General features: G+C 53.5%; 1 protein-coding gene across 1 annotated transcript; it reads left to right on the forward strand.

Annotated features, from left to right (window-relative positions):
• The first annotated feature begins 14,036 nt into the window (after nt 1-14,036).
• On the forward strand, nt 14,037-43,836 carry LOC112242230 (BCL-6 corepressor). The gene is made up of 5 exons (XM_042315223.1): nt 14,037-14,264; nt 14,426-14,571; nt 34,061-34,138; nt 38,503-38,659; nt 42,548-43,836. Exons 2-5 carry the CDS (start codon nt 14,535-14,537, stop codon nt 42,855-42,857), a joined length of 582 nt encoding a protein of 193 aa, XP_042171157.1. The 5' UTR covers nt 14,037-14,264; nt 14,426-14,534; the 3' UTR covers nt 42,858-43,836.
• The last annotated feature ends 25,643 nt before the right edge of the window (nt 43,837-69,479 follow it).

Consider the following 69,479-nt stretch of genomic DNA (forward strand, 5'->3'; position numbering starts at 1 on the left):
CTCAAACTGAATGTGGTTTTTACCTGAGGTGGACAGCAGGACAGATAGAGTTGGTGTTGGAGGGAATTGGTAGTGTGTTCTATGAAATGGGAAGATGAAACAGTTTGGAGGTGGGAGAAATGGTTTCCCTCTAGATCAAAGGTAGGGGCTGATTTAGTAGACCAGCGTCTGTGTCCAGGGGTTTTGAGTGTGTGTGCTCTTTCGTAGTGTGTACTGGAGGCAGTGAGGCATGTGCCTCCAGACGGAGCTCTTTGATTAAAACGAGGAGAGGAGGAGGAGGGCAGATTTAATCCTGTAGCGTCCACTCTCCTCCTCCCTTCCCTTTGTTCTTCTTCTCTCCTCCGCTAGCCCTGTCCGCTCCCTGAGCCCTCTCTCCTCCCTCGGTCCCCGCTCGGTGTCCGCCCCTGAGCTCCCCTCGGTCCCCGCCGGCGTAGCCCGCCCCTGAGCCCTCTCTCCCTCCCCTCGGTCCCTGCTTCGGCGCTGCTAGCCCTGTCCGCCCCTGAGCCCTCTCTCTCACCTCGGTCCCCCGCTCGGCGCCGCTAGCCCTGTCCGCCCCTGAGCCCCTCTCTCCTCCCTCGGTCCCCGCTCGGCGCCGCTAGCCCTGTCCGCCCTGAGCCCTCTCTCTCCTCGGTCCCCGCTCGGCGCCGCTAGACATGGCTGCTGTGTTTGAGCGTAAACCCAACGGCATCTTGTTTTTCTAGCCTTCAGGGTTTTTTTTTCCCCTCCCTCTGTCTCTCTCTCCTCGCTTCCTCTCTCTCTCCCTCCTTCACTTCCCTCCCTCTGTCTCTCTCTCTCCTTCACTTCCTCCCTCCCTCTCTCCCTGGCTCCCTCCCTCCTTCGGGCCCCCGACAGGAAGCTTTTTCTAACTGCCTGCGTGTGATAAGCCACAAGCAGCTCCCTGGGGCCGCCCGCACTCTCTCTCACGCACACAGCGCAGCACGGAACAGCAGACAGTGAGCACTGTAGAGAATGCAAGAGCAAGAGAGAGAGGAAGACTGTGAAATACGACAGGGCCGTGAGGCCGAGGCCTTTCAATGTGCCGCTCCCTCCCTCCCCTCCCTCCCTTCTCTCCCTCCTCCTCCACTCCACACGCTGGGCTTGCTGCCTGCCTGCCTGCCTGCCTGTTTTTGTTTCACAGCCCCTCCAAAACAAGTTCCAGTCAGTGTGCAGAACTGGGAGGCTCCGTTGGATCGATCTCCCGCAATCTTCACATGTATCACTTAGCCATAGGACTGCCTTTTAATTACACACACTCACAGCACACACACGCACGCACGCACTCACTCACAGCACACACACACACACGCACTCACAGCACAATCACACCACACACATGCAAATTCACACTCGGATTGTGGAATATCACTCCGGCAGCAGTGCATAATCTCAATTCCTGGTGTGTGTGTGTGTGTGTGTGTGTGTGTGATGTGATGTATATATCTACAGTGAGTCTTGTGTATTTGTGTGTGTTTGTGAGTGGAATGAGGATCTGTGGTGAGGCATGGCGTTGGTTTGTGCTTCTTACTGTGGTTCCAAGAGACTGTTGTTTTTATCTGCTTGAATGGTTGACTTTGGTCATGCAGCCATTTCCATAGTCTCTCTGATCACAGCATCTATTCATTATTATAACTGGGAGAGAGCAGCTATCAGTTCACCACTAATAGTATTTAGATTTTATTCAGCTGTTTGACTTTGTCTAATTTATTCAGATGAATTGGGTGTATTTGTTAAATAGGGAATATCTAGATCATTTGTGACTTTGTTTGCCGTTAAAATAAGCGATAGGATCCACCATGTTGCTTGCTTCTGTCATGTAGGTGAGGTCAATGTTCATGGATGGAAGGAGGTGAGGGAAGGAGGTGAGGGAAGGAGGTGAGGGAAGGATAGAAAGTGCATAGTACTGAGACTGGTCCTCCCTGTCTTTGTGTTGTCACTCGCTTGTCACCGACCAGCTAGCAGCTCCATACAAACACACACACACTCGACACAGTGCGTCTCCACTCAACACACACACAGCCCTGCCGGCTGTCGCTCTTACATTGCCATTTTTGTCATTTAGCAAACGCTTATCCAGAGTGACTTACATACATTTAATATAATATTTGTGTATTTTAATTTTACTGGTCCTCCGTAGGAATGGAACCCACAATGAGCTACACGGGGACCAGCCAAAAGCCCTTTGACATGCACACACACTCATTTCCTGCATATTTCAGAATCCTTTAGTCTTTGCGATGCGTGTCGTGACACATAAGTGGTCTCTCGCTCTCTCTCTCTCTCTCTCCCCCCTCGCTATATCTCTCTCTCCCCCCTCGCTATATCTCTCTCTCTCTCTCTCTCTCTCCCCCTCGCTATATCTCTCTCTCTCCCCCCCCCTCGCTATATCTCTCTCTCTCTCTCTTCACAATCCTGCCGTGCCGAGGATGCCAATGGGATATGTTAATGAGGCTGGGTTGAAAATGAGTCAAGGCTTTGTCCTGTACCTGCCAGAACTAATAACACACACCGGGATGGGCACACCTAATTGTACTCATTTGCATGCTTACGTGTCCGAAGTAACTGATTGTCCTCACACATGCTATCCATAAAAAACACTGGAGGTTTTACTTCCTCAAGAGTTCACACGAATGACCTTTAAAAACACACGTGCAGCACATTCAATAGAGACACTCATAAAGGCTAACAAACACCTATAGCTCTGCCCTCTAAAAATGCATGCTCACGCCATCTCTTTCACCCGCTCGCTCTCTCTCTCTCACACACACACAGGCCCTTATGTGAGAGTGCTGTAGGGTGTTATCGCAGCTCGTATCCTCCTCTCTTGTCTGTCTGCCAGACCTCAGAGACACAGCCGTTCAGACACATCCCCAGTGCGTGCACACACACGCACGCACGCACACACACACACACACACACCCTCTCCATATCCCCAGGCCCCCCACTGCTCTCTCAACACCCCCCCCCCTCTCTCTCGCCACACTCCCCTTCAACGCTGTACTCCCACTCACTGGCTGGATGAGTACATGAAAAAGCCAGAGAAAGGAGAGGGAGAAAGGAGAGATCACGCCCGCTCAATTAAAAGCTCCACTTAGTGTGCCCCGGCCTTTTCACGCTCCCCTCTCCCCCTCTTTTTGCTCCCTTCTCCCTGCTCCTCTGTTCTTTTCTCTCCATCGTAATACACTGTGTGGTCTCCTAGTCTTTGTCTGCTGGTGAATGCAGGGTAAAATTAGAACCAGCATCAGAGAGAGCTCTAAACCACGCTGTTGTTTTTCACTTCCTGATTATCTAAACGGCGCCGGCCTAGATGACGCTTAGGACACAGTGAAAAATGGAGAGTATGCCTGTGTAGCGTGTGTGTATGTCCGAGTGTGTGTGTGTGTCCCAGTCTGTCAAGTGTTAGTAGATGAGAAACAAGGCTTCAGCATTCTCAAGGTTGGAATCTCTCTCCCGCTCTCCTCGCTCTAACCTCCATATGCATTTAAATTCTAACACTTCTTTGTGAGACTTGTCTATCATACTGTATGTGTGGTTTGTGAGGGAGTTAGGCTTGTGAGGGAGTGTGTGTGGTTGTGTTCTCTAGGTGATAGAGTAGCTAGAGGGTTAACAGTCTGTGGGGGGTGAGCTGGAAGGCCATCCTCCCTGAGGAGGAAGAGATTAAAGAGGAACTATGAAAGATGAGCGGGAGGTGGGTGTTTTACTGCGACGGGAAAGAAATCAACAACCCTGTGCTCTCCACTGTGCTCCTCTCCTCTGGCGGCCATTAAAGCTGTGCTTTATCATGTGTTTAATGCCCCGCTTAGCTCCACCGACCGACCAGCCGGCTGGAAAACAGACAGACCTCCACAGCTCACTACAGCCCGCTGTGCTTTTAATATGTGGAGCTGTACCATGTACACGTTCATAGCAGAATTGGGCCTAGTAGCTACCACACCACAGTAGTAGACTAGTAGCTACCACACAACAGTAGTAGACTAGTAGCTACCACACTACAGTAGTAGACTAGTAGCTACCACACCACAGTAGTAGACTAGTAGCTACCACACCACAGTAGTAGACTAGTAGCTACCACACCACAGAAGTAGACTAGTAGCTACCACACTACAGTAGTAGACTAGTAGCTACCACACTACAGTAGTAGACTAGTAGCTACCACACCACAGTAGTAGACTAGTAGCTACCACACCACAGTAGTAGACTAGTAGCTACCACACCACAGTAGTAGACTAGTAGCTACCACACCACAGTAGTAGACTAGTAGCTACCACACCACAGTAGTAGACTAGTAGCTACCACACCACAGTAGTAGACTAGTATCAAATCAAATGTATTTACATAGCCCTTCGTACATCAGCTGATATCTCAAAGTGCTGTACAGAAACCCAGCCTAAAACCCCAAACAGCAAGCAATGCAGGTGTAGAAGCACGGTGGCTAGGAAAAACTCCCTAGAAAGGCCAAAACCTAGGAAGAAACCTAGAGAGGAACCAGGCTATGTGGGGTGGCCAGTCCTCTTCTGGCTGTGCTGGGTGGAGATTATAACAGAACATGGCCAAGATGTTCAAATGTTCATAAATGACCAGCATGGTCATATAATAATAAGGCAGAACAGTTGAAACTGGAGCAGCAGCACGGTCAGATGGACTGGGGACGGCAAGGAGTCATCATGTCAGGTAGTCCTGGGGCATGGTCCTAGGGCTCAGGTCCTCCGAGAGAGAGCAGGAGAGAATTAGAGAACGCACACTTAGATTCACACAGGACACCGAATAGGACAGGAGAAGTACTCCAGATATAACAAACTGACCCTAGCCCCCCGACACATAAACTACTGCAGCATAAATACTGGAGGCTGAGACAGGAGGGGTCAGGAGACACTGTGGACCCATCCGAGGACACCCCCGGACAGGGCCAAACAGGAAGGATATAACCCCACCCACTTTGCCAAAGCACAGCCCCCACACCACTAGAGGGATATCTTCAACCACCAACTTACCATCCTGAGACAGGGCCGAGTATAGCCCACAAAGATCTCCGCCATGGCACAACCCAAGGGGGCGCCAACCCAGACAGGATGACCACATCAGTGAATCAACCCACTCAGGTGACGCACCCCTTCCAGGGACGGCATGAGAGAGCCCCAGTAAGCCAGTGACTCAGCCCCTGTAATAGGTTTAGAGGCAGAGAATCCCAGTGGAAAGAGGGGAACCGGCCAGGCAGAGACAGCAAGGGCGGTTCGTTGCTCCAGAGCCTTTCCGTTCACCTTCCCACTCCTGAGCCAGACTACACTCAATCATATGACCCACTGAAGAGATGAGTCTTCAGTAAAGACTTAAAGGTACAGGTGGTAGTAGCTACCACACTACAGTAGTAGACTAGTAGCTACCACACCACAGTAGTAGACTAGTAGCTACCACACCACAGTAGTAGACTAGTAGCTACCACACTACAGTAGTAGACTAGTAGCTACCACACCACAGTAGTAGACTAGTAGCTACCACACCACAGTAGTAGACTAGTAGCTACCACACCACAGTAGTAGACTAGTAGCTACCACACCACAGTAGTAGACTAGTAGCTACCACACCACAGTAGTAGACTAGTAGCTACCACACTACAGTAGTAGACTAGTAGCTACCAGCTAGTAGACTGGTGGCGGTGGCGGCTGGTGGCGGCAGCCCCTCGGTAGTAGACTGGTGGCGGCAGCCCCTCGGTAGTAGACTGGTGGCGGCAGCGGTAGACTGGTGGCGGCAGCCTCGGTAGTAGACTGGTGGCGGCAGCCCCTCGGTAGTAGACTGGTGGCGGCAGCCCTCGGTGGCGGCAGTAGACTGGTGGCGGCAGCCCCTCGGTAGTAGACTGGTGGCGGCAGCCCCTCGGTAGTAGACTGGTAGCTACCACGTCTCGGTAGTAGACTGGTGGCGGCAGCCCCTCGGTAGTAGACTGGTAGCTACCACGTCTCGGTAGTAGACTGGTGGCGGCAGCCCCTCGGTAGTAGACTGGTAGCTACCACGTCTCGGTAGTAGATTGGTGGCGGCAGCCTCGGTAGTAGACTGGTAGCTAGCCTGGTAGCTGGCGGCAGCCTCGGTAGTAGACTGGTGGCGGCAGCCTGGTGGCGGCAGCCTTGGTAGTAGACTGGTGGCGGCAGCCTCGGTAGTAGACTGGTGGCGGCAGCCTCGGTAGTAGACTGGTGGCGGCAGCCTCGGTAGTAGACTGGTGGCGGCAGCCTCGGTAGTAGACTGGTAGGCGGCAGCCTCGGTAGTAGACTGGTGGCGGCAGCCCCTCGGTAGTAGACTGGTGGCGGCAGCCTCGGTAGTAGACTAGGTGGCGGCAGCTGGTGGCGGCCCTCGGTAGTAGACTGGTAGCTACCACGTCTCGGTAGTAGCAGCCTGGTGACTGGCAGCCCTCGGTAGTAGACTGGTGGCGGCAGCCTCGGTAGTAGACTGGTAGCTACCACGCCTCGGTAGTAGACTGGTGGCGGCAGCCCTCGGTAGTAGACTGGTGGCGGCAGCCCCTCGGTAGTAGACTGGTGGCGGCAGCCCCTCGGTAGGAGACTGGTGGCGGCAGCCCCTCGGTAGTAGACTGGTGGCGGCAGCCCCTCGGTAGGAGACTGGTGGCGGCAGCCCCTCGGTAGTAGACTGGTGGCGGCAGTCCCTCTGTAGTAGACTGGTGGCGGCAGCCTCTCGGTAGTAGACTGGTAGCTACCATGCCTCGGTAGTGGACTGGTGGCGGCAGCCCCTCGGTAGTAGACTGGTAGGGGCAGCCCCTCTGTAGTAGACTGGTGGTGGCAGCCCCTTGGTAGTAGACTGGTAGCTACCACGCCTCGGCAGTAGACTGGTGGCGGCTGTGCCGCGGTAGTAGACTGGTGGCGGCTGCGCCATGGTAGTAGACTGGTGGCGGCTGTGCCGCGGTAGTAGACTGGTGGTGGCCGCGCAGCGGTGGTAGACATCCATAAAGCAGCTCTTGAGCAATGAGGCGAAGGACACGTTTGCTTTCAGCGCTGAAGTGTTGTTGTTGAAGTAGTGTGTTTGAGTGGAGAGGGACTGTAGGGTCTATGTTTGAGCACTGTTGGTGCGCTGTTTTTTGGAGAAGAGTCCATTTAAGAAGAGTGGGGGCTGCTGGTCGTTTGAACACTGTGTACTGTGTTATGGTCTATTTTGTTGTCCACCAGGCATGCCAACCGCAATGCCAACTCTCGCTGTTTAGCGCATTAGTTGCCACGGCACTGGCAGTAGCAGGAGTTGGACTCATTTGTTGCCACGGCAGCCATACGACCACGCTGTATCTAAAGATACATACACCTTCTCTGTGTATGTGTGTGCTCAGCTCACAGCACCGCGGTGGGGAGCTGTGAATGAATTCTATGAATACGGGTCGGGAGGGAGGGCACGTCAAAGCTGCGCTACGCTAGCTGAATGCTAATGTCTGTGTGGAGTGCTGCTGCTAGTCTCCATCTTTCTCACTCTCTTTCTCTGGACCTCTCTCTTTCCACACTTCGCTACCCTGGTTCCTTCTGTTTGTCTGGGGTTGTGTGTGTGGTTTGATGCTAGCCACACTGGGCTGACTGGAAGGGTGTGTGTGGTTTGTTAACGACGCCAACCGCGCTGCGCAGCGCTGTCTGACACGGGTAAATGAGCACATAGACAGAAGAGAGACTGCTGTCGACTTGATGCTTATATGGCTTTATTCTGCAGTTCTCATTCTGACTGGATTCTATCATTAACAATATACTACAGGACTACATATTTCCGTTATCGAGAACGTTTTAGGTATATACATTCATATGCTATGCTTTTGTAACAACCCTGGGTTTATAAATGCTGAAATCGCGCCACGGACTTCCGGATAGAAGGTCGATGGTCTGAGACCTGCTCCCTGCTGTTTCATTACATTGGTGTCAGAAGAGATCGGACCTCCGGCTAGAAGATGGAGGGTTGGAGACCTGCTCCCTGCTGTTTCATTACATTGGTGTCAGAAGAGATCGGACCTCCGGCTAGAAGGTGGAGGGTTGGAGACCTGCTCAATGCTGTTTCATTACATTGGTGTCAGAAGAGATCGGACCTCCGGCTAGAAGATGGAGGGTTGGAGACCTGCTCCCTGCTGTTTCATTACATTGGTGTCAGAAGAGATCGGACCTCCGGCTAGAAGGTGGAGGGTCGGAGACCTGCTCAATGCTGTTTCATTACATTGGTGTCAGAAGAGATCGGACCTCCGGCTAGAAGGTGGAGGGTCGGAGACCTGCTCCCTGCTGTTTCATTACATTGGTGTCAGAAGAGATCGGACCTCCGGCTAGAAGGTGGAGGGTCGGAGACCTGCTCCCTGCTGTTTCATTACATTGGTGTCAGAAGAGATCGGACCTCCGGCTAGAAGGTGGAGGGTTGGAGAACTGCTCCCTGCTGTTTCATTACATTGGTGTCAGAAGTGATCGGACCTTGCATCCACGACAGTGCGTGTGCTTGGCCGGTGAGTGCATTCCTATAAGGCCAACTAGAGTTATCGCAATGCCTAGAAGTGTCTACCTCTAACGTCCTTCATACTGGACTCAAACATACAACTGGTATCCACAAGTTCATCTGAGGCTGGGGAAGTAAATGAAGGGCCTCATTGCCAAAATCACGAAGTATCCTCTTAAGGCCAGGCACAGAAAGTGAAAGTAAGTGAATTGAAATTGAATCCCTCCTCAATGGAAAAATAATTGGCAGTTTTTTAAAATTCCAAACCTGAATTCAATTTGGTTTAATCCCCTTTACTGAATGGAGTTGGGTGGGGAGAAACAATTTAATGGCCCCTGCTTCCCTGCTGTTGGGTTAAAGAAGCTCTCTGCTAGGAGCCATTCCGGCTCAAACATACTCTCCAGTGGCTCAGAATCACAGGTTTTTAGGAGCAACTGCGCAGCCATTGTGGATATGGTCCATAACTGGCCAGCCTGAGCCATCACACACAGCCATCCAAATCCATTACCCAGATGTTAGTAGGAAATATATGGGACCGTTCAGGAGGGACAGATTGACTGGGCTATTTTGAGCCGCCCAGGCAGCCGTTTGATAAGACTTATTGAAAAATGAAAGGCTCGGCGACCACTCCACAGCATTTGCATAGAGATGGGAATCAGAGCGGAGGCTCCTGTAATGGCTTACCTTTCACTGCCCTGGTTGAGAGGATGAGGGATGAGAACCGCACAGATCCAGTTCTCTGGACCAGTTCCAGTTCGATATCTCTTGGACACCATCTTCTGATATTAGAAGGACTGGCTAAGATGAGCTAGGTAGTGTTGAGTCAGTCTGATACAGCTAGTGTAGTATGCACTTGATATTAGGACTGGCTAAGAGGGGCTAGGTAGTGTTGAGTCAGTCTAATACAGCTAGTGTAGTATGCACTTGATATTAGGACTGGCTAAGAGGGGCTAGGTAGTGTTGAGTCAGTCTGATACAGCTAGTGTAGTATGCACTTGATATTAGGACTGGCTAAGAGGGGCTAGGTAGGGTTGAGTCAGTCTGATACAGCTAGTGTAGTATGCACTTGATATTAGGACTGGCTAAGAGGGGCTAGGTAGTGTTGAGTCAGTCTAATACAGCTAGTGTAGTATGTACTTGATATTAGGACTGGCTAAGAGGGGCTAGGTAGTGTTGAGTCAGTCTGATACAGCTAGTGTAGTATGCACTTGATATTAGGACTGGCTAAGAGGGGCTAGGTAGTGTTGAGTCAGTCTGATACAGCTAGTGTAGTATGTACTTGATATTAGGACTGGCTAAGAGGGGCTAGGTAGTGTTGAGTCAGTCTGATACAGCTAGTGTAGTATGCACTTGATATTAGGACTGGCTAAGAGGGGCTAGGTAGTGTTGAGTCAGTCTGATACAGCTAGTGTAGTATGCACTTGATATTAGAAGGACTGGCTAAGAGGGGCTAGGTAGTGTTGAGTCAGTCTGATACAGCTAGTGTAGTATGCACTTGATATTAGGACTGGCTAAGAGGGGCTAGGTAGTGTTGAGTCAGTCTGATACAGCTAGTGTAGTATGTACTTGATATTAGGACTGGCTAAGAGGGTCTAGGTAGGGTTGAGTCAGTCTGATACAGCTAGTGTAGTATGTACTTGATATTAGGACTGGCTAAGAGGGTCTAGGTAGTGTTGAGTCAGTCTGATACAGCTAGTGTAGTATGTACTTGATATTAGGACTGGCTAAGAGGGTCTAGGTAGGGTTGAGTCAGTCTGATACAGCTAGTGTAGTATGTACTTGATATTAGGACTGGCTATGAGGGTCTAGGTAGGGTTGAGTCAGTCTGATACAGATAGTGTAGTATGTACTTGATATTAGGACTGGCTAAGATGAGCTAGGTAGTGTTGAGTCAGTCTGATACAGATAGTGTAGTATGTACTTGATATTAGGACTGGCTAAGAGGGGCTAGGTAGTGTTGAGTCAGTCTGATACAGATAGTGTAGTAGGTACTATACTGAGGAATAACACAGGGTCTAGGTAGGGTTGAGTCAGTCTGATACAGATAGGGTAGTAGGTATTATACTGAGGAATAACACAGGGTCTAGGTAGGGTTGAGTCAGTCTGATACAGATAGTGTAGTAGGCACTATCCTGAGGAATAACACGGGGTCTAGGTAGGGTTGAGTCAGTCTGATACAGCTAGTGTAGTAGGTACTCTACTAGGAATAACACAGGGTCTAAGTAGGGTTGAGTCAGTCTGATACAGATAGTGTAGTAGGTACTAACCTGAGGAATAACACAGGGTCTAGGTAGGGTTGAGTCAGTCGGATACAGATAGTGTAGTAGGTATTATACTGAGGAATAACACAGGGTCTAGGGTTGAGTCAGTCTGATACAGATAGTGTAGTAGGTATTATACTGAGGAATAACACAGGGTCTAGGTAGGGTTGAGTCAGTCTGATACAGATAGTGTAGTAGGTATTATACTGAGGAATAACACAGGGTCTAGGTAGGGTTGAGTCAGTCGGATACAGATAGTGTAGTAGGTATTATACTGAGGAATAACACAGGGTCTAGGTAGGGTTGAGTCAGTCGGATACAGATAGTGTAGTAGGTATTATACTGAGGAATAACACAGGGTCTAGGGTTGAGTCAGTCTGATACTGTAATGGTCTTCCTGTTGTGAAGGAGAAGCGGACCAAAATGCGGCGTGATTATACTGATTCATGTTTAATAACAAAAAGGAATAAACATGAACACTACAAAAACAAAGAATGTGGAAAACCAAAACAGTCCTATCTGGTGCAAACACAGAGACAGGAACAATCACCCACAAACACACAGTGAAACCCAGGCTACCTATATATGGTTCCCAATCAGAGACAATGACTAACACCTGCCTCTGATTGAGAACCATATCAAGCCAGACATAGAAATAGACAAACAAGACATCCAACATAGAATGCCCAACCAGATCACACCCTGACCAACCAAAACATAGAAACATACAAAGCAAACTATGGTCAGGGTGTGACAGTACCCCCCCCACAGTGAAACCCAGGCTACCTAAATATGGTTCCCAATCAGAGACAATGACTAACACCTGCCTCTGATTGAGAACCATATCAGGCCAGACATAGAAATAGACAAACAAGACATCCAACATAGAATGCCCAACCAGATCACACCCTGACCAACCAAAACATAGAAACATACAAAGCAAACTATGGTCTTGGTGTGACAGTACACCCCCCCCAACGTGCGAACCTATAGGGGAGGGTCTGGGAGGGCATCTGTCCGCGGTGGCGGCTCTGGTGCTGGACGTGGCCCCCACTTCACCATAGTCTTAGTCCCCCACCTTGTCCCCTTCCGTGGCCTCCTAGCCACCGCGACCTTACTCCTAGCCACCGCTGACCCCACTGGACAGAGGGGCAGCTCGGAACAGAGGGGCGGAAGCTCTGGACAGAGGCGCAGAAACCCTGGACAGAGGGGCAGCTCGGGACAGAGGGGCGGAAGCTCTGGACAGAGGGGCGGAAGCTCTGGACAGAGGGGCAGCTGCTCGGGACAGAGGGGCAGATGCTCGGGACAGAGGGGGCAGCTGCTCGGGACAGAGGGCAGCTGCTCGGGACAGAGGGTCAGCTGCTCGGGACAGAGGGGCAGCTGCTCGGGACAGAGGGCAGCTGCTCGGGACAGAGGGGCAGCTGCTCGGGACAGAGGGGCAGCTGCTCGGGACAGAGGGGCAGCTGCTCAGGACAGAGGGGCTCTGGCGGCCCCTGGCTGACTGGCGGCACTGGCGGCCCCTGGCTGACTGGCGGCACTGGCGGCCCCTGGCTGACTGGCGGCACTGGCGGCCCCTGGCTGACTGGCGGCACTGGCGGCCCCTGGCTGACTGGCGGCACTGGCGGCCCCTGGCTGACTGGCGGCACTGGCGGCTCCTGGCAGACTGGCGGCCCCTGGCTGACTGGCGGCACTGGCGGCCCATGGCCGACTGGCGGCACTGGCGGCCCATGGCGGCACTGGCGGCCCCTGGCCCTGGCGGCACTGGCGGCCCCTGGCCGACTGGCGGCACTGGCGGCCCCTGGCAGACTGGCGGCACTGGCGGCGCTGGGCAGACGGGTGGCTCAGGCGGCGCTGGGCAGACGGGAGGCTCAAACGGCGCTGGGCAGACAGGAAGCTCCGGCAACGCTGGAGAGGCGGGCTCTGGCAGCGCTGTACTGAGTAGCTCTCGTAGCGCCGAACAGGCGGGAGACTCCGGCAGCGCTGGAGAGGCGAGGTGCACTGTAGGCCTGATGCGTGGTGCTGGCACTGGTGGTACTGGCCCGAGGACACGCACAGGAAGCCTGGTACGGGGCTGCTACCGGAGGGCTGGGGTGTGGAGGTGGTACTGGATAGACCGGACCGTGCAGGCGCACTGGAGCTCTTGAGCACCGAGCCTGCCCAACCTTACCTGGTTGAATGCTCTCGGTCGCCCTGCCAGTGCGGCGAGGTGGAATAGCCCGCACTGGGCTATGCAGGCGAACCCGGGGACACCGTGCGCAAGGCTGGTGCCATGTAAGCCGGCCCAAGGAGACGCACTGGGGACCAGATGCGTAGAGCCGGCTTAATGGCATTTGGCTCGACGCTCAATCTAGCCCGGCCGATACGCGGAGCTGGAATATACCGCACCGGGCTATGCACCCGCACTGGGGACACCGTGCGCACCACTGCATAACACGGTGCCTGCCCGGTCTCTCTAGCCCCCCGGTAAGCACAGGGAGTTTGTGCAGGTCACCTACCTGGCATAGCCATACTCCCTGTGAGCCCCCCCCAATACATTTTTGGGGCTGACTCTCGGGCTTCCATCCGCTTCGCCGTGCTGCCTCCTCATACCTGCGCCTCTCAGCTTTCGCCGCCTCCAGTTCTTCCTTGGGACGGCGATATTCTCCAGGCTGAGCCCAGGGTCCTACACCGTCCAGTTCGTCCTCCCATGTCCATAAATCCTTATGTTTCTCCTGCTGTTGCTGTTGCCTGTTACCACGCCACAGACATAGAAATAGACAAACAAGACATCCAACATAGAATGCCCAACCAGATCACACCCTGACCAACCAAAACATAGAAACATACAAAGCAAACTATGGTCAGGGTGTGACAGATACAGATAGTGTAGTAGGTATTATACTGATGAATAACACGGGGTCTAAGTCGGGTTGAGTCAGTCGGATACAGATAGTGTAGTAGGTTATTATACTGAGGAATATCACAGGGTCTAGGGTTGAGTCAGTCTGATACAGATAGTGTAGTAGGTATTATACTGAGGAATAACACGGGGTCTAAGTCGGGTTGAGTCAGTCTGATACAGATAGTGTAGTAGGTCCTCTACTGAGGAATAACACAGGGTCTAGGTAGGGTTGAGTCAGTCTGATACAGAGGGGTTAGAGGAGACCCTAACCCCTCGGTCTCCTGTCTGTGGAGACCCTAACCTCTCTGTCCCCTGTCTGTGGAGACCCTAACCCCTCTGTCCCCTGTCTGTGAATACCCTAACCCCTCTGTCTCCTGTCTGTGGAGACCCTAACCCCTCTGTCTCCTGTCTGTGGAGACCCTAACCCCTCTGTCTCCTGTCTGTGGAGACCCTAACCCCTCTGTTCCCTGTCTGTGGAGACCCTAACCCCTCTGTTCTCTGTGGCCTATCTAGGATGTAGTGCTGTACTGCCTGGAGAACAGGTTGTGTGACGTCAATCACCGTGACAACGCGGGCTACTGTGCGCTGCACGAGGCATGTGCACGTGGCTGGCTTGCTATCACTCAGCACCTGCTGGAGCACGGTGCCGACGTCAACTGTAGCGCCCAGGAAGGCACCAGGTAGACACACACACACACACACACACACACACTTAAGCATGGACATTCACTTTCTCTCTCACTAACACACAGGCTAGACATATGGACATGGACAATTGCCTTCCAAGGCTCTGTACATAACGCGAGTGTGTGTGTGGCGTGTCTGTCTCCCTCCCCCCCAGGCCCCTCCATGACGCGGTGGAGAATGACCATCTGGAAGTGGTCCGTCTGCTGCTGTCCTACGGAGCTGACCCAACCCTGGCTACGTACTCTGGCCGCAGCCTCCTCCGCATGACACACTCCCACGGCATGGAGGGATTCCTCTCTGGTGAGACTGCTTTAGAGATGTTGTGTGTGTGTGTTCCTCATCTGTGGAGGACACAGTATCATCCTCGGGAGTTGCCTGCGTTACCCCACTATCAGGTTACTTAGCAACAGCTGTAGAGGGGTCATCCTCTAAGGGCTGGCCCTTGTGAGCGGTGCAGTGAGGGGGAGAGAGGTTGCCTGACGACTCAAACGGAATACTTCCACTGTTCTATGTTCACTACATACTTCAGTCTGAGACTGCCGTCAGGGAGGTTGTTGGTGGGGACGTCAGGGAGGTTGTTGGTGGGGACGTCAAAACAAAGTCACCGGCGATTGGATCAATGACAAACTTTCAAAACACGGCTTTGCCTACGTGTGTTCTGGCTCTGGCCCAACCCAGCGATTTCTGGGGGCCAGGACAGGGAACTGACGGCCTCATTACACATACACACACACACGCCCAGGCACCACACAGTTTAAATGGATGGTGAGGAGATATACCAAGGGGAAGTAGAGGACAGCGTTCCATTGAGTGCTTGAGAGAACCGCAGTGAGCTAGCATCCCTCTCTCCCTCTCTCTCTCTTCCTCCCTCCCTCTCTTCCTCTCTCTCTCTTCCTCCCTCCATCCGTTCTCCTCCCCGGCTATTTCAGGGCCTTATTAATCAGCCCTGCTCTGGCGCACACACACACACACACTTTCCTCCTCTTATACACACTCCAACAGCGATTGCCAAACGGTGCCTAGTTTACTCCACTCACCTAACCTGATCTGTGCTTCCCAGAGAGGAAAACGCACAACAAATCCAATTCATTTAGGCAAAAGGGGGATTAGAATTTCCCCCTTCAGTTCAATTCCACAGTGGCCCACACTGCTGCTTCAGCTCAGCCTCTCTGCCTCTCTCCACTCACTAATCCTCAAGTGTTGATGAGTTGATACTATTTTACATAAGCCTGCCCACTAGGAGCACCCCAGAACCCACTAGGAGCACTCCCTCCCTCCTTGTCCTCTCCTCCCTCCCTCCCTGTCTTCTCCTCCCTCTCTTCCCTACTCTGGATTCTCCTCTCCCTGGACTCTCCTCTCTCTCTTCCATCTCTGGTCTCTCCTCTCTCTCTCTTCCCTCTCTGGACTCTCCTCTCTCTTTTCCCTCTCTGGACTCTCCTCTCTCTTTTCCCTCCCTGGACTCTCCTCTCTCTCTTCCCTCCCTGGACTCTCTCTCTCTCTTCCCTCTCTGGACTCTCCTCTCTCTCTTCCCTCTCTGGACTCTCCTCTCTCTCTTCCCTCCTCTGGACTCTCCTCTCTCTCTTCCCTCCCTGAACTCTCCTCTCTCTCTTCCCTCCCTGAACTCTCCTCTCTCTCTTCCCTCCCTGAACTCTCCTCTCTCTCTTCCCTCCCTGAACTCTCCTCTCTCTCTTCCCTCCCTGGACTCTCCTCTCTCTCTTCCCTCCTCTGGACTCTCCTCTCTCTCTTCCCTCCTCTGGACTCTCCTCTCTCTCATCCCTCCTCTGGACTCTCTCTCTCTCTCTTCCCTCCTCTGGACTCTCCTCTCTCTCTTCCCTCCTCTGGACTCTCCTCTCTCTCTTCCCTCCTCTGGACTCTCCTCTCCTCTCTTCTCCTCTCTGGTCTCTCCTCTCTGGACTCTTCCCTCTCTCTCTTCCCTCCCTCTCTCTCTCTTCCCTCTCTGGACTCTCCTCTCTCTCTTCCCTCCCTGGACTCTCCTCTCTCTCTTCCCTCCTCTGGACTCTCCTCTCTCTCTTCCCTCCCTGGACTCTCTCTCTCTCTTCCCTCCCTGGACTCTCCTCTCTCTCTTCCCTCCCTGGACTCTCCTCTCTCTCTTCCCTCCTCTGGACCCTCCTCTCTCTCTTCCCTCCTCTGGACTCTCCTCTCTCTCTTCCCTCCCTGGACTCTCCTCTCTCTCTTCCCTCCCTGGACTCTCCTCTCTCTCTTCCCTCCTCTGGACTCTCCTCTCTCTCTTCCCTCCTCTGGACTCTCCCTCTCTCTCTCCCTCCCTGGACTCTCCTCTCTCTGGACTCTCCTCTCTCTCTTCCCTCTCTGGACTCTCCTCTCTCTCTTCCCTCCCTGGACTCTCCCTCTCTCTCTCTGGACTCTCCTCTCTGGACTTCTCTCTGGACTCTCTCTCTCTTCCCTCCCTGGACTCTCCTCTCTCTCCCCTCTGGACTCTCCTCTCTCTCTCTTCCCTCTCTGGACTCTCCTCTCTCTCTTCCCTCCTCTGGACTCTCCTCTCTCTTCCCTCCTCTGGACTCTCCTCTCTCTCTTCCCTCTCTGGACTCTCCTCTCTCTCTTCCCTCCCTGGACTCTGCTCTCTCTCTTCCCTTACTGGACTCTCCTCTCTCTCTCTTCCCTCTCTGGACTCTCCTCTCTCACTTCCCTCTCTGGACTCCTCTTTCTCTTTCCACTCTGGACACTCATCTCTCTCTCTCTTCCCTCTCTGGACTCTCCTCTCTCTCTTCCCTCTCTGGACTCCTCTCTCTCTTCCCACTCTGGACACTCATCTCTCTCTCTCATCCCTCTCTGGACTCTCCTCTCTCTCTTCCCTCCTCTGGACTCTCCTCTCTCTCTCATCCCTCCCTGGACTCTCCTCTCTCTCTTCCCTCTCTGGACTCTCTTCTCTCTCTTCCCTCTCTGGACTCTCCTCTCTCTCTCCCCTCTCTGGACTCTCCTCTCTCTCTTCCCTCTCTGGACTCTCCTCTCTCTCTTCCCTCCTCTGGACTCTCCTCTCTCTCTTTCCACTCTGGACACTCATCTCTCTCTCTCTTCCATCTCTGGACTCTCCTCTCTTTCCCCTCTCTGGACTCTTCTCTCTCTTCCCTCTCTGGACTCTCCTTTCTCTTCCCTCTCTGGACTCTCCTCTCTCTCATCCCTCCTCTGGACTCTCCTCTCTCTCATCCCTCCTCTGGACTCTCCTCTCTCTCCCTCTCTGGACTCTTCTCCTCTTCCCCCTCTGGACTCTTCTCTCTCTTCCCCCTCTGGACTCTCTCTCTCTCTGGACTCTCCTCTCTCTCTGGACTCTCCTCTCTCTCTTCCCTCTCTGGACTCTCTCTCTCTCTTCCCTCTCTGGACTCTCCTCTCTCTCTTCCCTCTCTGGACTCTCCTCTCTCTCTTCCCTCTCTGGACTCTCTGGACTCTCCTCTCTTTTCCCTCTCTGAACTCTCCTCTCTCTTCCCTCCATGGACTCTACTCTCTCTCTTCCCTCCCTAGACTCTCCTCTCTCTCCCTGGACTCTCCTCTCTCTCTTCCCTCTCTGGACTCTCCTCTCTCTCTTCCCTCCCTGGACTCTCCTCTCTCTCTTCCCTCTCTGGACTCTCCTCACTTTCCCCTCTCTGGACTCTCTCTCTCTTTTCCTCTCTGAACTCTCCTCTCTCTTCCCTCTCTGGACTCTCTCTCTCTCATCCCTCCTCTGGACTCTCCTCTCTCTCATCCCTGGACTCTCTCCTCTGGACTCTCCTCTCTCCCTTCCCTCTCTGGACTCTCCTCTCTCTCATCCCTCCCTGGACTCTCTCTCTCTCTCTTCCCTCCTCTGGACTCTCCTCTCTCTCTTCCCTCCTCTGGACTCTCCTCTCTCTCTTTCCTCCCTGGACTCTCCTCTCTCTCTTTCCTCCCTGGACTCTCCTCTCTCTCTTCCATCTCTGGACTCTCCTCTCTCTCTTCCATCTCTGGACTCTCCTCTCTCTCTCTTCCCTCTCTGGACTCCTCTCTCTCTTCCCTCTCTGGACTCTCATCTCTCTCTCTCTTCCCTCTCTGGACTCTCCTCTCTCTCTTCCCTCCTCTGGACTCTCTCTCTCTCTCTTCCCTCTCTGGACTCTCCTCTCTCTTCCCTCTCTGGACTCTCTCTCTCTCTTCCCTCTCTGGACTCTCCTCTCTCTCTTTCCCTCTCTGGACTCTCCTCTCTCTCTTCCCTCCTCTGGACTCTCCTCTCTCTCTTCCCTCCTCTGGACTCTCCTCTCTCTCTCTCTCTCTCTTCCTCTCTCTGGACTCTCCTCTCTCTCATCCCTCTCTGGACTCTCTCTCTCTCTCTCTTCCCTCTCTGGACTCTCCTCTCTCTCTTCCCTCCTCTGGACTCTCCTCTCTCTCTGGACTCTCCTCTCTCTCTCTCCCTCCTGGACTCTCCTCTCTCTCTTCCCTCCTCTGGACTCTCCTCTCTCTCTTCCCTCCTCTGGACTCTCTGGACTCTCTCTCTTCTCTCTCTGGACTCTCCTCTCTCTCTGGACTCTCCTCTCTCTCTCCCTCTCTGGACTCTCCTCTCTCTCTTCCCTCTCTGGACTCTCCTCTCTCTCTTCCTCTCTGGACTCTGGACTCTCCTCTCTCTCTGGACTCTCCTCTCTCTCTGGACTCTCCTCTCTCTCTTCCCTCTCTGGACTCTACTCTCTCTCCCCTCTCTGGACTCTCCTCTCTGTCTTCCTTCCTCTGGACTCTCCTCTCTCCCTTCCCTCCCTGAACTCTCCTCTCGCTCTTCCCTCCTCTGGACTCTCCTCTCTTTCCCCTCTCTGGACTCTCCTTTCTCTTCCCTCTCTGGACTCTCCTCTCTCTCATCCCTCCTCTGGACTCTCCTCTCTCTCTTCCCTCCTCTGGACTCTCTCTCTCTCTTCCCTCCTCTGGACTCTCCTCTCTCTCTTCCCTCTCTGGACTCTCTCTCTCTCTCTTCCCTCTCTGGACTCTCTCTCTCTCTTCCCTCTCTGGACTCTCCTCTCTCTCTTCCCTCTCTGGACTCTCTCTCTCTCTCTTCCCTCTCTGGACTCTCCTCTCTCTCTTCCCTCTCTGGACTCCCTCTCTCTCTTCTCTCTGGACTCTCCTCTCTCTCTTCCCTCTCTGGACTCTCTCTCTCTCTCTTCCCTCTCTGGACTCTCTCTCTCTCTTCCCTCTCTGGACTCTCCTCTCTCTCTTCCCTCTCTGGACTCTCCTCTCTCTCTTCCCTCTCTGGACTCTCCTCTCTCTCTTCCCTCTCTGGACTCTCCTCTCTCTTCCCTCTCTGGACTCTCCTCTCTCTCTCTTCTCTCTCCTCTCTCTTCCCTCTCTGGACTCTCCTCTCTCTCTTCCCTCTCTGGACTCTCCTCTCTCTCTTCCCTCCTCTGGACTCTCCTCTCTCTCTTCCCTCCTCTGGACTCTCCTCTCTCTCTTCCCTCCCTGGACTCTCCTCTCTCTCTTCCCTCCTCTGGACTCTCCTCTCTCTCTCCCTCCTCTCTGGACTCTCCTCTCTCTCTTCCCTCTCTGGACTCTCTCTCTCTCTTCCCTCCTCTGGACTCTCCTCTCTCTCTTCCCTCCTCTGGACTCTCCTCTCTCTCTCTTCCTCTCTCTCTGGACTCTCTCTCTCTCTCTCTTCTCTCTCTGGACTCTCCTCTCTCTCTTCCCTCTCTGGACTCTCTCTCTCTCTTCCCTCTCTGGACTCTCTCTCTCTCTCTCTTCCCTTCCCTCTGGACTCTCCTCTCTCTCTTCCCTCTCTGGACTCTCCTCTCTCTCTTCCCTCTCTGGACTCTCCTCTCTCTCTTCCCTCCTCTGGACTCTCCTCTCTCTCTTCCCTCCTCTGGACTCTCTCTCTCTCTCTCTCTCTCTTCCCTCTCTGGACTCTCTCTCTCTCTTCCCTCTCTGGACTCTCCTCTCTCTCTTCCCTCTCTGGACTCTCTCTCTCTCTTCCCTCTCTGGACTCTCCTCTCTCTCTTCCCCTCTCTGGACTCTCCTCTCTCTCTTCCCTCTCTGGACTCTCTCTCTCTCTCTTCCCTCTCTGGACTCTCCTCTCTCTCTCTCTCTTCCCTCCTCTGGACTCTCTCTCTCTCTTCCCTCCTCTGGACTCTCCTCTCTCTCTTCCCTCTCTGGACTCTCCTCTCTCTCTTCCCTCTCTGGACTCTCCTCTCTCTCTTCCCTCTCTGGACTCTCCTCTCTCTCTTCCCTCTCTGGACTCTCTCTCTCCCTCTCTGGACTCTCTCTCTCTCTTCCCTCTCTGGACTCTCCTCTCTCTCTTCCCTCTCTGGACTCTCCTCTCTCTCTTCCCTCTCTGGACTCTCCTCTCTCTCTTCCCTCTCTGGACTCTCCTCTCTCTCTTCCCTCTCTGGACTCTCCTCTCTCTCTTCCCTCTCTGGACTCTCTCTCTCTCTTCCCTCTCTGGACTCTCCTCTCTCTCTTCCCTCTCTGGACTCTCCTCTCTCTCTTCCCTCTCTGGACTCTCCTCTCTCTCTCTCTTCCCTCTCTGGACTCTCCTCTCTCTCTTCCCTCTCTGGACTCTCCTCTCTCTCTCTCCTCTCTCTCTGGACTCTCTGGACTCTCCTCTCTCTCTCTCTTCCCTCTCTGGACTCTCCTCTCTCTCTTCCCTCCCTGGACTCTGCTCTCTCTCTTCCCTCTCTGAACTCTCCTCTCTCTCTCTTCCCTCTCTGGACTCTCCTCTCTCTCTCTTCCCTCTCTGGACTCTCCTCTCTCTCTTCCCTCTCTGGACTCTCCTCTCTCTCTTCCCTCCTCTGGACTCTCCTCTCTCTCTTCCCTCCTCTGGACTCTCCTCTCTCTCTCCCCTCTCTGGACTCTCCTCTCTCTCTGGACTCTCCTCTCTCCCCTCTCTGGACTCTTCTCTCTCTCTCTTCCCTCTCTGGACTCTCCTCTCTCTCTTCCCTCTCTGGACTCTCCTCTCTCTCTTCCCTCTCTGGACTCTCTCTCTCTCTTCCCTCTCTGGACTCTCTCTCTCTCTCTTCCCTCTCTGGACTCTCCTCTCTCTCTTCCCTCCTCTGGACTCTCTCTCTCTCTCTTCCCTCTCTGGACTCTCCTCTCTCTCTTCCCTCTCTGGACTCTCTCTCTCTCTCCCTCTCTGGACTCTCTCTCTTTCCCTCTCTGGACTCTCCTCTCTCTCTCTTCCCTCTCTGGACTCTCCTCTCTCTCTTCCCTCTCTGGACTCTCCTCTCTTCCCTCTCTGGACTCTCCTCTCTCTCTTCCCTCTCTGGACTCTCCTCTCTCTCTCTTCCCCTCTCTGGACTCTCCTCTCTCTCTTCCCTCTCTGGACTCTCCTCTCTCTCTTCCCTCTCTGGACTCTCTTCTCTCTCTTCCCCTCTCTGGACTCTCTCTCTCTCTTCCCTCCTCTGGACTCTCTCTCTCTCTTCCCTCTCTGGACTCTCCTCTCTCTCTTCCCTCTCTGGACTCTCCTCTCTCTCTCTTCCCTCTCTGGACTCTCCTCTCTCTCTCTTCCCTCCTCTGGACTCTCCTCTCTCTCTTCCCTCCTCTGGACTCTCCTCTCTCTCTCCCCTCTCTGGACTCTCCTCTCTCTCTGGACTCTCCTCTCTCCCCTCTCAGGACTCTTCTCTCTCTCTCTCCCTCTCTCTGGACTCTGCTCTCTCTCTCTCTCCCCTCTCTGGACTCTCCTCTCTCTCTTCCCTCTCTGGACTCTCCTCTCTCTCTTCCCTCCTCTGGACTCTCCTCTCTCTCTTCCCTCTCTGGACTCTCTCTCTCTCTCTTCCCTCTCTGGACTCTCCTCTCTCTCTTCCCTCTCTGGACTCTCCTCTCTCTTCCCTCTCTGGACTCTCCTCTCTCTCTTCCCTCTCTGGACTCTCCTCTCTCTCTTCCCTCTCTGGACTCTCCTCTCTCTCTTCCCTCTCTGGACTCTCCTCTCTCTCTTCCCTCTCAGGACTCTCCTCTCGCACTTCCCTCTCTGGACTCCTCTTTCTCTTTCCACTCTGGACACTCATCTCTCTCTCTGTTCCCTCTCTGGACTCTCCTCTCTCTCTTCCCTCTCTGGACTCTCCTCTCTTTCCCCTCTCTGGTCTCTCCTCTCTCTTCCCTCTCTGGTCTCTCCTCTCTCTTCCCTCTCTGGACTCTCCTTTCTCTTCCCTCTCTGGACTCTCCTCTCTCTCTTCCCTCCTCTGGACTCTCTCTCTCTCTTCCCTCCTCTGGACTCTCCTCTCTCTCTTCCCTCCTCTGGACTCTCTCTCTCTCTTCCCTCTCTGGACTCTCCTCTCTCTCTTCCCTCTCTGGACTCTCTCTCTCTCTTCCCTCCTCTGGACTCTCCTCTCTCTCTTCCCTCCTCTGGACTCTCTCTCTCTCTTCCCTCTCTGGACTCTCCTCTCTCTCTTCCCTCTCTGGACTCTCCTCTCTCTCTTCCCTCTCTGGACTCTCTCCCTCTCTCTCTTCCCTCCCTCTGGACTCTCCTCTCTCTCTTCCCTCTCTGGACTCTCCTCTCTCTCTTCCCTCTCTGGACTCTCCTCTCTCTCTTCCCTCTCTGGACTCTCCTCTCTCTCTTCCCTCTCTGGACTCTCCTCTCTCTCTTCCCTCCTCTGGACTCTCCTCTCTCTCTTCCCTCCTCTGGACTCTCCTCTCTCTCTTCCCTCCTCTGGACTCTCTCTTCCCTCTCTCTCTCTCTCTCTCCCTCTCTGGACTCTCCTCTCTCTCTCCCTCTCTGGACTCTCCTCTCTCTCTTCCCTCTCTGGACTCTCCTCTCTCTCTTCCCTCTCTGGACTCTCCTCTCCTCTCTGGACTTCCTCTCCCCTCTGGACTCTCCTCTCTCTCTTCCCTCTCTGGACTCTCCTCTCTCTCTTCCCTCTCTGGACTCTCCTCTCTCTCTTCCCTCTCTGGACTCTCCTCTCTCTCTTCCCTCTCTGGACTCTCCTCTCTCTCTTCTCCTCTCTGGACTCTCCTCTCTCTCTTCCCTCCTCTGGACTCTCCTCTCTCTCTTCCCTCTCTGGACTCTCCTCTCTCTCTTCCCTCTCTGGACTCTCTCTCTCTCTCTTCCCTCTCTGGACTCTCTTCCCTCTGGACTCTCTCTTCTTCCCTCCTCTGGACTCTCCTCTCTCTCTCTTCCCTCTCTGGACTCTCTCTCTCTCTCTTCCCTCTCTGGACTCTCCTCTCTCTCTTCCCTCTCTGGACTCTCCTCTCTCTCTTCCCTCCTCTGGACTCTCTCTCTCTCTCTGGACTCTCTCTTCCCTCTCTGGACTCCTCTCTCTCTTCCCTCTCTGGACTCTCTCTCTCTCTCTTCCCTCTCTGGACTCTCCTCTCTCTCTTCCCTCTCTGGACTCTCCTCTCTCTCTTCCCTCTCTGGACTCTCTCTCTCTCTCTTCCCTCTCTGGACTCTCTCTCTCTCTCTTCCCTCCCTGGACTCTCCTCTCTCTCTCTTCCCTCTCTGGACTCTCCTCTCTCTCTTCCCTCTCTGGACTCTCCTCTCTCTCTTCCATCTCTGGACTCTCCTCTCTCTCTCTTCGCTCTCTGGACTCCTCTCTCTCTTCCCACTCTGGACACTCATCTCTCTCTCTCATCCCTCCTCTGGACTCTCCTCTCTCTCTTCCCTCTCTGGGCTCTCCTCTCTCTCTTTCCTCCCCGGACTCTCCTCTCTCTCTTCCCTCCTCTGGACTCTCCTTCTCCCTTCCCTCTCTGGACTCTCCTCTCTCTCATCCCTCTCCTCTCTCTTCCCTCTCTGGACTCTCCTCTCTCTCATCCCTCTCTGGACACTCCTCTCTCTCTTCCCTCTCTGGACTCTCCTCTCTCTCTTCCCTCTCTGGACTCTCTCTCTCTCTCTCCCCTCTCTGGACTCTCCTCTCTCTCTTCCCTCTCTGGACTCTCCTCTCTCTCTTCCCTCTCTGGACTCTCTCTCTCTCTTCCCTCCTCTGGACTCTCCTCTCTCTCTTCCCTCTCTGGACTCTCCTCTCTCTCTTCCCTCTCTGGACTCTCCTCTCTCTCTTCCCTCTCTGGACTCTCCTCTCTCTCTTCCCTCCTCTGGACTCTCTCTCTCTCTCTTCCCCTCTCTGGACTCTCCTCTCTCTCTTCCCTCTCTGGACTCTCCTCTCTCTCTTCCCTCTCTGGACTCTCCTCTCTCTCTTCCCTCCCTCTCTGGACTCTCTCTCTCTCTCTTCCCTCTCTGGACTCTCTCTCTCTCTTCCCCTCTCTGGACTCTCCTCTCTCCTCTCTGGACTCTCTCCCTCTCTGGACTCTCCTCTCTCTCTTCCCTCTCTGGACTCTCCTCTCTCTCTTCCCTCCTCTGGACTCTCCTCTCTCTCTTCCCTCCCTGAACTCTCCTCTCTCTCTTCCCTCCCTGAACTCTCCTCTCTCTCTTTCCTCTCTGGACTCTCCTCTCTCTCATCCCTCCTCTGGACTCTCCTCTCTCTCTTCAGTCTCTGGACTCTCTTCTCTCTTCCCTCTCTGGACTCTCCTCTCTCTCTTCCCTCTCTGGACTCTCCTATCTCTTCCCTCCATGAACTCTCCTCTCTCTCTTCCCTCTCTGGACTCTCCTCTCTCTCTTCCCTCCTCTGGACTCTCCTCTCTCTCTTCCCTCTCTGGACTCTCCTCTCTCTCTTCCCTCTCTGGACTCTCCTCTCTCTCTTCCCTCTCTGGACTCCTCTCTCTCTTCCCTCTCTGGACTCTCCTCTCTCTCTTCCCTCTCTGGACTCTCTCTCTCTCTCTTCCCTCCTCTGGACTCTCCTCTCTCTCTTCCCTCTCTGGACTCTCCTCTCTCTCTTCTCTCTCTCCCTCTGGACTCTCCTCTCTCTCTTCCCTCCTCTGGACTCTCCTCTCTCTCTCCCTCTCTGGACTCTCCTCTCTCTTCCCTCCTCTGGACTCTCTCTCTCTCTCTTCCCTCTCTGGACTCTCCTCTCTCTCTTCCCTCTCTGGACTCTCCTCTCTCTCTTCCCTCTCTGGACTCTCTCTCTCTCTCTTCCCTCTCTGGACTCTTCTCTCTCTCTTCCCTCTCTGGACTCTCCTCTCTCTCTTCCCTCTCTGGACTCTCCTCTCTCTCTCTTCCCTCTCTGGACTCTCCTCTCTCTCTTCCCTCCTCTGGACTCTCCTCTCTCTCTCTTCCCTCTCTGGACTCTCCTCTCTCTCTTCCCTCTCTGGACTCTCCTCTCTCTCTTCCCTCTCTGGACTCTCCTCTCTCTCTCTCTGGACTCTCTCTCTCTCTTCCCTCTCTGGACTCTCTCTCTCTCTTCCCTCTCTGGACTCTCCTCTCTCTCTTCCCTCTCTGGACTCTCTCTCTCTCTTCCCTCTCTGGACTCTCCTCTCTCTCTTCCCTCTCTGGACTCTCTCTCTCTCTTCTCCCTCTCTGGACTCTCCTCTCTCTCTTCCCTCTCTGGACTCTCCTCTCTCTCTTCCCTCTCTGGACTCTCCTCTCTCTCTTCCCTCTCTGGACTCTCTCTCTCTCTCTTCCCTCTCTGGACTCTCCTCTCTCTCTTCCCTCTCTGGACTCTCTCTCTCTCTCTTCCCTCTCTGGACTCTCCTCTCTCTCTCTCCCTCTCTGGACTCTCCTCTCTCTTCCCTCCTCTCTCTCTCTCTCTCTTCCCTCTCTGGACTCTCTCTCTCTCTTCCCTCTCTGGACTCTCCTCTCTCTCTTCCCTCTCTGGACTCTCCTCTCTCTCTCTTCCCTCTCTGGACTCTCCTCTCTCTCTTCCCTCTCTGGACTCTTCCTCTCTCTCTCCTCCTCTCTTCTCTGGACTCTCTCTCTCTCTCCCCCTCTCTGGACTCTCTCTCTCTCTCTCTGGACTCCCTCTCTGGACTCTCTCTCTCTCTCCCTCTCTGGACTCTCCTCTCTCTCTCTCCCTCTCCCTCTCTGGACTCTCTCTCTCTCTCTCTCTTCCCTCTCTGGACTCTCTCTCTCTCTCTTCCCTCTCTGGACTCTCCTCTCTCTCTTCCCTCTCTGGACTCTCCTCTCTCTCTTCCCTCTCTCTCTTCTCCTCTCTCTCTTCCCTCTCTGGACTCTCCTCTCTCTCTTCCCTCTCTGGACTCTCTCTCTCTCTCTTCCCTCTCTGGACTCTCCTCTCTCTCTTCCCTCTCTCTGGACTCTCTCTCTCTCTCTTCCCCTCTCTGGACTCTCCTCTCTCTCTTCCCTCTCTGGACTCTCTCTCTCTCTCTTCCCTCTCTGGACTCTCCTCTCTCTCTTTCCCTCTCTGAACTCTCCTCTCTCTCTTCCCTCTCTGGACTCTCCTCTCTCTCTTCCCTCTCTGGACTCTCCTCTCTCTCTTCCCTCTCTGGACTCTCTCTCTCTCTCTGGACTCTCCTCTCTCTGGACTCTCCTCTCTCTCTCTCCCCCCTCTGGACTCTCCCCCTCTCTGGACTCTTCCCTCTCTCTGGACTCTCCTCTCTCTCTTCCCTCTCTCTGGACTCTCTCTCTCTCTTCCCTCTCTGGACTCTCTCTCTCTCTCTTCCCTCTCTGGACTCTCTCTCTCTCTTCCCTCTCTGGACTCTCCTCTCTCTCTCTCTTCCCTCCTCTGGACTCTCTCTCTCTCTCTTCCCTCTCTGGACTCTCTCTCTCTCTCTTCCCTCTCTGGACTCTCCTCTCTCTCTTCCCCTCTGGACACTCATCTCTCTCTGTCTTCGCTCTCTGGACTCTCCTCTCTCTCTTCCCTCTCTGGACTCTCCTATCTCTCTCTGGACTCTCCTCTCTCTCTTTCTTCCCTCCCTGAACTCTCCTCTCTCTCTTCCCTCTCTGGACTCTCCTCTCGCTCTCTCTTCCCTTTCTGGACTCTCCTCTCTCTCTCTTCCCTCTCTGGACTCTCCTCTCTCACTTCCCTCTCTGGACTCCTCTCTCTCTTCCCTCTCTGGACTCTCTCTCTCTCTCTCTCTTCTCTCTCTGGACTCTCCTCTCTCTCTTCCCTCTCTGGACTCTCCTCTCTCTCTTCCCTCTCTGGACTCTCTTCTCTCTCTCTTCCCTCTCTGGACTCTCTTCTCTCTCTTCCCTCTCTGGACTCTCTCTCTTCTCTATCCCTCTCTGGACTCTCCTCTCTCTCTTCCCTCTCTGGACTCTCTCTCTCTCTCTCCCCTCTCTGGACTCTCCTCTCTCTCTTCCCTCTCTGGACTCTCTCTCTCTCTCTTCCCTCTCTGGACTCTCCTCTCTCTCTCTCCCTCTCTGGACTCTCCTCTCTCTCTTCCCCCCTCTGGACTCTCCTCTCTCTCTTCCCCCTCTCTGGACTCTCCTCTCTCTCTCCCTCTCTGGACTCTCCTCTCTCTCTTCCCTCTCTGGACTCTCCTCTCTCTCTTCCCTCTCTGGACTCTCCTCTCTCTCTTTCCCTATCTGGATGCTCCTCCCTCCCTCTCTCTCTCTCTCTCTCCCCCTCTCTGGACTCTCCTCTCTCTCTCCCCCTCTCTGGACTCTCCTCTCTCTCTTCCCTCTCTGGACTCTCCTCTCTCTCTCCCTCTCTCTCTCTTCCCTCTCTGGACTCTCTCTCTCTCTCTCTCTCCCTCTCTGGACTCTCTCTCCCTCTCTGGACTCCCTCTCTGGACTCTCCTCTCTCTCTCTCTCTCTCTCTCTCCCTCTCTGGACTCTCTCTCTCTCTTCCCTCTCTGGACTCTCTCTCTCTCTCTCCCTCTCTGGACTCTCTCTCTCTCTTCCCTCTCTGGACTCCCCTCTCTCTCTCTCTCTCTCTCTGGACTCTCCTCTCTCTCTTCCCTCTCTGGACTCTCTCTCTCTCTCTGGACTCTCTCTCTCTCTCCCTCTCTGGACTCTCCCCTCTCTCTCTCTCTTCCCTCTCTGGACTCTCATCTCTCTCTCTCTTCCCTCTCTGGACTCTCTCTCTCTCTCTTCCCTCTCTGGACTCCCTCTCTCTCTCTCTCTCTCTTCCCTCTCTGGACTCTCTCTCTCTCTCTCTCCCCTCTCTGGACTCTCCTCTCTCTCTCCCCTCTCTGGACTCTCCTCTCTCTCTCCCTCTCTGGACTCTCTCTCTCTCTTCCCTCTCTGGACTCTCCTCTCTCTCTTCCCTCTCTGGACTCTCTCTCTCTCTCTTCCCTCTCTGGACTCTCTCTCTCTCTCCCCCTCTCTGGACTCTCCTCTCTCTCTCTCCCCTCTCTGGACTCTCTCTCTCTCTCTTCCCCTCCCTCTCTGGACTCTCCTCTCTGGACTCTCCCTCTCTCTCTCTCCCTCTCTGGACTCTCTCTCTCTCTCTGGACTCTCTCTCTCTCTCTCTCCCCTCTCTGGACTCTCTCTCTCTCTCTCTCCCCTCTCTGGACTCTCTCTCTCTCTTCCCTCTCTGGACTCTCTTCCCTCTCTGGACCTCCTCTGGTCTCTCTCTCTCCCTCTCTGGACTCTCTCTCTCTCTCTGGACTCTCCTCTCTCTCTCCCTCTCTGGACTCTCCTCTCTCTCTTCCCTCTCTTCCCTCTCTGGACTCTCTCTCTCTCTCTCCCCTCTCTGGACTCTCCCCTCTCTCTCTCTCTTCCCTCTCTGGACTCTCCCTCTCTCGTCCCTCTCTGGACTCTCCTCTCTCTCTTCCCTCCTCTGGACTCTCCTCTCTATCTCCCCTCTTTGGACTCTCCTCTCTCTCTCCCCTCTCTGGACTGTCCTCTCTCTCTCCCCTCTCTGGACTCTCCTCTCTCTCTCTCCCTCTCTGGACTCTCTTCCGTCTCTGGACTCTCCCCTCTCTGGACTCTCTTCCCTCTCTGGACTCTCCTCTCTCTCTTCCCTCTCTGGACTCTCCTCTCTCTCTCCCTCTCTGGTCTCTCCTCTCTCTCTTCCCTCTCTGGACTCTCCTCTCTCTCTCCCCTCTCTGGACTCTCCTCTCTCTCTCCCTCTCTGGACTCTCCTCTCTCTCTTCCCTCTCTGGACTCTCCTCTCTCTCTCTCTCCCTCTCTGGACGCTCCTCTCTCTCTTCCCTCTCTGGACTCTCTCTCTCTCTCTCTGGACTCCCTCTCTGGACTCTCCTCTCTCTCTTCCCTCCCTGGACTCTCTCTCCTCCCCTCTCTGGACTCTCTGTCCCTCTCTGGACTCTCTGTCCCTCTCTGGACTCTCTGTCCCTCTCTGGACTCTCTGTCCCTCTCTGGACTCTCTGTCCCTCTCTGGACTCTCTCTCCCTCTCTGGACTCTCTCTCCCTCTCTGGACTCTCTCTCCCTCTCTGGACTCTCTCTCCCTCTCTGGACTCTCTTCCCTCCCTGGACTCTCTCTCCCTCCCTGGACTCTCTGGACTCTCTCTGGACTCTCTGGACTCTCTCTCTCCCTCTCTGGACTCTCTCTCCCTCTCTGGACTCTCTCTCCCTCTCTGGACTCTCTCTCCCTCTCTGGACTCTCTCTCCCTCTCTGGACTCTCTCTTAGTCTCTCTCAGAGAGACGTATCTCCATTGACACACACACACACACACACACACACACACACACACACACACACACACACACACACACACTGCCCTGAGCGCTGAGTGCTGCAATATCGTGACCCACATTACCCAGGGAGAGCAGAGAGCCGGGGGCAGAAGGAGGGGTGGACGGGGGTAGCAATCAGAGCCCAGCGCCTCTCTTTTCTTCTCTTCTCTGCTCTCCCTCGCTCCCTCTCTCCCTCCGCTCTCCTCCCCTAATCACCACTTCCCACTTAGCATTTAAAACGTCTGCTTCCCCCGCAAACCACAGAGCAGCACGGCCACAGAGCAGCACGGCCACAGAGCAGCACGGCCACAGAGCAGCACGGCCACAGAGCAGCACGGCCACAGAGCAGCACGGCCACAGAGCCAGCCTGTCATTTAGAGCTATGGGGAGCACAGTGCTCAGCTATACTCTGCTGACACACACACACACTGCAGAGAGGCATATATACAACAAGCCAGCACTAACAAATGAACACACTCAGTGGCGTTGCAGGGTAATAGCCTCTTCATCCTTCCTCTCGTTCCCGTCCTCTCTCCGTCTCAACTCCCAGGCTGTGTGTAAGACCACGTTAGAGACCGAGCGAGCGGAAGGCACGGCAAGCGCAAGGAAGCTAGAAACAGTGAGTGTGTGAAATGGAGAGAGTGAGTACGACTAAAAGACAGATGGAGGGAGCGTGAAGGGCTAGAGAGAGAGAATGAAATATAGAGGGAGGGATAGTGTGACAGAGAGAACTGGAACGAGGCTGAGCAAGCGTGAAGGAGCTAGAGAGAGAATGAAAGATGGAGCGAGAGGAAGTAGAGAGAGAGGGAGAGAGAGAAGGGGGGCGTGGTAAATCGTCAGGTTTGTCTGGATGTGCTGCCTGCCAGTCTGATTTTCACCTCCTCCCCCAATGTGTTCTCTCTCCCTGGGAGCTCTAATCAGCAGCTAGCACAACACACACTTTCTTACTTTCCTTCGCCTCGTTCTTTCTCTCTCCTTTCTCTCCTTTCTCCATCTCCCTAATGCCCCTCTCTCTCTCTCTACCACTCTCTCCTTTCCCTCTCTGCCTCTCTCTCTCCTTTCCCTCTCTGCCTCTCTCTCTCCTTTCCCTCTCTGCCTCTCTCTCTCCTTTCCCTCTCTCCTTTCCCTCTCTGCCTCTCTCTCTCCTTTCCTTATGTCTCTGCCTCTCTCTCCTTTCCCTCTTTCCCTCTCTTTCCCTCCTCTCTCTCTCCTTTCCCTCTCTGCCTCTCTCTCCTTTCCCTCTCTGCCTCTCTCTCTCCTTTCCCTCTCTGCCTCTCTCTCTCCTTTCCCTCTCTGCCTCTCTCTCCTTTCCCTCTCTGCCTCTCTCTCCTTTCCCTCTCTGCCTCTCTCTCTCCTTTCCCTCTCTCTCTCTTTCTCTGTCGTTCCGTGGGTTTTTTAATGAGGCTTAACTGCTGAATCCCTGAATGGCTGTAGCTGGCACAACACTCCCTTGCTGCCTCTGGCACTGCCACACTACCCACCCAACGCCAAGCCCCCGCACAGCTGCCCCCGCTCCCACACCAGCTCCCTGTGCGCAAGCACACACACACACACACACACAGAATGCAAACATAGTGACCTGCTGTCCAAGCAGCCGGAGCCGTTTTTAAATGAACACTCGGTGGAGTGAACACCCGGTGATTTACGTGTGTGTGTGAGAGCATGGCTCCCTGGCGGCTTTGAAGGCTCCCGAGTGGAATCTGATTAGAGATGCATGTCTGACACACACTGCCGCGCTCCGCCTGTTCCACCGTGAGGCAGAGTGAACAAGGAGGGCGGGGGACCAGGGTGGGGGCGGGGGGCCAGGGTGGGGGGCCAGGGCGTGGGGGCCAGGGCGGGGGCCAGGGTGGGGGGCGGGGGGCCAGGGTGGGTGCGTGGGGCCAGGGCGGGGGCCAGGGTGGGGGCGGGGTGCCAGGGCGGGGGCCAGGGCGTAGGGCGTGGGGACCAGGGTGGGGTGCCAGGGTGGGGGTGGGGCTTGCCGTGCCTCTTTTCCTGTTTATAGCTGTACCGTGTCTCTCTCTGCTCTGTCCCTGTTTATAGCTGTACCGTGTCTCTCTCTGCTCTGTCCCTGTTTATAGCTGTACCTTGTCTCTCTCTGTCTGCTCTGTCCCTGTTCATAGCTGTACCGTGTCTCTCTCTCTGCTCTGTCCCTGTTTATGGCTGTACTGTGTCTCTCTCTGCTCTGTCCCTGTTTATAGCTGTAGTGTGTCTCTCTCTGCTCTGTCCTGTTTATAGCTGTACCGTGTCTCTCTCTGCTCTGTCCCTGTTTATGGCTGTACCGTGTCTCTGTCTGCTCTGTCCCTGTTTATAGCTGTACTGTGTCTCTCTCTCTGCTCTGTCCCTGTTTATAGCTGTACCGTGTCTCTCTCTGCTCTGTCCCTGTTTATAGCTGTACCGTGTCTCTCTCTTCTCTGTCCCTGTTTATAGCTGTACCGTGTCTCTCTCTGCTCTGTCCCTGTTTATAGCTGTACCGTGTTTCTCTCTGCTCTGTCCCTGTTTATAGCTGTACCGTGTCTCTCTCTCTTCTCTGTCCCTGTTTATAGCTGTACCGTGTCTCTCTCTGCTCTGTCCTGTTTATAGCTGTACTGTGTCTCTCTCTGCTCTGTCTCTGTTTATAGCTGTACCGTGTCTCTCTCTCTGCTCTGTCCCTGTTTATAGCTGTGTCCCGTGTCTCTCTCTGCTCTGTCCCTGTTTATAGCTGTACTGTGTTTCTCTCTGCTCTGTCCCTGTTTATAGCTGTACCGTGTTCTCTCTGCTCTGTCCCTGTTTATGTTTAGCTGTGCCGTGTCTCTCTCTGCTCTGTCCCTGTTTATAGCTGTACCGTGTCTCTCTCTCTGCTCTGTCCCTGTTTATAGCTGTGCCGTGTCTCTCTCTGCTCTGTCCCTGTTTATAGCTGTGCCGTGTCTCTCTCTGCTCTGTCCCTGTTTATACCGTGCTGTGTCCCTGTGTCTCTCTCTGCTCTGTCCCTGTTTATAGCTGTACCGTGTCTCTCTCTGCTCTGTCCTGTTTATAGCTGTACCGTGTCTCTCTCTCTCTGCTCTGTTCCTGTTTATAGCTGTACCGTGTCTCTCTCTGCTCTGTCCCTGTTTATAGCTGTACTGTGTTTCTCTCTGCTCTGTCCCTGTTTATAGCTGTACCGTGTCTCTCTCTGCTCTGTCCCTGTTTATAGCTGTACCGTGTCTCTCTCTCTGCTCTGTCCCTGTTTATAGCTGTACCGTGTCTCTCTCTGCTCTGTTCCTGTTTATAGCTGTACCGTGTCTCTCTCTGCTCTGTCCCTGTTTATAGCTGTACTGTGTTTCTCTCTGCTCTGTCCCTGTTTATAGCTGTACCGTGTCTCTCTCTTCTCTGTCCCTGTTTATAGCTGTACCGTGTCTCTCTCTTCTCTGTCCCTGTTTATACCGTGTCTCTCTCTGCTGTTTATGGCCGTGTCTCTCTCTTCTCTGTTCCTGTTTATAGCTGTCCCGTGTCTCTCTCTGCTCTGTCCCTGTTTATAGCTGTGCCGTGTCTCTCTCTGCTCTGTCCTGTTTATAGCTGTACCGTGTCTCTGTCTGCTCTGTCCCTGTTTATAGCTGTACCGTGTCTCTCTCTGCTCTGTCCCTGTTTATAGCTGTACCGTGTCTCTCTCTGCTCTGTCCCTGTTTATAGCTGTACCGTGTCTCTCTCTCTGCTCTGTCCCTGTTTATAGCTGTACCGTGTCTCTCTCTGCTCTGTCCTGTTTATAGCTGTACCGTGTCTCTCTCTGCTCTGTCCCTGTTTATAGCTGTACCGTGTCTCTCTCTGCTCTGTCCCTGTTTATAGCTGTACTGTGTCTCTCTCTCTGCTCTGTCCCTGTTTATAGCTGTACCGTGTCTCTGTCTGCTCTGTCCCTGTTTATAGCTGTACCGTGTCTCTCTCTGCTCTGTCCCTGTTTATAGCTGTACCGTGTCTCTCTCTGCTCTGTCCTGTTTATAGCTGTACCGTGTCTCTCTCTGCTCTGTGTCTGTTTATAGCTGTACCGTGTCTCTCTCTCTGCTCTGTCCCTGTTTATAGCTGTACCGTGTCTCTCTCTGCTCTGTCCCTGTTTATAGCTGTACCGTGTCTCTCTCTGCTCTGTCCCTGTTTATAGCTGTACTGTGTCTCTCTCTGCTCTGTGTCTGTTTATAGCTGTACCGTGTCTCTCTCTGCTCTGTCTCTGTTTATAGCTGTACCGTGTCTCTCTCTCTGCTCTGTGTCTGTTTATAGCTGTACCGTGTCTCTCTCTGCTCTGTCTCTGTTTATAGCTGTACCGTGTCTCTCTCTCTGCTCTGTGTCTGTTTATAGCTGTACTGTGTCTCTCTCTCTTCTCTGTCCCTGTTTATAGCTGTACCGTGTCTCTCTCTGCTCTGTCTCTGTTTATAGCTGTACCGTGTCTCTCTCTCTGCTCTGTCTCTGTTTATAGCTGTACCGTGTCTCTCTCTGCTCTGTCCCTGTTTATAGCTGTACCGTGTCTCTGTCTCTCTAGAGTATTTTTCCGACCTGAAGGGGCGTGAAGACACTGATGAAGGCATCTACTGGGAGTTTTACGGCAGCGCCGTGTGTGGTGAGTACACACACACACACACACAGAGACACACACACACGCGCGCACACACACACACACACACACACACACACACACACAGGAGAAGAGAGGGAGAGAAAGGAGCAGCAGGAAGAAGACAGAGAAATACCCTCAGGTAAATCTCTGTGGGAGTCTTCTCGGAGGAGACCAGCATTGATTCAGAAGGACAACATCAGAAAAAGAGAACAGTGGCTTCTCTTGTATCCGATAGATTTTCCCTCCCAGCTACGCTTTTGTGCCTCCCTCCCCCTCCTGCCTCCTGCCTACTACAGAATGGGCCTCACTCCAGCTGCAAATTCCCTCCTCTCCCACTCCCTCTATCCTCCTCTCTCCACTCCCTCTATCCTCCTCTCTCCACTCCCACTATCCTCCTCTCTCCATCCTCCTCCCACTCCCTATCCTCCTCTCCCACTCCCTCTATCCTCCTCTCTCCACTCCCTCTATCCTCCCTCTCTCCATCCTCCTCCCACTCCCTCTATCCTCCTCTCTCCACTCCCTCTATCCTCCTCTCTCCCTCCCCCTATGCTCCTCTCTCCACTCCCTCGATCCTCCTCTCTCCACTCCCTCTATCCTCCACTCCCTCTATCCTCCTCCCTCTATCCTCCTCCCTCATCCCTCCACTCCCCTCTATCCCTCCCTCCACTCCCTCTATCCTCTCCCTCCCTCCTCCTCTCCTCTCTCCACTCCCTCTATCCTCCTCTTTCACTCCCTCTATCCTCCACTCCCTCATCCTCCACTCCCTCTATCCCCTCCACCTCCTCTATCCTCCTCTCTCCACTCCCTCTATATCCTCCCTCTCTCCACTCCCTCTATCCTCTCTACACTCCCGCTATCCTCCCTCTCTCCACTCCCTCTATCCTCCTCTCTCCTCTCCCCCTATCCTCCTCTCTCACTCCCTCTATCCTCTCTCCCTCCCTCCCTCTATCCCTCTCTCCACTCCCTCTATCCTCCTCTCTCCTATCCTCCTCTCCCTCTATCCTCCTCTCTCCACTCCCTCTATCCTCCTCTCTCACTCCCTCTATCCTCCATCCTCTCTCCCTCATCCTCCCTCCCTCTATCCCCTCCACTCCCTCTATCCCTCTCCACTCCCCTCTCTCCATCCTCTCCTCCCTCCCTCTATCCTCCTCTTTCACTCCCTCTATGAGGCATCCTCCACTCCCTCATCCTCCACTCCCTCTATCTCCCCTCCCTCTATCCTCCTCTCCCCTCCCTCTATCCTCCTCTCTCCACTCCCTCTATCCTCCTCTCTCCACTCCCTCTATCCTCTCTACACTCCCGCTATCCTCCTCTCTCCACTCCCTCTATCCTCCTCTCTCCACTCCCTCTATCCTCTCTACACTCCCTATATCCTCCTCTCTCCACTCCCTCTATCCTCTCTCCGCTCCCTATATCCTCCTCTCTCCGCTCCCTATATCCTCCTCTCTCCACTCCCTCTATCCTCCTCTCTCCACTCCCTCTATCCTCCTCTCTCCACTCCCTCTATCCTCCTCTCTCCACTCCCTCTATCCTCCTCTCTCCACTCCCTCTATCCTCCTCTCTCCGCTCCCTCTATCCTCCTCTCTCACTCCCTCTATCCTCCTCTCTCCACTCCCTCTATCCTCTCTCCACTCCCTCTATCCTCCTCTCTCACTCCCCTCTATCCTCCACTCCCTCTATCCTCCACTCCCTCTATCCTCCACTCCCTCATCCTCCACTCCCTCTATCCTCTCACTCCCTCTCTCCCTCCTATCTCCCTCCCTCTATCCTCCTCTTTCACTCCCTCTATCCTCCACTCCCTCATGCTCCACTCCCTCTATCCCCTCCCCTCCATCCTCCTCTCTCCCTCCTCTATCCTCCTCTCTCCACTCCCTCTATCCTCCCTCTCTCCACTCCCTCTATCCTCCTCTCTCCACTCCCCCTATCCTCCTCTCTCACTCCCTCTATCCTCTCTCCACTCCCTCTATCCTCTCTCCACTCCCTCTATCCTCTCTCCACTCCCTCTATCCTCTCTCCACTCCCTCTATCCTCCTCTCTCACTCCCTCTATCCTCCACTCCCTCATCCTCCACTCCCTCTATCCCCTCCACTCCCTCTATCCTCTCCACTCCCTCTCTCCACTCCCTCTATCCTCCTCTTTCACTCCCTCTATCCTCCACTCCCTCATCCTCCACTCCCTCTATCCCCTCCACCTCCTCTATCCTCCTCTCTCCACTCCCTCTATCCTCCTCTCTCCACTCCCTCTATCCCTCTATCTCTCTACACTCCCTCTATCCTCCTCTCTCTATCCTCTCTCCCTCCCCCTCTATCCTCCTCTCTCCACTCCCTCTATCCTCTCTACATCCTCTCACTCCCTCTCCCCTATATCCTCCTCTCTCCACTCCCTCTATCCCTCTCTACACTCCCTATATCCTCCTCTCTACACTCCCTCTATCCTCCTCTCTCCACTCCCTCTATCCTCTCTACACTCCCCTATATCCTCCTCTCTCCACTCCCTCTATCCTCCTCTCTCCGCTCCCTCTATCCTCCTCTCTCCTCTCCCTCTATCCCCTCCTCTCTCCGCTCCCTATATCCTCCTCTCCCACTCCCTCTATCCTCCTCTCTCCACTTCCTCTATCCTCCTCTCTCCCTCTATCCTCCTCTCCCTCTATCCTCCTCTCTCCACTCCCTCTATCTCCTCCTCTCCTACTCCCTCTATCCTCCTCTCCACTCCCTCTATCCTCCTCTCCACTCCCTCTATCCTCCTCTCTCCTCTATATCCTCCTCTCCCAGCTCCCTCTATCCTCCTCTCTCCGCTCCCTCTATCCTCCTCTCTCCGCTCCCTCTATCCTCCTCTCTCCTCTCCCTCTATCCTCCTCTCTCCGCTCCCTCTATCCTCCTCTCTCCGCTCCCTCTATCCTCCTCTCTCCGCTCCCTCTATCCTCCTCTCTCCGCTCCCTATATCCTCCTCTCTCCGCTCCCTCTATCCTCCTCTCTCCTCTCCCTCTATCCTCCTCTCTCCGCTCCCTCTATCCTCTCTCTCCCTCCCTATATCCTCCTCTCTCCGCTCCCTCTATCCTCCTCTCTCCGCTCCCTCTATCCTCCTCTCTCCGCTCCCTCTATCCTCCTCTCTCCTCTCCCTCTATCCTCCTCTCTCCGCTCCCTCTATCCTCCTCTCTCCACTCCCACTATCCTCCTCTCTCCACTCCCTCTATCCTCTCTCCAGTCCTGGAATCACAGGAATGTGGGGCATGAGGGTCTATTAGAGACCCACGCCAAACTACCAATTAATCCCCCTCTCCTTCCTCCTCTGCTTACTCCCTCCTTTCCTCCCCTCATCCCCTCCCTTTCTCTGAATTGTCCCTCAGACCACAGCCGCCCCCCCCCCCGTGTTAGAACAGCAGGGAGAGGTTGGACTTCCAGCTGGAGAGGACAGAGAACTGTATTACATTCCTGCATCATATTACAAACGGAAGTTGAAGGTCATAATTCATCTTTCTCTGTGATTTGAGTGTCACCGGTGACAACTTTGTGGAAATTCTTCAAGGTCGTTTCAAATGTTGCCTAATGGACAACGCTAATATTTCATCCCCTCTTCCTGCAAGAAAACAGCTAGATATTACATGCTAATACCACCCCTAGTCCTGTGAAGGCAGAAGTGGATGAAGTGGGGGTGGACGGCTGCTAGGATCTCTCCATACCTGCATTATTCAACACACTGATACACACACACCCTGCGGTCGGTTCGGTGGGCTGAGTGGAGCTGGGCGCCCCAGGGCAACACCTGGCTGCTTCATGCTATCATTGGAGGGAGGTGGGGGCCAGCCAGCCAGCAGTACAATGCTCTGACTGTTCCTGTTTGACGAGGCTGACCTTATCTGCCACAGGCATTTATCTCCAGCTCAACCCTGGCTGTGTGTGTTGTGGGGGGTGATGCAGGTGTAGACAGTCATGTGCGTTTCATTTGGAATGTTTGTTTGTGCCCACCTGTTTGAGTTCTGCAACCTGACCTGTGTAGTACTCACCTGTCATCGCCACTGATGCAGAATAGTGTTGTAACAGTGTGTTTGGACATCTCTACAGAATAGTGTTGTAACTGTGTGTTTGGTCATCTCTACAGAATAGTGTTGTAACAGTGTGTTTGGACATCTCTACAGAATAGTGTTGTAACTGTGTGTTTGGACATCTCTACAGAATAGTGTTGTAACAGTGTGTTTGGTCATCTCTACAGAATAGTGTTGTAACAGTGTGTTTGGTCATCTCTACAGAATAGTGTAGTACTCACCTGTCATCGCCACTGATGCAGAATAGTGTTGTAACAGTGTGTTTGGTCATCTCTACAGAATAGTGTTGTAACTGTGTGTGTGTGTGTGTGTGTGTGTGGTGCAGAGTCAGGTGAGGACCCAGCAGCCTATGACATCCTGGCTAACCCCCCAGGCCCAGGAGAGGAGGAGGAGGAGGAGGACACGAGGCAGGGCTTTGAGTTTGAGTTCTCTGACCGACCCCTCCTGCCCTGCTACAACATTCAGCTCTCCCTCTCACAGGGGTAAGTGTCTGTGTGTCATTATGAGCCCCAGAAATAACATTTTTCCTTCCGGTTCTGACTATAGTTTTGAATCGGTTTCTGTCCTGCAGTAAGCAAAATAATGAGCTTTAGTCTGTCCACCTGTGACCGCCCATTACATTACAGTATTGTCACGGTTACCCAGCCACATTATAGCAGTGTTGTTGTTCTCACCAGTAACCCTACACTTCACTGCATGTTGGGTTCCCTCCATCCATCCGTCCCTCCTGTCCCTGTTCCAGTGTGTTATTAAACCGACGAGAGGAGGGTCATTATGATCAGGGTATCAGGGTATCGATAAAGTCATTAGTCACACCGACCTGGGGAGGGAGGGGGAGGGTCATTATGATCAGGGTATCAGGGTATCGATAAAGTCATTAGTCACACTGACCTGGGGGAGGGAGGGGAGGGTCATTATGATCAGGGTATCAGGGTATCGATAAAGTCATTAGTCACACCGACCTGGGGAGGGAGGGGGGGATCAGGTATCATTATGAGGGTTCAGGGTATCAGGGCATCGATAAAGTCATTAGTCACACCGACCTGGGGGAGGGAGGGGGTCATTATGATCAGGGCATCAGGGTATCGATAGTCATTAGTCACACCGACCTGGGGGAGGGTTGAGGGGAGGGATCATTATGATCAGGGTATCGATAGTCATTAGTCACACCGACCTTGGGAAGGGAGGGGGGAGGATCATTATGATCAGGGTATCGATAAAGTCATTAGTCACACCGATCTGGGGGAGGGAGGGGGTCATTATGATCAGGGTATCAGGGTATCGATAAAGTCATTAGTCACACCGACCTGGGGAGGGAGGGGGAGGGTCATTATGATCAGGGTATCAGGGTATCGATAAAGTCATTAGTCACACCGACCTGGGGGAGGGAGGGGGAGGGTCATTATGATCAGGGTATCAGGGTATCGATAGTCATTAGTCACACCGACCTGGGGGGGATGATCAGGGATCAGGGTATCGGTCATTAGTCACACCGATCTGGGGGGGAGGGAGGGGGGGAGATAGTCATTAGTCACACCGATCTGGGGGGAGGTTGAGGGGAGGGGGAGTGTCATTAGTCACACCGGTCTGGCGGAGGGAGGAGGAGGGGGGGTGTCATTAACCAGGGGGCTCGCCACAGGAGGAAATGATTTATGTGGAGGGAAGAAGAGCGACTAGTAGAAGCAGAGCTCTTTAATTCTGTGGGTTGCTCTGATATGAGGGAGGAGAAACATTAGGGGTTGGAGAGATGGAGAGGAACAGAGAGGGTGGGTAAAGAGACAGATAGGAGGTTGGATAGAGGATTTTAGAGAGAACGATTGGAGGATTGATAGGATGGTAGAGAGAGAGAGAGGTTTGATAGAAGGATGGTAGAGAGAGAAAGAGAGAGATTTGATAGGATGGTAGAGAGAGAGAGGAGATTTGATGGGATGGTAGAGAGAGAGAGGAGATTTGATAGAATGGTAGAGAGAAGATTTGATAGGATGGTAGAGAGAGAGAGGAGATTTGATAGAATGGTAGAGAGAGAGAGGAGATTTGATGGGATGGTAGAGAGAGAGAGGAGATTTGATAGAATGGTAGAGAGAAGATTTGATAGGATGGTAGAGAGAGAGAGGAGATTTGATAGAATGGTAGAGAGAGAGAGGAGATTTGATGGGATGGTAGAGAGAGAGAGGAGATTTGATAGGATGGTAGAGAGAGAGAGGAGATTTGATAGGATGGTAGAGACAGAGAGGAGATTTGATAGGATGATAGAGAGGAGATTTGATAGAATGGTAGAGAGGAGATTTGATAGAATGGTAAAGAGAGAGAGGAGATTTGATAGGATGGTAGAGAGAGAGGAGATTTGATTGGATGGTAGAGAGAGAGAGGAGATTTGATAGGATGGTAGAGAGAGAGAGGAGATTTGATAGAATGGTAGAGAGGAGATTTGATAGAATGGTAGAGAGGGGATTTGATAGAAGGGTGGTAGAGAGAGAGGAGGAGGTTTTTTAGGATGGTAGAGAGAGAGATTTGATAGGAGGATGGTAGAGAGAGAGAGAGAGAGGTGATTTGATAGGATGGTAGAGAGAGAGGAGATTTGACAGGATGGTAGAGAGAGAGAGAGGTTTGATAGGATGGTAGAGAGGTTTGATAGGATGGTAGAGAGAGAGAGAGGTTTGATAGGATGGTAGAGAGAGAGAGAGAGGTTTGATAGGATGGTAGAGAGAGGTTTGATAGGATGGTAGAGAGAGAGAGAGGTTTGATAGGATGGTAGAGAGAGAGAGAGAGGTTTGACAGGATGCTAGAGAGAGAGAGAGATTTGATAGGATGGTAGAGAGAGAGAGAGGTTTGATAGGATGGTAGAGAGAGAGAGAGGTTTGGTAGAAGGATGGTAAAGAGAGGAGGTTTTTTAGGATGGTAGAGAGAAATATAGAGAAGATGGAGATTGACGCTACGCAGCACGGCAGGCTGCCGTTAGCCGGAGACGTTAGCTAGAGACGTGTGTGAATGCAGACAGCGCTAATTGCCTCCCACACCGTTTTCCTCCCGGCCTCGTCACTCACCCTCTCTTCCTCCCCTCCCTCTCATTCTCTCCCTCTTGGCTGCAGCGCACTGTTCTGTGTAATCTTCAGTCTGAGCACCGCTCTCTCTCTCCCTCTCCATCTCTCAGCGGAGCTCCCCTCCCCCACTCTTTCTTTCTCTCTCGTTCTCTCTCCTCTTGTCTCTCTCTCTCTCCATCTCTCAGCGGAGCTCCCCTCCCCCACTCTTTCTCTCTCTCTCCATCTCTCAGCGGAGCTCCCCTCCCCCACTCTTTATTTCTCTCTCGCTCTGCTCTCGTTCTCTCTCCTCTTGTCTCTCTCGCTCTGCTCTCGTTCTCTCTCTCCTGTTCTCTCTCTCTCTGCTCTCGTTCTCTCTCTCCTCTTGTCTCTCTCGCTCTGCTCTCATTCTCTCTCTTGTCTCTCTCTCTGCTCTCGTTCTCTCTCCCCTCTTGTCTCTCTCTTTCTGCTCTTGTTCTCTCTCCCCTCTTGTCTCTCTCGCTCTGCTCTCGGTCTCTCTCTCTCTCCATCTCTCAGCGGAGCTCCCCTCCCCACTCTTTCTTTCTCTCTCGCTCTGCTCTCGTTCTCGCTCTCCTCTTGTCTCTCTCGCTCTGCTCTCGTTCTCTCTCTCCTCTTGTCCACTCTCTCCTCTTGTCCACTCTCTCCTCTTGTCCACTCTCTCCTCTTGTCCACTCTCTCCTCTTGTCCACTCTCTCCTCTTGTCCACTCTCTCCTCTTGTCTCGCTCGCGCTGCTCTCGTTCTCTCTGCTCTCGTTCACTCTCTCCTCTTGTCTCTCTCGGATCGCTCTGCTCTTCTGGCTGATGCAGTATTAATGGATCTCCTGGGCTGTGAGGCCGGCTCGCTCTGCTCTTCTGGCTCACTCCTGGGCAGGCCGGCCACACACACACACACACACACACACACACACACACACACACACACACACACACACACACGGAGGCTCGGCAGCGCTTGCATTTACACTCCTCTCCCCATTCAGCTGCTCCCCAGCCGCAGCACTACACAGCTAACCATTTCAAGTGCTATCGATTGAACAGCGCCTGTTGTTCGTCACCTACCCGTGTGTGTGTGTGTGTGTGTGTGTGTGAGGGGGGGTTATACACATCCATTCTCACATAAGGATTATTCACACACCAACTGAATTCACAGAGCGCCCCCAGAAAAGCCTTTGTGTTTATATGTGTGTGACAGATGTTGAAAACCCCAACCACGGTGCTACAGCCCATAATTACAGCTAGTGTTGAAAAGCTGGAGCCACTGGTGTCACATCACAAGTTTAGAGCCGTGCTAACCCGTTCCCTCTCTTGCCTTCTCTCTCTTTACCCCCTCAGTCCCAGAAACTGGCTGCTCCTATCAGACGTCCTGAAGAGACTCAGAATGTCCTCCAGGGCGTTCAGGGCAGCCTTCGCCCATCTGGAGGTAGCAACCATCGCCGAGGCAGAGTTCTACAAGCAGGCGTCACTGTCGCAGCTCTTCTCGTGCCCCGACGAACTTGCCGCCTTCCTCCCCGACAGCAAGGAGCTGCTGGACCTGGTTGAGACCAGCTCGGAGCTGGCTGCGCTGCTGGGCTCCTCGCTAGAGTGTTTGGACAGCCGATGGGAGCCCAAAGGGGCCAGGGTCAAAGCTAAAGCCCGCTCGTGACCCTGAGATACACACACAGAGGGTGACTCTCAATAAAATCTACTTTCTCCTGAAGTGGACACTCCTTCACTAGTTCCCACAAATCTGGTGCAGTTATTTGGCTAGTGGTAGTTTTCCACCATGTTTCTTATACCAGTCCTTTCCTTTCAAATCGGTGCAGGGAAGTGAACACTTTGGGAGGAAGGAGAGAGTATTGGGACGTAGCCAACACACACACATGCTCCATGTGTACGTTCCCATGTCCTGTGAGGACTGGACGTTGAATACTGGACAGTATCCCTTCAAAGAGGAAACAGACCCCAGCGCCACACAAACTGCATTTTTTAAATAAATATATTATATATGTATACATTAACAGCCGATTTAATTTGTTCTATATATATATATATATGTATATCCATACTGTATATCTGCTGCTTTGGTTGTCATGTTGTGGTCAGGTTGTGGGTTTTGACACTGTTTGGGTTGACTAGGCTAGTGAACAGGTCAGGAGCAATGTGAGTCGAATGTGGACCTCTGAGGTAAAGGTTATTGTTTGACTTTGGATCATGGCAGTGCACTTGATTTGAGCTTTACCGACCCATTGGACTTTGATAGATATATATATATAGAGGTGAACTGTGACAAAAACATTTTAGCACTCATGGCTCATCCCAAAGATTTGGGGATTTTTATTTTCAACATTGTCTAAAAACCTAGCTTTATTTGTCTCTTATTTATAACAATGAGGAATTAAGATATTTGATGTGGGTTTTTTGTAAAATATAAATGTAAAATACTACAAGCCATTTCAATTGAAGAGTGAGATTCATGCTTGAACTTGTAAATAAGATGACCATTTCAGTAACTGTTTTTCTGACTGGGGTGTTTGATTTGTTTGTTTTGGCAATGTAAGTGTTTAAACTTTGTAATTAAATACACTTATTTGTATTTATATTTTACAAAAAAGTTCATTTAAATAAATCGCAATAAAAGTGAACCTTTATCGTATTTTATTAATCTCGATAATTTACATTTTTAGGTTTGTAAAATTCTGAAATGTCCCCAAAATTCCCAGTTTTTCCAGAAATTCTGGTTGTAGGATTCCTCCCTTGTCCGGGACTCTTCCAACCAGGACTATAGAAAAACACCGTTTGTCACCTATTAATTTGGTCTGAAAAAATACTTTACTATTCACATTTGCCACTATGAATAACCTACCTCTCAATTTTGGATAATCTAGTCTAGAAATACAGTGCTCCCACACAGCTGTTTTTTCTCTTGCAGTCGGCCCGGTGGTTTGTGTTTGTATTGAATCCTGGTTTTAACTTGCCACGCTGGCTCTCTCGCGTTCCGCACGCTGGCTCTCTCGCGTTCCGCACGCTGGCTCTCTCGCGTTCCGCACGCTGGCTCTCTCGCGTTCCGCACGCTGGCTCTCTCGCGTTCCGCACGCTGGCTCTCTCGCGTTCCGCACGCTGGCTCTCTCGCGTTCCGCACGCTGGCTCTCTCGCGTTCCGCACGCTGGCTCTCTCGCGTTCCGCTCCTCTCTCAGGGCACTATACTTTCCGTCCGTGTTGATCTTGTTTTTTAAAGAGGAAGAGGATGCGATTTGTTGCCAGCAGGAATAGTTTGGTTCGAGTCAAACGTAGGCTAACCCTTGTCCCCAGGATCCCAAACGCTTACATTTTCACTACGCCCTTCCCTTCACACACACAGTTCTCTGTAGTTAAGTAGAAAATTCCGTCAGATTGTGTGTGTGTGTGGGGGGGGATAGGACCTATTTTATTACAACGTGGTTGTTGTTTGCCTTGAAATAGCGAAACATGAATTATCTGTGTGGTGTGCTGCTTGCTGGTTTGTGTTTGTGTAATATCCAGATCGGTGTTTTACAAAGCCATGCAGGCTAACAAACACCGCCAACAAGTTGACATAATCTACCCCTGCATAACAGCGCCTGACTATCCGCAGGAAAGCCTGTTTGCGTCAGATGCATGTTGTTTAATCTGTAGTCCTTTTCTAGCTCATCAAAATGAACATCTGTCGGTCTTGTTGATTTACCTCGGGTGTTTTATATCCTAAGTATAATGATATGAAAGTATCCCCTGGGCAACACACGTTTCCCCCGTCATATTTGATTTGATTTCCAAAAATAATGACTTGCCTATATATAGCCCCTTTATTCGTGTGCTAGCATGGTCCGATAAAGTATGTCCATTTGAAATGTAGGCTAGCGCCTATATCCAAAAATCAGCCATCAGTATTAGAAATAATCCAACCGTTTTTTGATGTAGCCTAACATGATCAATTAAGCAAACCGGTAACGTTTTCTCTTCTGCCACACCAATTAGCGAGGTTTGGCTAGATGTTCCCTCTCCTTGTCTTTTTTTGAGGGGTGAAACGTGTGTAGGCTACTTAATTAAAAAACTATAAATTACATTAGTGGGGTAATTATTTCCTTCCCGTCATCAGATTGGTGCTACCACGTGGGCTAATCCCCCGTTTATCTATTCGCTGTGACATTGGAGGCTCTGGAGCGCGGAGGGGCGTGGGGAGAGAGATAAAGGAAGCCTTGGCGGCAGTACCCGGGCGCATCTGTTGAGAGGCGAAGGGAGGGGGACCTGCACGCTCTCTACATACATTTTTTACTGCTGTCATAAAGACGTGCGCGCGCACACATTCTCGAACCTAGGCGTGTATACAGTATTTATGTGCATGTGTCTGTCAAGGGGGAGGTCGGGCTGTGTGAGTAAAGTGCTTGTAGCGGAGACTCGCAGATTCTAGTTTGGGCAGGAAGAAGGGGGAAAAAACTTTCAGGTGGATTAAATAACCTCGAAACTAATAAATTCAGCGGAGGCCTTTCAGGACACTACGCAATGCGGTGCCGAAGCACCAGGCCTTCAGAGAGAGAGGGAGTACGAAGCGGGGCTAAGGTGTTTGCAATCAATCTCAGACTAAAGCGGGGGAGGGAGCCTCACTGAAAGGATCGCATTATTCTGCTCTACAAAGGAAATCGGAGAGTGCCGTCTCTAGGGGCCCTTGGCTGCATATTATAAGAGAGAGAGAAGCAGAAAGAGAGGGATTCTGAGGTGTAGTGTGAATTGTGTGTGTGTGGGGGGGGTGTCTTGTCTCACACCCCTAGTGTGCATCTCCATGATTTAGCTGCCAGATACTAAACTGACATTAATACCATACATGGCTTAACCTATAGAATGATATCCAATCCACAAATTGACCTCTGGAAGTCTAGAATCTTTATGACTTACCAATTGATATTCACACCCTTCCACACACATTGTCGGACACAGAGGGTAGGCTAGGGTGTGAGACAGAAGGCTTTACGTATGGCTACGTACACACACACACATCGCTGCTCTCTCTGGTAGGTAACAGCAGGGAGAGGTCTAGAGGAGTGGACAGGAGAGGAGAGGGCTGGATGGGAGAGGTCTAGAGGAGTGGACAGGAGAGGAGAGGGCTGGATGGGAGAGGTCTAGAGGAGTGGAGAGGAGAGGATGGGATGGGAGAGGAGAGGTCAGGAGAGGAGAGGTCTAGAGGAGTGGACAGGAGAGGAGAGAACGGGATGGGAGAGGTCTAGAGGAGTGGACAGGATGGGAGAGGACTGGATGGGAGAGGTCTAGAGGAGTGGAGAGGAGAGGATGGGATGGGAGAGGTCTAGAGGAGTGGAGAGGAGAGGATGGGATGGGAGAGGTCTAGAGGAGTGGACAGGAGAGGAGAGGATGGGATGGGAGAGGTCTAGAGGAGTGGACAGGAGAGGAGAGAACGGGATGGGAGAGGTCTAGAGGAGTGGACAGGATGGGAGAGGACTGGATGGGAGAGGTCTAGAGGAGTGGACAGGAGAGTAGAGAATGGGATGGGAGAGGTCTAGAGGAGTGGAGAGGAGAGGCCTGGATGGGAGAGGTCTAGAGGAGAGAACGGGATGGGAGAGGTCTAGAGGAGTGGACAGGAGAGGAGAGAATGGGATGGGAGAGGTCTAGAGGAGTGGACAGGAGAGGAGAGGAGAGGACTGGGTGGGAGAGGTCTAGAGGAGTGGACAGGAGAGGATGGGAGAGGTATAGAGGAGTGGACAGGATGGGAGAGGTCTAGAGGAGTGGACAGGAGAGGAGAGGGCTGGATGGGAGAGGTCTAGAGGAGTGGACAGGAGAGGAGAGAATGGGATGGGAGAGGTCTAGAGGAGTGGACAGGAGAGGAGAGGACTGGGTGGGAGAGGTCTAGAGGAGTGGACAGGAGAGGATGGGAGAGGTCTAGAGGAGTGGACAGGAGAGGAGAGGTCTAGAGGAGTGGACAGGAGAGGAGAGAACGGGATGGGAGAGGTCTAGAGGAGTGGACAGGAAGGGAGAGGACTGGATGGGAGAGGTCTAGAGGAGTGGACAGGAGAGGAGAGAACGGGATGGGAGAGGTCTAGAGAGGAGTGGACAGGAGAGGAGAGAATGGGATGGGAGAGGTCTAGAGGAGTGGACAGGAGAGGAGAGGATGGGATGGGAGAGGTCTAGAGGAGTGGACAGGAGAGGAGAGAACGGGATGGGAGAGGTATAGAGGAGTGGAGAGGAGAGGAGAGGACTGGGTGGGAGAGGTCTAGAGGAGTGGACAGGATGGGAGAGGTCTAGAGGAGTGGAGAGGAGAGGTCTAGAGGAGTGGACAGGAGAGAATGGGATGGGAGAGGTCTAGAGGAGTGGACAGGAGATTAGAGGTCTAGAGGAGTGGACAGGAGAGGAGAGAATGGGATGGGAGAGGTCTAGAGGAGTGGACAGGAGAGGAGAGGACTGGGTGGGAGAGGTCTAGAGGAGTGGACAGGAGAGGAGAGGACTGGATGGGAGAGGTCTAGAGGAGTGGACAGGAGAGGAGAGGACTGGGTGGGAGAGGTCTAGAGGAGTGGAGAGGAGAGGTCTAGAGGAGTGGACAGGAGAGAATGGGATGGGAGAGGTCTAGAGGAGTGGACAGGAGAGGAGAGGATGGGATGGGAGAGGTCTAGAGGAGTGGACAGGATGGGAGAGGTCTAGAGGAGTGGACAGGAGAGGAGAGAACGGGATGGGAGAGGTCTAGAGGAGTGGACAGGAGAGGAGAGGACTGGATGGGAGAGGTCTAGAGGAGTGGACAGGAGAGGTCTAGAGGAGTGGACAGGAGAGGAGAGGACTGGGTGGGAGAGGTCTAGAGGAGTGGACAGGAGAGGAGAGGACTGGGTGGGAGAGGTCTAGAGGAGTGGACAGGAGAGGAGAGGACTGGATGGGAGAGGTCTAGAGGAGTGGACAGGAGAGGAGAGGACTGGATGGGAGAGGTCTAGAGGAGTGGACAGGAGAGGAGAGGACTGGGATGGGAGAGGTCTAGAGGAGTGGAGAGGCGACGACGGGATGGGAGAGGTCTAGAGGAGTGTACAGGAGAGGAGAGGACGGGATGGGAGAGGTCTAGAGGAGTGGAGAGGCGAGGACGGGATGGGAGAGTTCTAGAGGAGTGGACAGGAGAGGAGAGGCCTGGGTGGGAGAGGTCTAGAGGAGTGGACAGGAGAGGAGAGGATGGGAGAGGTCTAGAGGAGTGGACAGGAGAGGAGAGGACTGGGTGGGAGAGGTCTAGAGGAGTGGACAGGAGAGGAGAGGACTGGGTGGGAGAGGTCTAGAGGAGTGGACAGGAGAGGAGAGGACTGGATGGGAGAGGTCTAGAGGAGTGGAGAGGAGAGGATGGGATGGGAGAGGTCTAGAGGAGTGGACAGGAGAGGAGAGGGCTGGATGGGAGAGGTCTAGAGGAGTGGAGAGGAGAGGATGGGATGGGAGAGGTCTAGAGGAGTGGACAGGAGAGGAGAGGGCTGGATGGGAGAGGTCTAGAGGAGTGGAGAGGAGAGGATGGGATGGGAGAGGTCTAGAGGAGTGGACAGGAGAGGAGAGGATGGGATGGGAGAGGTCTAGAGGAGTGGACAGGAGAGGAGAGAATGGGATGGGAGAGGTCTAGAGGAGTGGACAGGAGAGGAGAGAACGGGATGGGAGAGGTCTAGAGGAGTGGACAGGAGAGGAGAGAATGGGATGGGAGAGGTCTAGAGGAGTGGACAGGAGAGGAGAGGACTGGATGGGAGAGGAGAGGACAGGAGGGAGAGGATGGGAGAGGTCTAGAGGAGTGGACATGGGTGGGAGAGGTCTAGAGGGGAGGACGGGAGAGAGGTCTAGAGGAGTGGACAGGATGGGAGAGGGATGGGAGAGGTCTGAGGATGGGAGAGGTCTAGAGGAGTGGACAGGAGAGAGAGAGACTGGATGGGAGAGGTCTAGAGGAGTGGAGAGAAGAGGATGGGATGGGAGAGGTCTAGAGGAGTGGAGAGGAGAGGATGGGATGGGAGAGGTCTAGAGGAGTGGACAGGAGGAGAGGACTGGATGGGAGAGGTCTAGAGGAGTGGAGAGGAGAGGATGGGATGGGAGAGGTCTAGAGGAGTGGAGGAGAGGAGAGGATGGGATGGGAGAGGTCTAGAGGAGTGGACAGGAGAGGAGAGGATGGGATGGGAGAGGTCTAGAGGAGTGGACAGGAGAGGAGAGAACGGGATGGGAGAGGTCTAGAGGAGTGGACAGGAGGGAGAGGACTGGATGGGAGAGGTCTAGAGGAATGGACAGGAGAGTAGAGAATGGGATGGGAGAGGTCTAGAGGAGTGGAGAGGAGAGGCCTGGATGGGAGAGGTCTAGAGGAGAGAACGGGATGGGAGAGGTCTAGAGGAGAGAACGGGATGGGAGAGGTCTAGAGGAGTGGACAGGAGAGGAGAGAATGGGATGGGAGAGGTCTAGAGGAGTGGACAGGAGAGGAGAGGACTGGGTGGGAGAGGTCTAGAGGAGTGGACAGGAGAGGATGGGATGGGAGAGGTCTAGAGGAGTGGACAGGATGGGAGAGGACTGGGTGGGAGAGGTCTAGAGGAGTGGACAGGAGAGGATGGGATGGGAGAGGTCTAGAGGATGGGAGAGGTCTAGAGGAGTGGACAGGAGAGGAGATAATGGGATGGGAGAGGTCTAGAGGAGTGGACAGGAGAGGAGAGAATGGGATGGGAGAGGTCTAGAGGAGTGGACAGGAGAGGAGAGGGCTGGATGGGAGAGATCTAGAGGAGTGGACAGGAGAGGAGAGAATGGGATGGGAGAGGTCTAGAGGAGTGGACAGGAGAGGAGAGGACTGGGTGGGAGAGGTCTAGAGGAGTGGACAGGAGAGGATGGGATTGGAGAGGTCTAGAGGAGTGGAGAGGAGAGGTCTAGAGGAGTGGACAGGAGAGGAGAGAATGGGATGGGAGAGGTCTAGAGGAGTGGACAGGAGAGGAGAGGACTGGGTGGGAGAGGTCTAGAGGAGTGGACAGGAGAGGAGAGAACGGGATGGGAGAGGTCTAGAGGAGTGGACAGGAGAGGAGAGGACTGGGTGGGAGAGGTCTAGAGGAGTGGAGAGGAGAGGTCTAGAGGAGTGGACAGGAGAGAATGGGATGGGAGAGGTCTAGAGGAGTGGACAGGAGAGGGAGAGGACGGGATGGGAGAGGTCTAGAGGAGTGGACAGGATGGGAGAGGACTGGATGGGAGAGGTCTAGAGGAGTGGAGAGGAGAGGAGAGGAGTGGATGGGATGGGAGAGGTCTAGAGGAGTGGACAGAGAAGAGGATGGGATGGGAGAGGTCTAGAGGAGTGGAGAGGAGAGAGATGGGATGGGAGAGGTCTAGAGGAGTGGACAGGAGAGGAGAGGACTGGATGGGAGAGGTCTAGAGGAGTGGAGAGGAGAGGATGGGATGGGAGAGGTCTAGAGGAGTGGAGAGGAGAGGATGGGATGGGAGAGGTCTAGAGGAGTGGACAGGAGAGGAGAGGATGGGATGGGAGAGGTCTAGAGGAGTGGACAGGAGAGGAGAGAACGGGATGGGAGAGGTCTAGAGGAGAGGACTGGATGGGAGACGTCTAGAGGAGTGGACAGGAGAGGAGAGAATGGGATGGGAGAGGTCTAGAGGAGTGGAGAGGGAGAGGATGGGAGAGGTCTAGAGGAGAGAAGGAGGGATGGGAGAGGTCTAGAGGAGTGGACAGGAGAGGAGAGAATGGGATGGGAGAGGTCTAGAGGAGTGGACAGGAGAGGAGAGGACTGGGTGGGAGAGGTCTAGAGGAGTGGACAGGAGAGGATGGGATGGGAGAGGTCTAGAGGAGTGGACAGGAGGGAGAGGACTGGGTGGGAGAGGTCTAGAGGAGTGGACAGGAGAGGATGGGATGGGAGAGGTCTAGAGGAGTGGACAGGAGAGGTCTAGAGGAGTGGACAGAGAGGAGATAATGGGATGGGAGAGGTCTAGAGGAGTGGACAGGAGAGGAGAGAATGGGATGGGAGAGGTCTAGAGGAGTGGACAGGAGAGGAGAGGGCTGGATGGGAGAGGTCTAGAGGAGTGGACAGGAGAGGAGAGGAATGGGATGGGAGAGGTCTAGAGGAGTGGACAGGAGAGGAGAGGACTGGGTGGGAGAGGTCTAGAGGAGTGGACAGGAGAGATGGATTGGAGAGGTCTAGAGGAGTGGACAGGAGAGGAGAGGTCTAGAGGAGTGGACAGGAGAGGACGGGATGGGAGAATGACAGGATGGGAGAGGTCTAGAGGAGTGGACAGGAGAGGAGAGAATGGGATGGGAGAGGTCTAGAGGAGTGGAGAGGAGAGGCCTGGATGGGAGAGGTCTAGAGGAGTGGACAGGAGAGGAGAGAATGGGATGGGAGAAGTCTAGAGGAGTGGACAGGAGAAGACGGGATGGGAGAGGTCTAGAGGAGTGGACAGGAGAGGAGAGAATGGGATGGGAGAAGTCTAGAGGAGTGGACAGGAGAAGACGGGATGGGAGAGGTCTAGAGGAGTGGACAGGAGAGGACGGGATGGGATGGGAGAAATCTAGAGGAGTGGACAGGAGAAGACGGGATGGGAGAGGTCTAGAGGAGTGGACAGGAGAGGACGGGATGGGAGAGGTCTATAGGAGTGGACAGGAGAGGATGGGATGGGAGAGGTCTAGAGGAGTGGACAGGAGAGGAGAGGACTGGATGGGAGAGGTCTAGAGGAGTGGACAGGAGAGGAGAGGACTGGGTGGGAGAGGTCTAGAGGAGTGGACAGGAGAGGACGGGATGGGAGAGGTATAGAGGAGTGGACAGGAGAGGAGAGGACTGGATGGGAGAGGTATAGAGGAGTGGACAGGAGAGGAGAGAACGGGATGGGAGAGGTCTAGAGGAGTGGAGAGGAGAGGTCTAGAGGAGTGGAGAGGAGAGAATGGGATGGGAGAGGTCTAGAGGAGTGGACAGGAGATGAGAGGTCTAGAGGATGGACAGGAGAGGCCTGGATGGGAGAGGTCTAGAGGAGTGGACAGGAGAGGAGAGGATGGATGGGAGAGGTCTAGAGGAGTGGACAGAGAGGAGAGAATGGGATGGGAGAGGTCTAGAGGAGTGGACAGGATGGGAGAGGACTGGATGGGAGAGATCTAGAGGAGTGGACAGGAGAGGAGAGGACTGGGTGGGAGAGGTCTAGAGGAGTGGACAGGAGAGGATGGGATGGGAGAGGTCTAGAGGAGTGGACAGGAGAGGAGAGGAGAGGATGGGAGAGGTCTAGAGGAGTGGACAGGAGAGGATGGGATGGGAGAGGTCTAGAGGAGTGGACAGGAGAGGAGAGAACGGGATGGGAGAGGTCTAGAGGAGTGGACAGGAGAGGAGAGGACTGGGATGGGAGAGGTCTAGAGGAGTGGACAGGAGAGGAGAGGATGGGATGGGAGAGGTCTAGAGGAGTGGAGAGGCGAGGACGGGATGGGAGAGGTATAGAGGAGTGGACAGGAGAGGAGAGGACTGGATGGGAGAGGTCTAGAGTAGTGGACAGGAGAGGAGAGGGCTGGATGGGAGAGGTCTAGAGGAGTGGAGAGGAGAGGATGGGATGGGAGAGGTCTAGAGGAGTGGACAGGAGAGGAGAGGGCTGGATGGGAGAGGTCTAGAGGAGTGGAGAGGAGAGGATGGGATGGGAGAGGTCTAGAGGAGTGGACAGGAGAGGAGAGGGCTGGATGGGAGAGGTCTAGAGGAGTGGACAGGAGAGGATGGGATGGGAGAGGTCTAGAGGAGTGGAGAGAGAGGTGGACAGGAGAGGAGAGGATGGGATGGGAGAGGTCTAGAGGAGTGGACAGGAGAGGAGAGAATGGGATGGGAGAGGTCTAGAGGAGTGGACAGGAGAGGAGAGAATGGGATGGGAGAGGTCTAGAGGAGTGGACAGGAGAGGAGAGGACAGGAGAGGGATGGGAGAGGTCTAGAGGAGTGGACAGGAGAGGAGAGAATGGGATGGGAGAGGTCTAGAGGATGGGAGAGGTCTAGAGGAGTGGACAGGAGAGGAGAGAATGGGATGGGAGAGGTCTAGAGGAGTGGACAGGAGAGGAGAGAACGGGATGGGAGAGGTCTAGAGGAGTGGACAGGAGAGGAGAGAATGGGATGGGAGACGTCTAGAGGAGTGGACAGGAGAGGAGAGGACTGGGGTGGGAGAGGTCTAGAGGAGTGGACAGGAGAGGAGAGGATGGGATGGGAGAGGTCTAGAGGAGTGGACAGGAGAGGAGAGGACGGGATGGGAGAGGTATAGAGGAGTGGAGAGGAGAGGACTGGGATGGGAGAGGTCTAGAGGAGTGGACAGGAGAGGAGAGGACTGGATGGGAGAGGTCTAGAGGAGTGGAGAGGAGAGGATGGGATGGGAGAGGTCTAGAGGAGTGGACAGGAGAGGAGAGGGCTGGATGGGAGAGGTCTAGAGGAGTGGAGAGGAGAGGATGGATGGGAGAGGTCTAGAGGAGTGGACAGGAGGGAGAGGTCTAGAGGAGAGGAGAGGATGGGATGGGAGAGGTCTAGAGGATGGGAGAGGTCTAGAGGAGTGGACAGAGAGGAGAGGATGGGATGGGAGAGGTCTAGAGGAGTGGACAGGAGAGGAGAGAATGGGATGGGAGAGGTCTAGAGGAGTGGACAGGAGAGGAGAGAATGGGAAGGGAGAGGTCTAGAGGAGTGGACAGGAGAGGAGAGGACTGGATGGGAGAGGTCTAGAGGAGTGGACAGGAGAGGAGAGAATGGGATGGGAGAGGTCTAGAGGATGGGAGAGGTCTAGAGGAGTGGACAGGAGAGGAGAGAACGGGATGGGAGAGGTCTAGAGGAGTGGACAGGAGAGGAGAGAATGGGATGGGAGACATCTAGAGGAGTGGACAGGAGAGGAGAGGACTGGATGGGAGAGGTCTAGAGGAGTGGACAGGAGAGGAGAGAATGGGATGGGAGAGGTCTAGAGGAGTGGACAGGAGAGGAGAGGACTGGATGGGAGAGGTCTAGAGGATGGACAGGAGAGGAGAGAATGGGATGGGAGAGGTCTAGAGGAGTGGACAGGATGGGAGAGGACTGGATGGGAGAGGTCTAGAGGAGTGGAGAGGAGAGGTCTAGAGGAGTGGACAGAATGGGAGAGGACTGGATGGGAGAGGTCTAGAGGAGTGGAGAGAAGAGGATGGGATGGGAGAGGTCTAGAGGAGTGGACAGGATGGGAGAGGTCTAGAGGAGTGGAGAGGAGAGGATGGGATGGGAGAGGTCTAGAGGAGTGGAGAGGAGAGGATGGGATGGGAGAGGTCTAGAGGAGTGGACAGGAGAGGAGAGGATGGGATGGGAGAGGTCTAGAGGAGTGGACAGGAGAGGAGAGAACGGGATGGGAGAGGTCTAGAGGAGTGGAGAGGAGAGAATGGGATGGGAGAGGTCTAGAGGAGTGGACAGGATGGGAGAGGACTGGATGGGAGAGGTCTAGAGGAGTGGACAGGAGAGTAGAGAATGGGATGGGAGAGGTCTAGAGGAGTGGAGAGGAGAGGCCTGGATGGGAGAGGTCTAGAGGAGAGAACGGGATGGGAGAGGTCTAGAGGAGTGGACAGGAGAGGAGAGAATGGGATGGGAGACGTCTAGAGGAGTGGACAGGAGAGGAGAGGACTGGGTGGGAGAGGTCTAGAGGAGTGGACAGGAGAGGAGAGGATGGGATGGGAGAGGTCTAGAGGAGTGGACAGGAGAGGCGAGGACGGGATGGGAGAGGTCTAGAGGAGTGGACAGGAGAGGAGAGGATGGGATGGGAGAGGTCTAGAGGAGTGGACAGGAGAGGAGAGGATGGGATGGGAGAGGTCTAGAGGAGTGGACAGGAGAGGAGAGGACGGGATGGGAGAGGTCTAGAGGAGTGGAGAGGAGAGGACGGGATGGGAGAGGTATAGAGGAGTGGAGAGGAGAGGACTGGATGGGAGAGGTCTAGAGTAGTGGACAGGAGAGGAGAGGGCTGGATGGGAGAGGTCTAGAGGAGTGGAGAGGAGAGGATGGGATGGGAGAGGTCTAGAGGAGTGGACAGGAGAGGAGAGGGCTGGATGGGAGAGGTCTAGAGGAGTGGAGAGGAGAGAATGGGATGGGAGAGGTCTAGAGGAGTGGACAGGAGAGGAGAGGTCTAGAGGAGTGGAGAGGATGGGATGGGAGAGGAGAGGATGGATGGGAGAGGTCTAGAGGAGTGGACAGGAGAGGAGAGGATGGGATGGGAGAGGTCTAGAGGAGTGGACAGAGAGGAGAGAATGGGATGGGAGAGGTCTAGAGGATGGGAGAGGTCTAGAGGAGTGGACAGGAGAGGAGAGAATGGGATGGGAGAGGTCTAGAGGAGTGGACAGGAGAGGAGAGAACGGGATGGAGAGGTCTAGAGGAGTGGACAGGAGAGGAGAGAATGGGATGGGAGACGTCTAGAGGAGTGGACAGGAGAGGAGAGGACTGGATGGGAGAGGTCTAGAGGAGTGGACAGGAGAGGAGAGAATGGGATGGGAGAGGTCTAGAGGAGTGGACAGGAGAGGAGAGGACTGGATGGGAGAGGTCTAGAGGAATGGACAGGAGAGGAGAGAACGGGATGGGAGAGGTCTAGAGGAGTGGACAGGATGGGAGAGGACTGGATGGGAGAGGTCTAGAGGAGTGGAGAGGAGAGGTCTAGAGGAGTGGACAGAATGGGAGAGGACTGGATGGGAGAGGTCTAGAGGAGTGGAGAGAAGAGGATGGGATGGGAGAGGTCTAGAGGAGTGGACAGGATGGGAGAGGACTGGATGGGAGAGGTCTAGAGGAGTGGAGAGGAGAGGATGGGATGGGAGAGGTCTAGAGGAGTGGAGAGGAGAGGATGGGATGGGAGAGGTCTAGAGGAGTGGACAGGAGAGGAGAGGATGGGATGGGAGAGGTCTAGAGGAGTGGACAGGAGAGGAGAGAACGGGATGGGAGAGGTCTAGAGGAGTGGAGAGGAGAGGAGAGAATGGGATGGGAGAGGTCTAGAGGAGTGGACAGGATGGGAGAGGACTGGATGGGAGAGGTCTAGAGGAGTGGACAGGAGAGTAGAGAATGGGATGGGAGAGGTCTAGAGGAGTGGAGAGGAGAGGCCTGGATGGGAGAGGTCTAGAGGAGAGAACGGGATGGGAGAGGTCTAGAGGAGTGGACAGGAGAGGAGAGAATGGGATGGGAGAGGTCTAGAGGAGTGGACAGGAGAGGAGAGGACTGGGTGGGAGAGGTCTAGAGGAGTGGACAGGAGAGGATGGGATGGGAGAGGTATAGAGGAGTGGACAGGATGGGAGAGGACTGGGTGGGAGAGGTGTAGAGGAGTGGACAGGAGAGGATGGGATGGGAGAGGTCTAGAGGAGTGGACAGGAGAGGTCTAGAGGAATGGACAGGAGAGGAGATAATGGGATGGGAGAGGTCTAGAGGAGTGGACAGGAGAGGAGAGAATGGGATGGGAGAGGTCTAGAGGAGTGGACAGGAGAGGAGAGGTCTGGATGGGAGAGGTCTAGAGGAGTGGACAGGAGAGGAGAGAATGGGATGGGAGAGGTCTAGAGGAGTGGACAGGAGAGGAGAGGACTGGGTGGGAGAGGTCTAGAGGAGTGGACAGGAGAGGATGGGATTGGAGAGGTCTAGAGGAGTGGCCAGGAGAGGTCTAGAGGAGTGGACAGGAGAGGAGAGAATGGGATGGGAGAGGTCTAGAGGAGTGGACAGGAGAGGAGAGGACTGGGTGGGAGAGGTCTAGAGGAGTGGACAGGAGAGAATGGGATGGGAGAGGTCTAGAGGAGTGGACAGGAGATTAGAGGTCTAGAGGAGTGGACAGGAGAGGACTGGGATGGGAGAGGTCTAGAGGAGTGGACAGGAGAGGAGAGGATGGGATGGAGAGGTCTAGAGGAGTGGACAGGAGAAGACGGGATGGGAGAGGTCTAGAGGAGTGGACAGGAGAGGAGAGGACTGGGTGGGAGAGGTCTAGAGGAGTGGACAGGAGAGGATGGGATTGGAGAGGTCAGAGGATGGGGAGAGGTCTAGAGGAGTGGACAGGAGAGGAGAGAATGGGATGGGAGAGGTCTAGAGGAGTGGACAGGAGAGGAGAGGACTGGGTGGGAGAGGTCTAGAGGAGTGGACAGGAGAGAATGGGATGGGAGAGGTCTAGAGGAGTGGACAGGAGATTAGAGGTCTAGAGGAGTGGACAGGAGAGGACTGGATGGGAGAGGTCTAGAGGAGTGGACAGGAGAGGAGAGGATGGGATGGGAGAGGTCTAGAGGAGTGGAGAGGCGACGACGGGATGGGAGAGGTCTAGAGGAGTGGACAGGAGAGGAGAGGACGGGATGGGAGAGGTCTAGAGGAGTGGAGAGGTGAGGACGGGATGGGAGAGTTCTAGAGGAGTGGACAGGAGAGGAGAGGGCTGGGTGGGAGAGGTCTAGAGGAGTGGACAGGAGAGGAGAGGATGGGAGAGGTCTAGAGGAGTGGACAGGAGATGAGAGGACGGGATGGGAGAGGTCTAGAGGAGTGGAGATGCGAGGACGGGATGGGAGAGTTCTAGAGGAGTGGACAGGAGAGGAGAGGACTGGGTGGGAGAGGTCTAGAGGAGTGGACAGGAGAGGAGAGGAAGGGATGGGAGAGGTATAGAGGAGTGGACAGGAGAGGAGAGGATGGGATGGGAGAGGTCTAGAGGAGTGGAGAGGCGACGACGGGATGGGAGACGTCTAGAGGAGTGTACAGGAGAGGAGGGGGCTGGGTGTGAGAGGTCTAGAGGAGTGGACAGGAGAGGAGAGGATGGGATGGGAGAGGTCTAGAGGAGTGGAGAGGAGAGGAGAGAACGGGATGGGAGAGGTCTAGAGGAGTGGACAGGAGAGGAGAGGATGGGTTGGGAGAGGTCTAGAGGAGTGGACAGGAGAGGAGAGAACGGGATGGGAGAGGACTGGATGGGAGAGGTCTAGAGGAGTGGAGAGGAGAGGTCTAGAGAAGTGGACAGAATGGGAGAGGACTGGATGGAGAGGTCTAGAGGAGTGGAGAGAAGAGGATGGGATGGGAGAGGTCTAGAGGAGTGGACAGGATGGGAGAGGACTGGATGGGAGAGGTCTAGAGGAGTGGAGAGGAGAGGATGGGATGGGAGAGGTCTAGAGGAGTGGAGAGGAGAGGACTGGATGGGAGAGGTCTAGAGGAGTGGACAGGAGAGTAGAGAATGGGATGGGAGAGGTCTAGAGGAGTGGAGAGGAGAGGCCTGGATGGGAGAGGTCTAGAGGAGTGGACAGGATGGGAGAGGACTGGATGGGAGAGGTCTAGAGGAGTGGAGAGGAGAGGATGGGATGGGAGAGGTCTAGAGGAGTGGAGAGGAGAGGATGGGATGGGAGAGGTCTAGAGGAGTGGACAGGAGAGGAGAGGATGGGATGGGAGAGGTCTAGAGGAGTGGACAGGAGAGGAGAGAACGGGATGGGGAGAGGTCTAGAGGAGTGGAGAGGAGAGGAGAGAATGGGATGGGAGAGGTCTAGAGGAGTGGACAGGATGGGAGAGGACTGGATGGGAGAGGTCTAGAGGAGTGGACAGGAGAGGAGAGAATGGGATGGGAGAGGTCTAGAGGAGTGGAGAGGGGAGGCCTGGATGGGAGAGGTCTAGAGGAGAGAACGGGATGGGAGAGGTCTAGAGGAGTGGACAGGAGAGGAGAGAATGGGATGGGAGAGGTCTAGAGGAGTGGACAGGAGAGGAGAGGACTGGGTGGGAGAGGTCTAGAGGAGTGGACAGGAGAGGATGGGATGGGAGAGGTATAGAGGAGTGGACAGGATGGGAGAGGACTGGGTGGGAGAGGTGTAGAGGAGTGGACAGGAGAGGATGGGATGGGAGAGGTCTAGAGGAGTGGACAGGAGAGGAGAGGTCTAGAGGAGTGGACAGGAGAGGAGATAATGGGATGGGAGAGGTCTAGAGGAGTGGACAGGAGAGGAGAGAATGGGATGGGAGAGGTCTAGAGGAGTGGACAGGAGAGGAGAGGGCTGGATGGGAGAGGTCTAGAGGAGTGGACAGGAGAGGAGAGAATGGGATGGGAGAGGTCTAGAGGAGTGGACAGGAGAGGAGAGGACTGGGTGGGAGAGGTCTAGAGGAGTGGACAGGAGAGGATGGGATTGGAGAGGTCTAGAGGATGGACAGGAGAGGTCTAGAGGAGTGGACAGGAGAGGAGAGAATGGGATGGGAGAGGTCTAGAGGAGTGGACAGGAGAGGAGAGGACTGGGTGGGAGAGGTCTAGAGGAGTGGACAGGAGAGAATGGGATGGGAGAGGTCTAGAGGAGTGGACAGGAGATTAGAGGTCTAGAGGAGTGGACAGGAGAGGACTGGATGGGAGAGGTCTAGAGGAGTGGACAGGAGAGGAGAGGATGTGGGAGAGGTCTAGAGGAGTGGAGAGGAGAGGACTGGGATGGGAGAGGTCTAGAGGAGGACAGGAGAGGAGAGGACGGGATGGGAGAGGTCTAGAGGAGTGGAGAGGAGAGGACGGGATGGGAGAGTCTAGAGGAGTGGACAGGAGAGGAGAGGGCTGGGTGGGAGAGGTCTAGAGGAGTGGACAGGAGAGGAGGGATGGGAGAGGTCTAGAGGAGTGGACAGGAGATGAGAGGATGGGATGGGAGAGGTCTAGAGGAGTGGAGAGGAGAGGATGGGATGGGAGAGGTCTAGAGGAGTGGACAGGAGAGGAGTGGATGGGGGAGAGGTCTAGAGGAGTGGACAGGAGAGGAGAGGATGGGATGGGAGAGGTCTAGAGGAGTGGACAGGAGAGGAGAGAATGGGGGGGAGAGGTCTAGAGGAGTGGACAGGAGAGGAGAGAACGGGATGGGAGAGGTCTAGAGGAGTGGACAGGAGAGGAGAGAATGGGATGGGAGAGGTCTAGAGGAGTGGACAGGATGGGAGAGGACTGGATGGGAGAGGTCTAGAGGAGTGGACAGGAGAGTAGAGAATGGGATGGGAGAGGTCTAGAGGAGTGGTGGAGAGGAGAGGCCTGGATGGGAGAGGTCTAGAGGAGAGAACGGGATGGGAGAGGTCTAGAGGAGTGGACAGGAGAGGAGAGAATGGGATGGGAGAGGTCTAGAGGAGTGGACAGGAGAGGAGAGGACTGGGTGGGAGAGGTCTAGAGGAGTGGACAGGAGAGGATGGGATGGGAGAGGTCTAGAGGAGTGGACAGGATTGGAGAGGACTGGGTGGGAGAGGTCTAGAGGAGTGGACAGGAGAGGATGGGATGGGAGAGGTCTAGAGGAGTGGACAGGAGATGGGAGAGGTCTAGAGGAGTGGACAGGAGAGGAGATAATGGGATGGGAGAGGTCTAGAGGAGTGGACAGGAGAGGAGAGAATGGGATGGGAGAGGTCTAGAGGAGTGGACAGGAGAGGAGAGGGCTGGATGGGAGAGGTCTAGAGGAGTGGACAGGAGAGGAGAGAATGGGATGGGAGAGGTCTAGAGGAGTGGACAGGAGAGGAGAGGACTGGGTGGGAGAGGTCTAGAGGAGTGGACAGGAGAGGATGGGATTGGAGAGGTCTAGAGGATGGGAGAGGTCTAGAGGAGTGGACAGGAGAGGAGAGGACTGGGTGGGAGAGGTCTAGAGGAGTGGACAGGAGAGAATGGGATGGGAGAGGTCTAGAGGAGTGGACAGAGATTAGAGGTCTAGAGGAGTGGACAGGAGAGGACTGGATGGGAGAGGTCTAGAGGAGTGGACAGGAGAGGAGAGGATGGGATGGGAGAGGTCTAGAGGAGTGGGAGAGGCGAGACGACGGGATGGGAGAGGTCTAGAGGAGTGTACAGGAGAGGAGAGGACTGGGATGGGAGAGGTCTAGAGGAGTGGAGAGGAGAGGACGGGATGGGAGAGGTCTAGAGGAGTGGACAGGAGAGGAGAGGATGGGATGGGAGAGGTCTAGAGGAGTGGACAGGAGAGGAGAGGATGGGAGAGGTCTAGAGGAGTGGACAGGAGATGAGAGGACGGGATGGGAGAGGTCTAGAGGAGTGGAGAGGAGAGGATGGGATGGGAGAGGTCTAGAGGAGTGGAGAGGAGAGGTCTAGAGGAGTGGACAGGAGAGGAGAGGATGGGATGGGAGAGGTCTAGAGGAGTGGACAGGAGAGGAGAGAATGGGATGGGAGAGTTCTAGAGGAGTGGACAGGAGAGGAGAGAACGGGATGGGAGAGGTCTAGAGGAGTGGACAGGAGAGGAGAGAATGGGATGGGAGAGGTCTAGAGGAGTGGACAGGAGAGGAGAGGACTGGATGGGAGAGGTCTAGAGGAGTGGACAGGAGAGGTGAGAATGGGATGGGAGAGGTCTAGAGGAGTGGACAGGAGAGGAGAGGACTGGATGGGAGAGGTCTAGAGGAGTGGACAGGAGAGGAGAGAACGGGATGGGAGAGGTCTAGAGGAGTGGAGAGGAGAGGTCTAGAGGAGTGGAAAGGATGGGAGAGGACTGGATGGGAGAGGTCTAGAGGATTGGAGAGAAGAGGATGGGATGGGAGAGGTCTAGAGGAGTGGACAGGATGGGAGAGGACTGGATGGGAGAGGTCTAGAGGAGTGGAGAGGAGAGGTCTAGAGGAGTGGAAAGGATGGGAGAGGACTGGATGGGAGAGGTCTAGAGGAGTGGAGAGGAGAGGATGGGATGGGAGAGGTCTAGAGGAGTGGAGAGGAGAGGAGAGGATGGGATGGGAGAGGTCTAGAGGAGTGGACAGGAGAGGATGGGATGGGAGAGGTCTAGAGGAGTGGACAGGAGAGGAGAGAACGGGATGGGAGAGGTCTAGAGGAGTGGAGAGGAGAGGAGAGAATGGGATGGGAGAGGTCTAGAGGAGTGGACAGGATGGGAGAGGACTGGATGGGAGAGGTCTAGAGGAGTGGACAGGAGAGTGGACAGGAGAGGTCTAGAGAATGGGATGGGAGATGGGAGAGGTCTAGAGGAGGTAGAGGAGAGAACGGGATGGGAGAGGAGAGGACAAGAGAGGAGATGGGAGAGAGGTCTAGAGGGTCAGGAGAGGAGAGGAGGAGAGAGGACGGGATGGGAGAGGTCTAGAGGAGTGGACAGGAGAGAGAGGAGAGAATGGGATGGGAGAGGTCTAGAGGAGGTGGACAGGAGAGGAGAGGACGGGATGGGAGAGGTCTAGAGGAGTGGAGAGGCGAGGACGGGATGGGAGAGTTCTAGAGGAGTGGAGGAGAGGAATGGGAGAGTCTAGAGGAGTGGACAGGAGAGGAGAGGGCTGGGTGGGAGAGGTCTAGAGGAGTGGACAGGAGGATGGGAGAGGTCTAGAGGAGTGGACAGGGATGGATGGGAGAGGTCTAGAGGAGGAGGCGAGGACGGGATGGGAGAGTCTAGAGAGGACAGGGATGGGAGAGGTCTAGAGGAGTGGAGAGGCGAGGACGGGATGGGAGAGGTCTAGAGGAGTGGAGAGGAGGCGAGGACGGGATGGGAAAGTTCTAGAGGAGTGGACAGGAGAGGAGAGGGCTGGGTGGGAGAGGTCTAGAGGATGGACAGGAGAGGAGGAGGATGGGAGAGGTCTAGAGGAGTGGACAGGAGAGGAGAGGATGGGATGGGAGAGGTCTGGAGAGGAGGGGAGAGGTCTAGAGGAGTGGACAGGAGAGGAGAGGGATGGGAGAGGTCTAGAGGAGTGGACAGGAGATGAGAGGAGAGGATGGGAGAGGTCTAGAGGAGTGGATGGGAGAGGTCTAGAGGAGTGGACAGGAGAGGAGAGGACGGGGATGGGAGAGGTCTAGAGGAGTGGACAGGAGAGGAGAGGATGGGATGGGAGAGGTCTAGAGGAGTGGAGAGGAGAGGTCTAGAGGAGTGGACAGGAGAGAGAGGATGGGATGGGAGAGGTCTAGAGGAGTGGACAGGAGAGGAGAGAATGGGATGGGAGAGGTCTAGAGGAGTGGACAGGAGAGGAGAGAACGGGATGGGAGAGGTCTAGAGGAGTGGACAGGAGAGGAGAGAATGGGATGGGAGAGGTCTAGAGGAGTGGACAGAGGAGAGGACATGGGAGAGGGAGAGGACAGGAGAGGAGAGAATGGGATGGGAGAGGTCTAGAGGAGTGGACAGGAGAGGAGAGGACTGGATGGGAGAGGTCTAGAGGAGTGGACAGGAGAGGAGAGAACGGGATCTAGAGGAGTGGACAGGATGGGAGAGGACTGGATGGGAGAGGTCTAGAGGAGTGGAGAGGAGAGGAGAGGAGGAGTGGAGGATGGGAGAGGACTGGATGGGAGAGGTCTAGAGGATTGGAGAGAAGAGGATGGGATGGGAGAGGTCTAGAGGAGTGGACAGGATGGGAGAGGACTGGATGGGAGAGGTCTAGAGGAGTGGAGAGGAGAGGTCTAGAGGAGTGGAAAGGATGGGAGAGGACTGGATGGGAGAGGTCTAGAGGAGTGGAGAGGAGAGGATGGGATGGGAGATGTCTAGAGGAGTGGAGAGGAGAGGAGAGGATGGGATGGGAGAGGTCTAGAGGAGTGGACAGGAGAGGATGGGATGGGAGAGGTCTAGAGGAGTGGACAGGAGAGGAGAGAACGGGATGGGAGAGGTCTAGAGGAGTGGAGAGGAGAGGAGAGAATGGGATGGGAGAGGTCTAGAGGAGTGGACAGGATGGGAGAGGACTGGATGGGAGAGGTCTAGAGGAGTGGACAGGAGAGTAGAGAATGGGATGGGAGAGGTCTAGAGGAGTGGAGAGGAGAGGCCTGGATGGGAGAGGTCTAGAGGAGAGAACGGGATGGGAGAGGTCTAGAGGAGTGGACAAGAGAGGAGAGAATGGGATGGGAGAGGTCTAGAGGAGTGGACAGGAGAGGAGAGGACGGGATGGGAGAGGCCTAGAGGAGTGGAGAGGCGAGGACGGGATGGGAGAGTTCTAGAGGAGTGGACAGGAGAGGAGAGGACTGGGTGGGAGAGGTCTAGAGGAGTGGACAGGAGAGGAGACGACGGGATGGGAGACGTCTAGAGGAGTGTACAGGAGAGGAGAGGACGGGATGGGAGAGGTCTAGAGGAGTGGAGAGGCGAGGACGGGATGGGAGAGGTCTAGAGGAGTGGAGAGGCGAGGACGGGATGGGAAAGTTCTAGAGGAGTGGACAGGAGAGGAGAGGGCTGGGTGGGAGAGGTCTAGAGGATGGGACAGGAGAGGAGAGGATGGGAGAGGTCTAGAGGAGTGGACAGGAGATGAGAGGACGGGATGGGAGAGGTCTAGAGGAGTGGAGAGGCGAGGACGGGATGGGAGAGGTCTAGAGGAGTGGACAGGAGAGGAGAGGGCTGGGTGGGAGAGGTCTAGAGGAGTGGACAGGAGATGAGAGGACGGGATGGGAGAGGTCTAGAGGAGAGGAGAGGATGGGATGGGAGAGGTCTAGAGGAGTGGACAGGAGAGGACTGGATGGGAGAGGTCTAGAGGAGTGGACAGGAGAGGAGAGGGCTGGGTGGGAGAGGTCTAGAGGAGTGGACAGGAGAGGAGAGGACGGGATGGGAGAGGTCTAGAGGAGTGGACAGGAGAGGAGAGGATGGGATGGGAGAGGTCTAGAGGAGTGGACAGGAGAGGAGAGGTCTAGAGTAGTGGACAGGAGAGGAGAGGACGGGATGGGAGAGGTCTAGAGGAGTGGAGAGGCGAGGACGGGATGGGAGAGGTCTAGAGGAGTGGACAGGAGAGGAGAGGGCTGGGTGGGAGAGATCTAGAGGAGTGGACAGGAGAGGAGAGCACGGGATGGGAGAGGTCTAGAGGAGTGGACAGGAGATGAGAGGACGGGATGGGAGAGGTCTAGAGGATGGACAGGAGAGGAGAGGTCTAGAGGAGTGGACAGGAGAGGACGGGATGGGAGAGGTCTAGAGGAGTGGACAGGATGGGAGAGGTCTAGAGGAGTGGACAGGAGAGGAGAGAATGGGATGGGAGAGGTCTAGAGGAGTGGACAGGAGAGGAGAGAATGGGATGGGAGAGGATCGGAGGGAAGAGGTGCGAGAAAACGAAGGAAACTTTAGGATCTGTGTCTGTTCTGTTGAAGCCTCCAAAGACTAGGCCAACGGAGATTCAACAGGGGCAGTGTGTGAATAAAAGCCTACCTTAATTAAACGTGTTGGTGGCAGTAGTCATTTGAATTGATTTGAATTAATTCGACAGGTATTTTTAATTAAGGAAAGGCTTAAGGCCTTAGTGATGACTCATCCTACCCTGCACCAGTCAGCCCCATCAATAGGCCACGCTAGGCTCTGTCCTTATTCGTTATTATAACCTTGTAATAATGTTATTATCAATGGACCATTACCCTAATCCCAGTGACCTTCTGACCTCTGTCAGTCATCACGAGCCCCTTAATGCATTCAGGACCAGTCTGCCCCTCTACATCCCTATCTTTAATTTACTAAATTCAATTTAGTGGACTTTATTGTCATGGCAAGTTAAATGATTTTCATTGTCAAAGTACACATATAACAACCATGGTGGGACTAACAGTAGTAATAGTGGTAGTGGTGGTGGTAGCAGTAGGGGTAATGATATGCGAGTAAGGGTTCTCTCTCACACACTCGTGATCTCTCACTCACTAACTCATTCTGTCTTTCTCTCCCGTTCCCTCATTCATCTCTTTAGCTCCCTCTTTGCCCCCCTTTCTTTCACTGCCCCCCCCATCATCTCTCCTTACCTCTCTCTTCACAGGCTGTGTTCTAACCAAGGCTATCTTATCTTAATCTACTGATCGTCTACCAACAGGGTGTTCTATGTGAATAGGACAAGGTCAGTAAAGGTCTTTTTTTGAGAGCTGCGTTGGACAACCATACTGATATGAATGACTGTACAGCAGCAGCGATTTACAGGCACCTCTGAAACAACAGTGTTTATAAGAAAGTTAGCGCAGGCATCTCTTTCTGTCTTCAAGATAACGCTGGCTCGGCTTCCTCTGTGCTCAAAAACAATCAGAAACGCGGCAGATCGAGGGGGAAATGGAAAGAGGGCCGGAGGGGGTGTTGTGATAATGCGAGTGCCAGCACTGAATCCACAGCACAAACACCCGCTCTCTCCTCTTCGCTTGCTCCGAGTGTGTGTGTGTGTGTGTGTGTGTGTGTGTGTGTGTGTGTGTGTGTGTGTGTGTGTGTGTGTGTGTGTGTGTGTGTGTGTGTGTGTGTTTGTGTGTATGTGTGTGTGTGTGTGTGTGCGCTTGCATTTACATTTGTTTGAGCGAATAAAAGCAGAGCCTTGGACTGATTCAACTGCTGCAGAACAAAGATCAGCTACAGCAACTTGAAAGTAGTTGTAAAAGATGGTCGCTTCACTTTAACTCCTGCCTAAAGCTAATCATTTGAAAAGGTTCCTTTTGTTTGCTGAAAAAGTTTTCTTCAGCATGATTGTGATATGATTTATTGGAAGGCCAATGAGGGTACACCTGGGTCCTCTGCACACCTACATGTACAGTGGCTTGAAGAAGTATTCACCCCCTTGGTATTTTTCCTATTTCCTACAACCTGGAATTAAAATAGATTTTTGCGGAGTTGGTATCATTTGATTTACACAACATGCCTACCACTTTGAAGATGCAAAATATTTATTGTGAAACAAACAAGAAATAAGACAAAAAAACAGAACGTACATAACTATTCACCCCCTCCCCAAGTCAATACTTTATAGTGCCACCTTTTGCAGCAAATAGAGCTGCAGTCCCTTGGCGTATGTCTCTATAAGCTTGGCACATCTAGCCACTGGAATTTTTGCTCATTCTTCAAGGCAATACTGCTTCAGCTCCTTCAAGTTGGATGGGTTCTGCTGGTGAAGAGCAGTCTTTAAGTCATACCACAGATTCTCAATTGGATTCAGGTCTGGGCTTTGACTAGACCATTCCAGGACATTTAAATGTTTCCCCTTATACCACTCAAGTGTTGCTTTAGCAGTATGCTTAGGGTCATTGTCCTGCTGTTAGCATGCCACCGCCATGCTTCACTGTGGGGATGGTATTCTCAGGGTGATGAGAGGTGTTGGGTTTGCACCATTCATAGTGTTTTTCTTGATGGCCAAAAAGCTCAATTTTAGTCTCATCTGACCAGAGTACCTTATTCCATATGTTTGGGGAGTCTCCCACATGCGTTTTGGCAAACACCAAACGTGTTTGATTCTTTTTTGCTTTAAGCAATGGCTTTTTTATGGCCACTCTTCCGTAAAGCCCAGCTCTCCGGAGTGTACGGCTTAAAGTGGTCCTATGGACAGATCCTCCCAATCTCTGCTGTGGAGCTTTGCAGCTCCTTCAGGGTTATCTTTGGTCTCTTTGTTGCCTCTCTGATTAATGCCCTCCTTGCCTGGTCTGAGTTTTGGTGGGCGGCCCTCTCTTGGCAGGTTTGTTATGGTGACATATTCTTTCCATTTTTTAATAATGGATTTAATGGTGCTCCGTGGGATGTTCAAAGTTTCGGATATTTTTTTATAACCCAACCCTGTTTTGTACTTCTCCACAGCTTTGTCCCTGACCTGTTTGGAGAAATCATTGGTCTTCATGGTGCCGCTTAATTGGTGGTGCCCCTTGCTTAGTGGTGTTGCAGACTCTTGGGCCGCAGTCTCTGGGGCCTTTCAGAACAGGTGTTTATATACTGAGATCATGTGACACTTAGATTGCACACAGGTGGACTTTATTTAGCTAATTATGTGACTTCTGAAGGTAATTGGTTGCCGCAGATCTTATTTAGGGGCTTCATAGCAAAGAGGGTGAATACATATGCACACACCACTTTTCAGTTTTTTATTTTGTAGAAACAATTTGTCGTAATAAAGTAATTTTTTCACTTCACCAATTTGGACTATTTTGTGTATGTCCATTACATGAAATCCAAATAAATATATATTTAAATGACAGGTTGTAATGCAACAAAATAGGAAAAATGCCAAGGGGGATGAATACTTTTGCAATGCACTGTACTATTAGCCCACTGAGCTAAAGCCTAGGTCTGGGAGCTAACACAATTATTTAGTTCTCACGCAAGGTTGGGCTACTCATCACTCGAGTATAGTACACCGAACAACCTCCGCTTCTCACTCACACACGCACACACACCCTCCAGCTCTGACCTCTCTTTGGAAGAGAAAGTGGTTACAAATTACTAAACACTGCATTTCTCAGAGGTCATATGACAGCAGAGGGGTCATATGCTGAGAAGGAAAACAGTCCTCCTCCACCTCCTGTCCCAGCAAGCACATAACGTTCTGAGAACCACATTTTCCTTTGGTGAGAGCGTGGTTGTCCCATGGTTATTTTGCATACAACCTTCCCACAACTTTCTGGGAATGTTATAGAATAGTTGCTTGGCTTTGGAACATTCTCAGCTTGACAAAATAATGTATTTTAATTCATTACTTTAACAGACTGTTTCCTAAAAATGTAAATCTGGTTAAATGTAATACATTTTTTGGTTCTGGTCAAAGAACTTTCTCCAACTGGTTTGATATTGGGAATAATTCAGAGAACGTTAAGAAACAACATTCTTCTGTGGGATTTTCCTCATTGTTCTACTTAACGTCATGTTCTCAGAACATTATGAAAACATTCCATAAAACCACACGAAGACATTAGTAACGTTCAAAGAATGTCATTTAAAAATGTATACTTTGGGTTCTCAGTGTCAACAAAACTCTATCCTCTACCTTGTTAATTGTGTTCAGGTGTGTTGGCCAATATTTGACCACACCTGGTCTTAATGAGTGCTTGTTTCCTTTAAAATGGAGTCTGTTTGAATAGACTAAAATTAACAGTTTGTATGAGTAAAAAACATGGCATGCTAGCTGCCTCCTGGTGGCGTAGTGAACTAATTCCATAGTTAGAGAACAGAAGATCATAGGTTTGAATCTCACTGATGCTGTGCAACAATTTAAAAAAAGAAATGCATTTGCATGGTTAATGCCGAAGCAAATACATTAACCACGTGTCCTATTTGTTCAAAAAGTTAACCTAAGCTAGCAGAGTTATTGCTGAAACATTCAGTGAAAATTTTAAGGAAGTTATAAAAAGACATCCAAATATCCAATATATTCTGTTTCAGATTGTAAATAAAACCTCCCAGGAAAATGTCCAGGGGACCATAGTAAAACATTCCCAGAACAGGCTAAATGTCCAGGGGACCATAGTAAAACATTCCCAGAACAGGCTAAATGTCCAGGGGACCATAGTAAAACATTCCCAGAACAGGCTAAATGTCCAGGGGACCATAGTAAAACATTCCCAGAACAGGCTAAATGTCCAGGGGACCATAGTAAAACATTCCCAGAACAGGCTAAATGTCCAGGGGACCATAGTAAAACATTCCCAGAACAGGCTAAATGTCCAGGGGACCATAGTAAAACATTCCCAGAACAGGCTAAATGTCCAGGGGACCATAGTAAAACATTCCCAGAACAAGCTAAATGTACACTTCTGTTTAAAATGTTCAATTTTACTGGTTTCA

Source organism: Oncorhynchus tshawytscha, unplaced genomic scaffold (genome assembly GCF_018296145.1).
Source record: "Oncorhynchus tshawytscha isolate Ot180627B unplaced genomic scaffold, Otsh_v2.0 Un_contig_8875_pilon_pilon, whole genome shotgun sequence".
Lineage (NCBI taxonomy): Eukaryota > Metazoa > Chordata > Actinopteri > Salmoniformes > Salmonidae > Oncorhynchus > Oncorhynchus tshawytscha.

Excerpts from the sequence above, each read along its gene's own strand:
- LOC112242230 (XM_042315223.1), top strand. The coding sequence starts at position 14,535 with ATGACACACTCCCACGGCATGGAGGGATTCCTCTCTG. Across the intron at positions 14,572-34,060 it reads CATGGAGGGATTCCTCTCTG|AGTATTTTTCCGACCTGAAG; the intron begins GTGAGACTGCTT and ends CTGTCTCTCTAG. Across the intron at positions 34,139-38,502 it reads TTACGGCAGCGCCGTGTGTG|AGTCAGGTGAGGACCCAGCA; the intron begins GTGAGTACACAC and ends TGTGTGGTGCAG.